Genomic DNA, 59,846 nt, shown 5'->3' with positions numbered 1-59,846 from the left:
GATTATGTTCTCAAAGCATAAATTTAGTGAAATGTGAATGTGAATGACATAATTCTGAACCTCAAACTTGGATCCGTGAATTCTAAGGAAAAAAACAGCCTATAAGTTGTAGGTCATTCAACACTGTCAATGTCCCTCTATTTTATGTTCTAAAGAATAAATAATTAATAACAAACAAATACCTCTTTGTCTCTCTATATAACTACGTACGTGCACCAATAGAATTCATACAAATAGGAGGAAAATAATAAAATTAATAATGAAAGAGAATTATTAGAGAGAAAACAAAATTATATTATTTGATTTTGGTACTGAATATTCACATGTCTAACACTCAAAAACAAATAATAGTAAGCTAGAATAAATCCCCCTTGGAAGCTTTTTACTTGTGCTTTCTCTTTTTTAACACAATCTAAACTCCAATTTCAAAGATGATCCGTGAACTAACTTTGTCCCTCTTTGTTTTTATTTCTTTTCATGTTTCTTTGTTACTGTTCGAGCTGAGATGTATTAAAGTAAGAATGTTAAATAATGTTAAAAACAATGATGAATGTTGTTCTCTTTAAAACAACTTCAGTTTCATTATAATCACAAACACTATGAATCTATGATGCTATAATGGTGGGTCATAAAAATAAATTGAGGGTTATACCTATCAATGAGAAAAATAATAATTGCAATAAATAGGCTGATTTGTAGAACTCCATTAAAAAAACAAACATGCAACATAACTTAGAAGTGTAGAGGTTAACTAGCTAGCTCAAATTAGACGTAACAGATAACAACGCCAATGAAACAATTGTTATCTACCTCACTATTTTTTTTATTTTTTTTTTCTTTTGACGAGTACAACATTAAATTAAATCTAATGACTCATGTGTAGATTATGGGATTAACATCACCTTAAGTATATGTTAGCAAAATTTTACATTTTCTCTAATGAACAAAGTATAGCTTTGTCTCTTATCAAGAATTGGGACAAAGTAGAAAAATAAACAACTTACAAAAGCGGAACGTACAAAACGTATTCATTAATTTGTAGGATCATAATTTGAGTACTCTTTTAAAGATCAAAATCAGTTCCATTTGGAAGGATTCCACAACATGTATTTATTTATACAAAATGCCAATTTTAATAAAAAATGAGCCCTCTTTGACTCTTTGTTTTCTCTTTAATTCTACCCAATGACAACCTACAAATACCAGCCGCCGCATGAAATTTGATTTTCTCACCTCTACATACTTGCAACAAATTTATTTACACATAATTTTAAAAAAGTTTAAAGAAAATATTTCTTTGTACAAGTAGACCAAGTTCAAAATATAATACCAAGTATGTTGATTAAAGGTTAGAGAGTACATTTTATTCAAACAAATGTGAAAATGTATATGAAAAGAGAAGAAAAATAAAAATAACAATGCTATTAAGATGAGAGAAGATTAATAATAAAAAAAAAAATTAAAAAAAAAAAACAAAGATGTTTCAATTTATGGGAATGGTGCACTTATTTAAAAACGATGGAATAAAACAAGTGATGCACGCCATTTATTTGAAAACAAAGAGAGTGGAGTCATTCTCAAAATAAAAAGTGTTGCAAGTATTCAAATAGTAGAACAAAAAAAAAAGTACTGCAAGAATTTTAAAGCAGAGAAGGTATATTTACTGTTCCATTAATTAAGTAATGAAACTAGGGTTTAATTTGGGGAAGGTAACTGAAAATCACAAGATGATCAAGACATCTCTAGGAATAACAACTTTATGTCAATGTCTGCGTTTGAAGAAGGTAACAAGTGTGATGAATGCCACATGCATGTGAACTATCAAACAAAGGATTGCAATTGGCCTCAAATCCAAAGAAAGGAAGCATGACATTCAACATATAGAATTGAGTTGGATTACTTTGGAACATTTGGTGTCCCTTTTCACATTAATTGGATGTAACTAGATTAACAATTCATAACTAACAACAAAGGAAGATACAACGGTGATAAATATACCTAAGGTGGGGTCCACTAGCTAGATTGAGGCCAGGCAACAATAATAATGATATGGAGAACATAATTAGTTAATTACCAACATTATGACGAAGTACAAAATTGAATAATTATGGTTTGGATGCTACCAAGTACGAGTAATAATTTTGGTTGTTACATTACAAAGAACTACATATAAATCATCTCTACATCTGAAATTATTTCATTATTAAAATTAGGGTCTGTTTTCATTTACTTAACTAAGCTGAACTAAATTGTTTATGAGAGAAGAAAATTAGGAATTGAAGTGACTGAACTGAAATTAAGCTGAAGAGAACATGCCCTTAGTGGGTTTGGGATGAATATAAGAGGTCATCTCTCATTATGTTTCAATTTTTTTTCCTAAGAAGAAGAAATTTTAAAATATTACTTGTGTTGTCTTTAAAAGATTACATGCCCCATCAAGTAAATAAGGGGATAATAAGGTCTCAAAATTTCACTTGCCACTCCTAAATTTTCATTAACATTTTTTTTTCTGTCTTCATTAGCCACCCGTGTACAACCCGAGCCTACACACCACCATGGGGGGATAGTGTGCCTACACCAAAATTCACTAACTTTAGCGAATTTCGTTGTTTCGTGTCATATGGTGCTTTTCCAAAATAAAGGCTAATCGAACCTAACCCGCAACTCAACACACATAATAAAATATCATGTCATGCCTACACCGTGAACGTGTCATGTTTTTTACGTGTTGTATCATCTCGTGTCTCGAGCCTGTCCAACCCAATGACATATCTAGCTAAAACCCCTACATAAAATTCTCAATTAAGTGATGCCAAATAGCTTTGGATTGGTGGTAGTGAGGTGATCATTAGTCATGAGAAAGGTAGAGGTCTCAAGTTCTAAGTTTATTAGATTACAAGCCTCGTCTTTGTGTCTTACTATTAAATGCCCAAATGCGTTTTAAACTCTTTTTTTTTTGTAATCCCTCATACGAATACTTCTGATTCCACCATTGAGCAAAACATACTAAGGCGGAGAGGTTTTAGGTTCTAAGTTTATAGGCTTCACATTATAATTGAATGCACAAATGCATTATAAACTCACTTTTCTTTTACATTAGTCCTTCCTACGAAAAGATTTGGCTCCGTCAAAGAGCAAAACATACCAAAAAAAAAAACATATGGCTCCACCATTGATCAAAACTAACAAAGGCTAAATACAGAAGGCACTCGGTAACATTTTAGACCTAGCATTGGATGATAGCCAAGAGTTGTGGATTATGCATCAATCCAAATAAGACTCAACATCTTCATCTTCAACTTGAACCACCCACAACACACCCCTAATAAGAAAGAGGATATAGTAGGAAATACAAACCTCATAAAATCCATATGATTTCTTTGGACCCAATGAAGGATGAAATAATGTCATTGTGTGTCTAGTGCATGCCTTTCAAGGCATATCATAATAAGGACATGATATCTTAAAACCTTTTCCTTCAACAACCAATTCCCTAACCACAAGGAAACACATTTCACTTCCATCAACAGTTTTCCAATTAATAATAATACAAGCTCAGGAACAGAGTAAATAAAAGGCAACGCATTCCTCCAATCATCTCTCTTTAAGACCCTCCCATTAAAGATCACGAGAGGGTCCCTAAAGTTCACGAGCATGTGATCCCACAAAAAGACGGCTCTCTAAGTCACATCTTCATATATTCCATTATTTCCTTTCTGGATTTTTACACTACATTATTCTTTTATGATGGTCATACATTCAATTTTCTTTTCTTTTTTTTCAATGATTCTATCCGTGATACTCTACTTGGTAAAACTAGGATATGTTTTGTATTATAGGGTTCCTTGCTACCTAAATTGGGTAAATAACTAAATATAATAATACACACGCTACACAACAATGTGTGGGTGTTAACTAGCCTAACAATGTGTGGTCGTGTGGATGTTAACGACTCTGATTGGTAAAATATATATACACTGTATGTATGTAATCGGTACCTAATTACATCTTTGCAAATCATTATGCTTTATGGCTCCCTATATACCAAAAAGAAAAATCATAATATATAGTTATGGACAATGCCTTGTTGGGGGAGGACCTGATTGCTACCTCCATGTTAAAGTCTCTTGAGCTGCCAACCTCATAGTATTATACCATCATTTCTGCTTTATAGTATCAGTTTACAATTATTATATTGCAAAAAAAAAAAAAAAGGATACAATTATTATAATTTACGCTTACATTACCAACTTAATAAGTTAATAACTAACTTAGTAGAGAATTCAGATAATCAAATCTCAGAGGATCAGACTCAGATTTTATACCTCCTTAGCGCCCTACACTTAACTTTGACATCAAAATGTAATTCTCTTGCCTAATTTTATCAACAAGGACATAGGCAATCGCAAAAGGCAATGATATAGACAAAACTCATTACCCATAATTCACAAAATAAGTGAGTTGGTGTCTTTTGCAATAACATGAGAGACTAAAAGTATAAAAATTTAACTTTCAATGCCAGGTAAAGAGGGAAAATATTCTTTCCACAATTTCTCACTGTAAAAAATAAACAAGTTGCAAACCTAAAGTTATGGCCCTATTTCAAGCATGTACTACCAACAGTTTTAGTAAAAGAACACTCAGTCCTGACTTGTGGATACAGGATGTTGCTTTTATGACCATAATGAGAGCAACAACAAACTATAGAGTGAATCATGAAAACTCTGAAAACTATTAACATGATCGAAATTAGACTAAATTACCAATCAAGAAGATATGAATAATATAAAGTATACAATACACGTAACAAATTACCAATCAAGAAGATATGAATAATCTGAAGTATACAATACACCCAAGAAAGGCTGCATCAACTAAAGCCTCAGTGTGGTTATCTAAATAGATAATGTATGAATGTGCAGTCGATAGTAGAGATGTGTACAACAAAAATGCACAAACTTTGTACGCACTTGCACATAATTCATTCTAATTGCTAGATATTCAAGTCTCAATAATTCGCAAGTGACGATATGATAAGTTGATAACTATCACAACCAAGACCTTGATGTCTAGAGATGAAAGTATGGGGAAGAAAACAAGCTTGCCAAGGAAAATTATCTGTCAGCTAGAAGTAGCAATCACTACTATATCAGGAGGCACGTAAGAGTATAAGATTCTAAATCCTTTGTTTACTAGTCAATTTCTGGAGTAAAAAATTTGATAAATCAGGTCTATTATGTAATTGTGCAAGTTGTCGCATTTTTTCTTGCTTGATACCAAAACTCAACATGCTTGCAGTTAGAACTAATGAATTTTTTAAAATATGTTTTAATAATTATTATAAAATATGCACCTAAAGTCTGCACCTGACATAATATGCTGTGCCCCGATCTAAAATATAGAGATCTTCTACTAATGCCCTTGTTTAAAATAAAATTATAAAAAATTTGTAATTCTTACTCGTGTCATCTCTATGGTAACAATAATTGATGGTAATGAATTATTATTCATAATTTCACACTGGCATTCACACTCATGCAGTTCCTTTACAGATACTAATTGACTGTGTAATCCCACAACGTACGCACATAAAGACGGAAGAGGTAATCTTTGAAACTACGGAGTAATATTGCCTACATGTGATTGGAAGCTCTAGGGACGTACAAACAATGCACAAAAAGGTGTCAATACACAGTTCATCTACTGACTACTGGTGGAGAGGCGGTTGAGTTCATCATATGTCCCCTAACCCTGGCATACGTTTGATAAGTCTCAGCTTTTATGTTAAACTTTCAAATAACTCCCAAGTCCCAATATCCGAGATCCTTGACCTTCTAATATGTATAGACATTCGACACTTCATTTTCATTTTGGATCAAAAAAACATGAACATAGTTCATACTAATAACTGAGTACAACAATTGGACCCCACACACCAAAACCGAGTTTGTGTAATATTATAGCTCTACTCAACTACTTCGTATCAATAAAGGTGGCCAAAGTGGTTTGATTTTTATACTGGGGGGCCTTTATGACTCACTTTGGTGGTTCATTTAGGGGATGCCTTAATTTTTGTTGGGGTTGCTATATTGTACTAAAGCTTTTCTGAAATTTCCCGGAATTACTGATTTGAGTTTTTCTAATTTTGAATTTGCAGCTTGAAAACCTGGCTTCTGTGATTCAGCCATTAAGAAACATTAAGAATGGTCTTCAACAGCTGCTATTCAGCAACTTACTCCAAAATGATGATTAATTGATTATAACATATTAATAGCACATAGTCCATATGACATCACTGACATTCTGAAAAGTGAAATATTTGTTTTATGCATTGCGTTCTCCACTCTCCACAGTACTACAAAAATAGAGCATTCTCTGTCATAACAAACCAGGTAAAGCTCAAAACAATGGGCTATTTTGGCTGCTGTGTAACAGTATTTTTAAATTATGGAACTATTCTGATCCAAGCGCTGTAATTACTAAGTGTAGAACAGGTTTTGCCAAGATCAGACAGTAGCTGATGTTAATCAAAGTCATAAATTGTACAACTAATAGCACATTTTCAGCTAAATCCCTTTGACACGCACTGAAACATCTGAGTAGCTAAAGGAAGGGAAATCAGCTTGTAGTTCTAATTAGTGTTGAACACAAACTATCCATCTCGCTAAACTATAATCAACACTTAAATGTTTTATCTTTATTTAAGCTTAAAATCGCACTTAAAATAGTCTGCATTATCGTTTAGATATAATTAAATGAAATACTTGATATAACTATCTAATCAACATGCTAGCAAATTACGCTACTAATTGAACCTACCACCTGTGAAAGCTGCTAATTCAGTACTAATTATCTCTTCCAATAATATGAGCTAAAACCCTTAATGTATCGTTAATAAAGTTCTCCGTCTAACATTTTAAACGTTCTTGAGGAGGTTCCATAGGAATTAATCTTGAGAAAATTGTTGCTAAATCATGCAAATTATAAGAAAATACCAAAGCTTAAAGAGTATTAAAAACTCTTACAGATACTCTGGCCCCGTATTTGCTGTTGGTTGAGAAGACAAAGTACATAAACTCTTGCCCGTGAATGTTGCATGTGACCAATAGAGAGCTGTTACAATCAGAGCCCTTGAAAACTTATAGCCATATGATGATATCCAGTCACGTGCACTCATTGGCATTTAAAACCACTAGAAAAGTGGGAAAATATATCCTAAATCATGGAAATAAAAAATAACAGGGGAGATTAAGAATTTGGGGCAGCATCTAACTTTACATTAAAAAATATTGTGATAAATCAATCAAGATACTGCGGCGTATTATGCGTGCATAATCATTTTCATTATGAAATAGAGAAGATGAAAACACATGAAGAAATGTTGAAGCAAAACGAGCATACTTAACAAGATAATCAAAATAGTAAAAATGCAAACACATATCAAACAATACTCTTTGCCCCATAATAATTTTATATTAATGTAATGTCACATCTTAATGATAATTGTATTGTACATAAAATTGGAAACAAGGCCAATATGTTAACCTGTAATCAATATCAAATTTAATAAACATTTCATGATCATTATGCTTACATAGAAGATTTTACGAGAATAATGCTAATGCAAAGTGCTTTGCCTAGCTGAGATTTGTATAAAATCAAGGAGTATAATATTAGAATTTAGAAATCAGTATCAAGTATCAACAACTGGATGATTCACATGCAAACAAGAAATGGACACATGTCAAGCATTTGAGGGCCATTACAAAATTATCCCAAATTTTTTTTAAAATAAATAATTAAATTTATAAAGAATGATGATGAAAAAGCTAGTAGCTTTGAAGAATTGAGGAGAGGAATAAAACAAATATGGCTTGCCTAATGGAAAGATTGGCTCGTGTATGCATAGTCTTCTGTTGTTATAAAATTCCCCAGTTATAAAAACCACAACCACCTCTGCTTCTAGTTATCAGAAGAAACACCTGCTCTGTGTGTGTGTCTCTCTCTCTCTTCTCCCCATCCCTCCTCCCATACAGCCTCTTCTTTCTCTCTCTCTCTCCTCCCCATTATTTGTGCTATAAAATCACAAAAATGAGTAGTTTAGACTTCAAAAATCTCACATTAATGCTACTCACTGTTACACTCCTTTGGTCTACAAATTTTGATATATGCAATGCTAGAAGAGACAGACATTGGAGACATAGTAGACCTCTTTCAGCATCATTACTAAAGAAAAAAAGTAAAAGTCATGGATATCACAGCCCCAATCACCACCACAGCAGTAAGCCAAAATCAAAACCGCATTCTCCACCAAAGCCGAGTCCGGGAAAAGATACACCGTCACCATTGCCTCTGCCAGTTCACAAAGCTCCATACCATAAAGGGTCGCCTCCTAAAACTAAGTCCCCACCAAATCCTACACCAATAGTGGAAGTTCCGTCACCCGAACCAGAGACAGGTTCCAGCATTTTCAGTGTGCTAAATTATGGAGCAAAGGGTGATGGTACTACAGATGACACGAAGGTAAAATTTTAAACTCCACAATAACTCACTTTGTTTAGATTTTAGCCACTCAGCATAACAACTCAGTCCAAATGGGAGTACTTGAAAGATAAATTTAAAATAAACAGCTAGAACAGGGAAACACGAGAAACTTCAATGACAAAGTTAGCTATTTTTAGGGAAAAATTCTAAAGACAATGACAATTTGGAGCAGAGCACATACGACTAGGTGTCTAGGTTAGTTACACTTAAAAAAAAATAGTGAATAATGCAGATAAACAAAATCGTATTGGTTTTTGTATACAGGGACTCCTGAAGAGCTGAACTAGATTCAGTTTCAACACTTCAGTGGGCAGAACACAATGTCTGTTCTGTTTTCCTAAAAGCTGTCCATAACAGGGAATTTTAACAATTTTCATTAAAAAATCAATTATAATTATTTTTTCATGTAAAATGTATTTTCGGTGCAAATTTATCCCTGTTTGTATCACTATTGCCTTCACATTGCCTTAATGCACAATATAGAATGCCTAATCTAGGTAAAACAGAGTATCATTTATATGTTATATTAGAAATAATGATGATTTATATCACTTTGTAAATATAATCAATACAGAATATAAGTTCAATGGTTAAAATAAAAAGTAAAAAATGACAAATAAATATATCTCCAAAAAAAAAATGCATAGATAACTTTACCTCCATAATTACAATAATTTTATTGCTAAGCCTAAGACCCTTCATAGGAGCCTATTACCCCTGCTTCTCCAAAAATGCATCACTTTTGACTTTTTACTATATATTCTAACTTTGATCATGTTTAGTTACATAAAATCATAAATGTCATAATTTTTATATGTTGTTAGGACATTCACAATGCATATTTTCAAAAAAAATATCAAAATTTTATAATTTTTACTACTCCGTGTATTATGTAATTTTTACGCCTATACATGGGTTTAATAAAGTCAAAATTGATGCATCTATTGAGATTAGAAATTATTAATTATAGCAAACAAAAACTTAAGTGTAGTTTAGTGAGGTAGTTGATTAAAGTTTACTGCAAAACAGTCAGTCATATTCCTCGAAAATCGTGAAAACTATAGGTCACTCAGCTTTTTAGGGGTGGAGAGGAGAGGAAGGCCAAGGAAAAAAGGACAAGGTTAATAAAGTAAGGGAAAAAAAATTTTAGTTACGGCAGTTAGGCTATAGATTCCAGCAATAATTATATGCGCAAATGCACTAACTGCCACACGAGAAGCAACCATAAAGTTTTATGTTTAAAGAAATATTTTACGGATACACTGAATGTATTAATGCTTACTTGTGTATGTTCTGTTATTGTGCACTGCAGGCGTTCGAAGCTGCGTGGGCAGCGGCTTGTAAAGTTCAATCATCAACGATGTTGATTCCATCAGGATATCAGTTCCTTGTGGGACCCATTTCATTCTCTGGTCCTTACTGCCAACGAAACATTATATTTCAGGTAATCACTAACAACTTAACAATGTTCTCTTTTTTATTTTAATTCATTGGCGAGGTATTGCACTATTGCAGGTTATGACGAATGTATAAGCAACACTATAGAACAGACACTTAAGTTTAAAGTTTGAAGTAATAATCTGTAGGAGTTAACGAGTTGTACTAACCTGGCTTCTTAAAAAATGCTCCAGCTTGACGGGACTATCACTGCTCCAACAAGTCCTAATGCTTGGAAAGCTAATCTGATGTGGTGGATGGACTTCACCAAGCTGGTAGGACTTACCATACAGGGGAAGGGCGTAATCGATGGAAGTGGCTCTGTTTGGTGGACTGACGCTCCATATGATGATCCAGAAAAAGATCATGAATTGCAAATTATAAACCCATTAAATGACACGGTCTTAAAAAGGCCCCCAATGCCGGTAATTATATACACTCTTTCACTCTCTGCCCAACCATGTTTATAGTCCATTAAAACTGACTATATATGCCAACCTTGTTGTAGGAGAGAAATGAGCTCAGTGGAAAAATGCCTAGTAACAAGCCAACGGTAATTGACCAAATTTTAAACTTCGTATTTCCAAGTACTTTATATATAATGATAATTCTGCAATTCACGATCACCAGATTCTCCTAACTCCATCTCTCATGTTGCACAGGCACTAAGATTTTATGGCAGCATTAATGTGACAGTCACAGGGATCAGAATTCAGAACAGTCCTCAATGTCATCTGAAGTTCGACAATTGCGATGGAGTCTTGGTTTATTCTTTTAGTGTCTCGTCACCAGGTGACAGTCCTAATACTGATGGAATCCACCTCCAAAATTCCAAAGATGTGCTCATTCACTCTAGCAGCCTTGCTTGTGGTAAATTTACTATTCTGGATCAATAGTAGCTCCATCACAACTATTTATTATTACTAGCCAAAATTTGATCAAGAAAACTAAACCTATTAATTATAGAGAAAACTTAGCATTAAGAAAATCAGCAAATGGGATACATGGGGTTAAATCTGAGAGTTACCTCCAAATTACCAACCTGGCAATGGAGTTCAACCATTAGTCCACTGTCACCTAGCAAGTGCCATCTTCCATATAAAATATGTTCTAGCCTTCTGGGGCTACAACCACCTACAGCCATGTATCAAAAAACAATTGTCACTACTCACCACCACTACATCCATAGGGATAGGATGCCAATGAATACAGGACCACAACAATAAACCCACCAAAAAAAAAAAAAAAAAAAAAAAAAAAAAAGATGTCATCTGCTAGAACATTATAATTGGTCCTTCTGCCCAACCAAAGTCCATGAACACATTGCCATAAAAGTTTTAGATAGCCCAAACAAGAAAATTAATTCTAGTTACTCTAAAACTAAATATGAAACAGGTTCACGTGGTAAATTGGCTGTATCTAACGGCGAACAACTGAATGCAGGTGATGATTGTATATCCATACAAACAGGATGTTCGAATGTATACATCCACAGTGTAAATTGTGGACCTGGACATGGCATTAGTATTGGAAGTCTTGGAAAATTTAACACTAAAGCCTGTGTCTCGAATGTCACTGTCCGAGACGTAAACATACAAGGCACAATGACTGGAGTTCGCATAAAGACATGGCAGGTAAAAATTACATTTACACAATTGTTGAGTAATTTTGTACCATTACTAAAGAACTTGCACTCTTCAATTTCGGAGACAACCAGCTTTGAAAAAGTTAAATGCAATTTAATCAACAAAAATCAACTTTCAATAATAATCAAGTGAAGAGAACAGGGCTTCTCAAACAAGGCTCAAGACTCAAAAATGGAAAAGAAAGACCATCACCATATGCAAAGAAAATTAATCCATATGCCTCTGGCTGCTGTATTTTGCAGGGTGGTTCGGGATCCGTGCAAGGCGTATCATTTTCAAACATTCAAGTTAGTGAAGTTCAGCTTCCAATTGTAATCGACCAATATTATTGTGACAAAAGCACATGCAAGAATCAAACAACAGCGGTTGCTGTATCAGGTGTCACATATCAAAATATAAAAGGCACATACACAGTAAAGCCTGTACATTTGGCATGCAGTGATGAGCTACCATGCACAGACATATCATTAAATACCATACAATTAAAGCCACTAAAAACACGTTATCACTTGTACGATCCATACTGCTGGCAATCGTTTGGTGAGCTTATGGCTCCGATTGTCCCTCCACTTGGTTGTTTACAAATAGGAAAGCCATTGAAGAATAGGGTTCAGACTGATTATGATATATGTTGAGGACATCATAGCTGCTCTTAAAGTTTTCCAATTTTCCTTTTGTGGTCGGTCAGATGATTGTTTGTTCTGACCCTTTTCACACTATTGGCTAGATAGCTGAAGAGTATATAACTATATAGATTAAATTTAGTAGGTTAGAACCCTACTTAGTAGGGCTATATCAGTTACATTCCAGTGTGATTATAACTTACCAGGAATTGTCATTTTATTTGGGCATTATCCCAGTGTAAGATATTACATAAAGCTTGATATAGATGTTTTATAAATAATATAAAAGACCAGTAAATATCTGCCTACACTTTCTGTGAGCTTCACTGTGTTCAGTGAGCTGAAAGCAACAATGATACAGAATAGAAGTATCAACAGTTATGTATCTTCAGAATACGACAAATTTTCAAAATTGAACACGAGGAAAGCACTTCCACGGAAATGCAAGTACAACAAGCAACATTCTATAACTTTCATGATCCTTAAGAGTACAAAAGAAAATAAGATAACTTTTCGATTTCCAGCAATACTAGTTGTATTCTTTTTCAGTCCCTAACATATCTGCAGTTCAACAAGATAAACCAAAATTCAGAGTTTTTGATGTACTCCAAAGCACAAAAGACAACAAAATTCTAATCTTTATATTCTGTCATAAGACGGATCAGCAAACAATAGACAATATATCTTCTGTCATTTAGATCATTCACAGAGATGTAACCATATCTGAAGTGTTATCTCCAGTCAAAACTCCTGAATGCACTAGTTTGTTTGGGTTCTATCCAAACCTCCCTGAAGGCTATGCAGTCTTAACTGAAAATGAAGAGTCCTGACACTTCCAAAATGTTTTCACCAAGATGGTCCAAAGTTAAGTTTATTCAAGTGTGGGCTCCACGGCTCCACCTATAAAAATCCTGACAGTCTTGAAAGACTCTGAACAGCTTGTTCCTCATCCAGTCATCCATGATAGCTACTCAGCTGCTCACTAAGTTAATAGATAACAGAATGTAAGAGCTCCAGGAATTGAAGAGTTTCTAACAAACTAGTCCACTACCTTTCTAACAGAACTTTACAATAACTTCACCACGACTTCTCAGTGGCAATGAAAAGTGTGTTTTATACTCACTTAGGCTCATTAGGATAAGGAGTCATGTAGTTTAGATCATTTTAATTTGCATTCAGGGCATATTTGCATGCTTTTTATTTGCTTTGGTTTTCCTTGTATTTGATTCTTGGAGAAAATTTTCCTCCTCGTGTAGATTCAAGCTATAAGAAGTCATGCATTGGAGAAATTTGGAGGGTTTAAGGAGTCAAATTGGAAGAGGAAAAAGAAATGGAGCTCATGGGAGTTACCTCACCATCATCATCTCATCATCAAAATAGGAGGAAATAAAAGAAGAGAACCATCAGCTCATACCTTCCCATATGCTATCCAAATAAACAAATGAAAATCCCTTAGCCTAAGGGAAGCCAAGAAGAGATGAATAAGAGCAAAATGACCCTTCCAAGAGCCATTTTGGAAAAATAGAGCCAACAATTAAAGAAAACAACCATTTTCAGAGGAGTTGGTTGGTTTAGAAGAAATCACTAAGCTCAAAACAGTTGTTTCTCATGAAAAAGATCGTTTAATCCTGCTTCTTCTTCAACAGCTACTTTATGTTTTTTGGGATTTTCCCCCTCCCCTATAAATACCATTGTGTACCCCAAGGTTTAAGGAGAGCCTCTTTAGACATTTTTTACTGGTGTTAATTTTTTAGGCTAACACAAGTCACCTCAAGTAGTGTTTTAGTTTCTAGTTTCAGTTTTCTTAAAATACGCATGTTTCTTTTCTTAATCTTCAAGCACTTTAACCTTTTGTATTTCTAATCTTTGGGAGCCTTGATGTTTTCTTCATCAAATCTTTCCAAGCAGATCATAAATATACAATTATAACTTTTGATTTTTCCAGTGTTCACATTTATTATCAAAATTATATAATTACATCTTTTGATTTTCCATTGTTCATATTTATTTAGTTCATCTTAATCTTAAAAATCTTTACCTTTTTTTGGCATTATATTCATCTTTTAGTTTGAAGTTCTTTTCCCAACATAGTTCTCCATATGTCAATTTATGCAATCTCATGCCAAAGTAAATAGTTTTCTTACATTATGTATGAGTAGTTCTCTTGGTCTAGGATTTGGATGACCCCTCATAGGGTTATGATGGTTATGCTTAGTTGATTTCATGTTTAGCATTATACTTGCTTTGTGACTTGGCATGTTGAGAATGTGCCTTTATACTTCTTTTGTTGTATGTTTGAGGTTGCCTAATTGATCTATGTCAAGTCTACATTGCTATGAGAAGATCGAAACACGTCAAACAGTAATCTAGAAGAAAAATCTAAAATCAGCATGATTAATAAGTGCTAAATTTTGTAAACTACCACAGTACATAAAAATCATGCCTAGTCAAGGTAAAATCATTTATATAATCATACACCAAAACAAACTGAAAAAGTGGGACCTAAAATGAGAAAATCATTACAATGACTATACTCATGCAAAGACTTCCATAAATTCTCTCAGTACAAGCATTCATGAATAACCCCATACATTATACGCAACTACATTGATGAATATTTTTAATACTCTTTTGAATTTATCCTGACTTCTGTTTTTGGGTAAAAAGTTTGGAGAGCATGACATCAGGTATGCTAGTTTCCTAGCTAAGGGCACAAATAAAGCAACAGACAGACAGAACCCGCCAAAATGGGATCTTTAGAGGGATCTTTAGAGCGAAAGGAGTGGATATATCACCCGTCTTGAACACAGAAAAAATCCATACAATGGCTCTGTGCATTACTTTATTATTATATCAGTTATCAACAATACAGCTGAAATCAACTCATCAATTAGCTCATACGTTATCATGTCAGCTAAATGCCTAAGTTAATAATGCAGTTTAATTCATACAAAGGTTACCATAAAGCTTTCAAAATGTGGCACTACCATTCCGAGACTTTAGAATAACATTAACACCATATCTATCCTCCCCAATATTGTAAATGAAACCATGTGCACATGAAGTTGTACCTGTGCCTCCTTTATCACTGAACAATATCGTTTGAGAAAGGACAGTGAGTGGCAGATTGGCAGTGAATGATAGCCCTCAACTCCAAACACAGTCAAATGTGTTCCACCTAATCCTGCAAGCACAAATAGACGCAAAGATTAACAAATGACCGTCCGCTGTAACCAAGTGTAGGCAATCAGGCTTCCTACTTGAATCTAATTGTGTATATACCTTCCAACAGAAGCGGATTCTCCCTTTGCTTTCTGAATTTCATCGATGTTACTCCATGTTTCCCTAATCTTGTTCAAATTAGAGCTTAAACCCAGCAGTCTTTGACATAGAGACCTTCTGAGGCATGCTATTGTGCTGAGCTGCATTGCTACTGCAAATAGTAAGGACTTGGTTAGTTTAAGCACTGATCATTAAAGCAGTACATTATCAGAAACAATCATACAGAAAACCACTTCATCAATCTTAACCACAGCAAGATACATACAGAGGGACTGAAAAATGAAAGATGATGCATGTATGTTCAAGGAATCAATGCAAATTGCTGACTTTTCTTAGTCTCGTTAAAAATTTTGCCATTTCCACACTAAATTTGAGAGTCTATGAGGATGAAAATCATGTCATTTAATTCTGATGTAATCAATCATTTCACATCGCCGACAAGTGGTAGAAAGTTGAATTACCATGCAATAGTTTTCTGATTGTTCTCCCTATAATTCAATCAAACTCATGTGATTTTATATATAATTTTCTGAACATATCTATTCCTAAGTAATACGAAATACTTCTCTTGGCTGTCCTTTTTTTTTCTTTGGGTTCTTTTGCAGCCTATCATGATTCGGGATCAAAATTGTGACTTAATGATGATTAGTGATTGCCGTGTAATCAACACGAGTTTAGCACTTATAACATAGATAAATGACTGATTCATTAAATTATTCTTCTATTTCAGTCTTTCAGATAGGGGAGTCTTAACAGTCATACAATGAATAAACCACAGTAATGCACTTCAATGGGTCACCATTTCCAATTTTCCATCTCATAACAATCATTACTCCCAATCCTCAGGAAGTCCACATTTGCAACAGCAAAACCACAGCAAATTTCATAATAATCAATCTTCGTTAAGAAACCCCTAATTTACCATAAAATTGGGGAAAAAATTAACCAATCTTTTCATCAATAGCTCATCACCAAAACAATCCAACAATCACACCAACTCAACTAACAATTAAATCACTAAATACTAATTCACACAATCATCTCAATCAATCACTGGTTTTATTTGATGAACCAAAACCAAGCCCTAATTCTTAAACAAGTTCAGTGTTTGTAATTATTAACAAATCAATCAAAAAATTGAATCAAATAAATTACAAAGTAACTTACTAAATCATCCAATCATCACAAAAAGTTCACATCAAACCCTAGGCAATCCCGTTATCACGAAACATTGAATTTAGCATAATTCAGAAGCTCTTCAACAACGAAAAATTAGGGGAAAAGGTTAAAGAATGAGTACCAACAGAAAATTGATGCCAATTTACCAACCTTAATCCGAATTTCCGATTTCTGAATTCGTCGAAAGTTGCTGTTGATTGATTTTCGCTGTGTTGTTCAACTTTGGAGGGAGAGTTCGATTTTCGCGCGCGTTTTTTTTAAAACATTTATATACGGTCGTTTATTTCTAAGGTTCTTCTTCTACTTATGAATTTATGATTTATGAATTTGTGAGCTAATGAGCTTATTGTGAGATCCATTGATATAATAAGAAATATTTGGCAATCTTACAAGTTATAAATTCAACTAAAAAAAACAACTAAATTTTGAAAATAGTATAGTGTACTCGGGTACACCATGCCGCACCCGAAAAAACATTAGACATATTTTAAAGAACATGGAAAAAATATATATATATATATATATATATATGTGCTAGTGTTTGCAAAAGAACATACCTCTATTTGACAAAAGAACATGTTTGTGTTTGACAAGAACATGACATTTACAAAGAACATAAAGTCTTTACAAAAAGAACATGTTATTTTTCATGGATAGTCGGATGGTTGAATATGTTTGAAAAAGAACATTATATTTGACAAAAAAGAACATGTTTATGTTTGACAAAGATAGAGGTGATCATTGGGCGGGTCGGGCCAAGGTTAAAAAAAGGCAGCTCACTTCTCAGGTAGGGCCAAGTTTTGGGCCGAAGTTTTTGTGCCCAAAATGGTCCGGTCGTGCAGGTTTTTGGGTTGAGTCAAAAAAATCAACTAAAATGCATAAAAACACATTCTCAAACCCGCCCAAATTAAAAATAAAAAAAATTAAATTTACGGGCCTGGGGGCGAAAAATTCTGCCCAAAACTCGTCTAAAATCGGGTCAGGTCGGTCTTTTGATCATCTCTAGCCAAAGAACATAAAGTCTTTACAAAAAGAACATGATAATACATTAAAGAATATGTTCTTTTTCCTAGTTACTCGGGGATTGTTTTTTTTTTTTTTAATGTACATACATTAAAGAACATATTGTATAATGTAAAGAACATATAGTTCATCAAAGAACATAATAATCAAACTTAAAGAACATATAATGTTCGCGTTCTTTATAAATATATATAATGATTTTTTTTTTCGCCCATGTTCTTTTAAATATACCTAATGTTCTTTCCTGGTGCACCATGCGCATGGTGCACCCGGGTGCACCAGACCACACATTACTAAATTTGGGTAACATTACAAGGAATTTCGTTAACGGATGCAGAGTAGACAAACTAAAATATGACTATCTAATAAAAAGAAGGAAAATTTGTCCAAAAAAAACCTTTTAGATACACCATTTTGCGAGGAAAAAAAAACTTTTAAAAGCTTTTTGGCTAAAGAAAACCTGATTTTTAACATTTTGGCAAAAGAAAATCCGAATGTGATTTTTTTTTGTTGAAGACAACCAATTGTCTCTAATCTACTTAATTAACTTCTAATTTATTCTAATTATCCTTTTAATACTCACTTAACCATGTTATAATAAAATTAATTCATAAAAATTAAAAAAGAACAAAAACCACCACCCTTCTCACTTTCCACCTCCCCTTACAGCAGCCCTCTCCTATCCCCCTCCCCTTGCAGCAGCCCTCCTCCCCCACGCCACCTACAACCTCTCATCCCCAGCGACCTACCTCCACCTTCGATCGACTCCCCTTACCCCCGGCCTGCTGCAACCCTCCACCTCCCCTTCCCTTCGAACATCTACCTTTCACTTCTCCCTCAAACACTCTCAAAGACACTACCCAAATTTGCTAAGATCTTTTTGGAAGCTTCAAATCAAGTTCTCTCACACAATCAATGCATTTTTGCTTCGATTTTATCTTATAATATGCTTGAATTTTGCAATTATTAATTTCTCCATAAACCCTAGAAAAATCGAGGGGTTTCTAATTTTGTGCATCTAGCTTGCAATTGATGCTTGTGTGTTAGTTTTGATTATGTATGTATGTGATGGTAGGATTATTTGGAAGCAAATTGCAATTGATTTGGACTTGATTTGAGCAATTTAGAGCCAAAAACTGAAAATTGCTTACTTGTGGTGGTCACCGCCGAGGATAAGGAAGAAAGGGATGATCGGCCGGCGGTGGAGGTAGGTCGCCAGGGGTGGGGATCTGGGTAGCGTGTCCAATGGGGGAGGGGGTGGTTGAGAGGTGGTGGTTTTTTTAATTAAATTTAATTATTACTCATAAATAGGTGGGTTAGAGAGTGATTAAAAGAAAGAAAATAAAATTAAAGACTAATAAGTGAATTAGAGGACAATTAGAGAAACACAAAAAAAATGAAGGTGGTGGTTTTTTTTTAACCAAAAAAATTTTAAAGGGTTTTTTTTTTTTTTTTATTTACAAAATGGGGCTTTTAAAAGATTTTTTTTGACAAATTTTCCTAAAAAAAAATTGATAGATGATTTTTTTTTTTGTTATTTACATTAAATACGAAGTTGTAGTAGTGGGACATGATCTAGTTGATTTCATATGTTATTTTAGATCCTTCCTAGGGCATGTTCACTTTAGATTAATTTCAGTTCCAAACAGTTTAGTTCAGTTCCTATTTTCCTTCATTCGTAAAATATTCATCTCAGCTCTATTCAGTTCAGTTCAGCTCCAATCAGTTCAATTAAGTTCGGCTCACTTCAGCAAATGTGAACAGGCCCCAATTAACTTGGTATTAACAATTACTTGTATGTTTGAACCAAGGTTTGTACCGTAGTTTAAAATTTTCTCTACAATGTGTCGAGTTGTGTCATTCTTATATTCGTGTTCAAAGTTAAATGGTTGAAGGATCTCCATTCTAACCCAACACATTTAATCAACATCTCGTGTCATGTTAAGATGCGTTAACTAATCATGTAGCAAACCTTTAACACTGACCCACTTTTTAATGCTTAGTTCGTGTTGCATTGTCATGTCATAAGTAAAAGTGTTAGCCCCATTCAAAATATTTATTATAAATTTCACATAAAGTATTTTATTGTTTATTTTTCCGTAAATAGGTTGATTCAAGTTAGTTTGTTGGAATTCTTAATACTAACCTGACCTGTTTAATTAAACGTGTAGTGCTATGTTGACCTATTAAATTAATTGTGTTGCAAACCTTGTCACTAACCCGATCTTTTCATGTCGTGGCAGCTAGGGTTTTCGTGTGTGGGGGAGGGTCAGTAAGGGTTTTCGAGGGTGAGGGGAGAGCTGACTAGGGTTTTCGAGGGTGGGGGGATGTGCAGCTAGGGGTTTCAGGGTGGGGGAGGGGTTTCTAGGGATTTTTGGGGGAAGGAGGTGGGAGACGAGTTAGGGAAGGAGGGGATGGGCTAGTCGTCCTTGGGTGTTGACGTTGGGGGAGGAGGTGTGGGCGCCAACAGTGGGACGGAGGTGGCGCCGGCGAAGAGGAAGGTTGGTTTTTTTTTCATTATATTTTAAAAATAATTTTAAAAAAATCTCACCATATTTAATGATTTTAATAAAATAGTTATGGGGCCGTTTGGTTCGCACGGGGTAATGGGAATGGAATGAACAAAGGGAATGAAAGGGATTGGAATGAAACCCTTTCTATGTAGTATGTTGTTTGTTTTACAAAACAAAGGAATCACCACTAGTCCACCACCACACAACCCCTCTTCCCCAGCCATTCCACCAGCCACCACCTCACTGACCCTCGCCGCCCAATTTTGCACCTCCCCCACCCCATCGTCGCCCATTTTCGCATCTTCCCACCCCTCGCCGCCCCATATCACACCTCCCCCACCCACTGTCGCCAGATATCGTACCTCCCCCACCACTCGTCGCTCGATTTCGCATCTCCCCCACCCCCTCGCCGCCCGATTTCGCATCTTCCCACCATCGCCGCTCGATTTCGCATCTCCCCCACCCCCTCGCCGCTCGATTTCGCTGGCTTGTTTGGGTTTGGGTTTGCGTGGCTGGGTTTGCATGTCGGATTCTTGGGCGGCAGATTGGTTGGGTTTGCGTGGCTAACTTGGGTGGGAGGATGATTTTCTAGGGTTTCGGCGAGGGGAGGGGGAGGTGCGACGCGTTCCGGCGAGGGGAGGGGGAGGTGTGACGAGTTCCGGCGAGGTGCCTTGGCGGTGGGCGTGACTGGGTAAGGTAGCAGTTGGTGGTGTAGTGGTGGCTGGGGAAAGGGAATGCCAAAGTCTAGGGGGGGTGGGGAATGAAAATGGGTAAAGGGAATGAAAAAAATGGCAAACAAACAACAACAAAGGGAATGAGCCATCTTCATTCCCTTTTCCTTTGATTATTAACCCCAACCAAACGGCCCCTTGTTATGTTTGGTAATTAATAATACAGGGTTAATAAAAATAATATACTCCGTATTAAGAAAATTTGAAAAATAAAGATAACCTTTGACAATTAAATACCTTAATATCGAGATTAAAATTAAGCATGATCCATTAATAAAAGAATTAATTGGAAGTGATGTAAACTATATTTGATCTAAGCATCTAACTATTTTGATCTAAGAATTAATTGGAAGTGATGGTAGTTTTAGGGTGCTTCTACTTTAGAAACATTCTAATATTGCTGGTACTCCTAACTCCTTTAAATGAACTCAAACAAATTTCCCCAATTCTGAATTACACTTAACAAATACTCGCACCATATTCTAATCTAAAATACAAACAACACATAATCTCAGGTGACGCAATGAATTAGGGTTTCTGATTTGGAATAAATTTCCTTTGATTTAATTTCTGGGATTCAAATTGGGGAAGATCATAATTCTATCGAAGATAATATTTCCAAAATTAATTATATGCTTTGCAAATTCACTGAACAATATAGCAAAGGATGAGCGGAAACGAGTTCAGATTCTTCTTATCTTGCGATATTAATCTTCCTGTTACCTTCAGAATTGATCGTTTGGAAGGTACTTTGCCCCCTCTCAAATCATCAACATCAGGTACATAATTCTAAATTTGTTTATTTTTGTAATTATTTTTTTTGTAATTTTCTTCCAATTAGATTGTTTATTTGCAGAATTCAATTGCTCAATTTCAGTCAAATTTGTTGAATTTCTATTTTTGTGTGGAAATTGGAGTACCCATCTTAATCAAGTTGTGTATGGGAACTAGGTTAGTTGGTTAAAGTATTAGGAGCGGAATCGAGTTCTTTGATCGAACATCAAATCCTGTCTAAATTACTGCCTTAATTCATGGAAGAAGCCTGAAAAATTTCATTCCTTTTTGGATTATGATACAATTTTAAAGCTGTGCACTTTCACGAGTTGAATTAATTAAAAGAAACCTCAATGCAAGGCATATTTATTAATTATTATGATACAATTTAGAACTTGTATTTGCTTTTAGATTATGGATATATTTGCGGAAGCAAGTAAAAGTTGTTTGATGAGTGATTTTGGTGGGGCTTATTGTAACAATTTCGAGTATCGTTTGTGTGTTTTTGATTAAAGCTGCTGTAGACACTGGTTATGCAGCTGAGGAGAGGAGGGGAGAGCTTTTTGTCGAATGTGCCTTGTACGTCGATGGTGCTCCTTTTGGACTTCCTATGAGAACCAGGTTTGACTGTCTTAATCTCTGATACAAAATTTAAGTCTTTATAGTCATCTTCATTAGTATTACAATTTTGGTTTATGTTATAAAAATTTGCATAGGGATGTTGAAGCTCCACTTGATGTTGTGTTGAATACTATAGAATGACCTGTAATGTTGCATTGATACCTAGAGCAACATTTGTTAGTCTATACTATATACACCCCTAATTTTAACCTCCAACATTTCTAACCAATTACTACAAAAACTTTCCAGTATTCTTTGAACTAATCTTCCGTGGTTACACAGAATTAATTCTGTTTACAATTATTTCTCAAATTATGTTCTTAATCTTCTTAAAGGTTGCAAATAAATTATGTCAAAACTCTGTTTTTTTTTTTTTTTTTTTTTTTTTTTTGGGGGGCGGGGGGGTGGGGAAGAAGCTAATCATGTGAAACTGCTTCTGTATATGACCATGTCAATAGTCATGGCATACCATGCTATTCTTGGATAGATGCATCATACTATGCTGGGAGCCTGGAAATTGGCTGTGTAGCTTGGCTCAGCGCACGTGAACTCCAATTGGGGCATGTGTTGCTTTATTTCTTTGCTTCTTTGCCTTGGGATCTTGAACCGTTGATGTCACTACATGTTGAAGTCCACCTACATGTTTGGCTTGCTGTCCTGACTGACATGTCTTGTATGCTCGGTGAGAAAAGATGACGAGCCTTCTGATATGTCATTGATATAAAATTTTTGGTCATTTGGTGGATTATTCTGCAAGTTATTTAGTAGGGAGATTCAGTTAGCAATGATCTTGTTGGCATTTGCCAACTGGTTTGGACAACCTCTGATATAAGTATGATGTGATTTTGTTGCTATACTTTGTCATCGATTAGCCTTCATTTGCTTACTTTTGTGAACTGCCAGTCTCTGTGCCTTTTGTGAATAGCCTTCTCGGGTTTTGTTGATTTATGTAATGATTACTCTCATTTTATAACTACGTATTATTTTCCAAACCTTTTTTTTTAATAGCTTATTCCAAATAGATGCGAAGCAATATTGCATTCTATTTGATGTTTATGCACATTATTCTGTTACCTTTCTCTGTGAGCTAAACTGCAAATCTGAATTACTAAGATTTTAAATGCTCTTGTAGGGTGGAATCTGGACAATCTTTTTGCTGGAGTGAGCTAATTACATTGAGTACTAAATATCGAGACCTCACTGCTCACTCGCAACTTTCTTTCACGGTAATTTAGACCTTCCAATTTGCACGCTTGAGTGGTTTTAAGGAAAATTGTTATTGTGGTATGGTTGCTGTCATACTAAGTTTCTCACTTTTCTCCTCTTTAATGCATAAGTGTATGCTTTTATATTCTGTGTATGCATTGGTGTTTGAGGAACCTTAAATGAGAACTGCAGATTTATATTATCTAGTTTGTACCTTTTTTGGTTTTAAGTCAAATGTAGCAAGGATTCGTGTCCTTCCAGGCTCTGCCATAGTCTTTTGTTTAGGATCAACCCCAGGCTCCCCAGCATGCTGCTTTGAATATTACACATCATTAGTTTGTGTAATGATGCCACTAAGTTTTAGCTCTTTTGAAGGTCAATCATCATAGTCATCGCTTGCAAGTTGGTTCATTGTTGAATTTCTAAATGCATTGCTTTCCTTTTCATTAGGTCAAATTTTCTTTGTTGCACTTAGTCTTTTTGGTTTGGTGGTTAAATGGTAATTCTGTTTTCTCCCTTTGGTTCTTTGGAGAAGTATGCATTACATTTTAATATGCCGTGGGTGTTCTTATCATTTACCTGAGATCTGTTTGCTGGTTGATTTTTCTCAAAATGTAGGTATGGGATGTTTCCTGTTGCAAAGAGGAAGGGCTTATAGGTGGAGCAACCATTCTTCTTTTTAACAGCAAGAAGCAACTTAGAACTGGGAAGCAAAAACTTAGGCTCTGGCTGGGGAAAGAAGCTGACGGAGCATTTCCTTCTTCCACACCTGGAAAGGTTATCGATTTTATTCTGGTTTGTATAAGTTACATGCTGTATTTTTTTTCTGTAAGAAGTTGACAATCTACAGAATTTATATTGCTTAGTGGAAAACCTGATCTTATAGGTACCAAGGCATGAGCGGGGAGAGTTGGAGCGCCTGGAGAAACTTATGAATAAATATGAAAGGGGACAAATTCCACGTGTTGATTGGCTTGATCGGCTCACATTTAAAGCAATGGAGAAGATCAAGGATCGTGAAAGTTGTGGAAGCAAGAGTTCCCAGTTATATATTGTTGTTGATTTTTGCAGTTTTGAGCATCAGGTTGTGTTCCAGGTAAAAATCCTTAGTGCTGACTTTTGTTTTCATCCCTTTTGTTATTACTATGTCATATTGTCCGGATTTTCGTTATTTGCTTGAAGCTCTGTAAGTCTTTTTACTGAATGATACTGTCTTCTATTGACAGAATTCTGCTATGGCGGGCTGGAATGGCAAAATAATTACATGTATATAAGCTTGCCTTTTCCAGTTTAAAACTTGTTTGGGGATATTGCATTCCTTTCTCAGTAACTTAACTAATTTGTTGGAAGATTACAATTATGGTTTGGAAATATTGTCTTGTCTTACACTCTTGTGAATTGATATATACCTTGTTGTGCCCTAAAACTCGTCTTTCCATGTGACATATACTCCTGCCAGTTTTACATTATATATTAGGCACCCATATTTTTCAAGGTTTAATTTGGCCGGTTGATCTCTCTCAAACTACATTGACATAAATTATTAGATGTTGATATCTCCAAGTGCCAAGTACATTTCATATTTTCAATTTTTTTTTTTTTTTTTTAAATAATTTTTTTGTAAAAATTTAACAATATACATTCTCAATATGTTATATAAAAAATGAAAAAAAAATGTAAAATTACGAAATATCAGCTCTTTGCTTTTTAATTATGCTTGTTGCTTGTCATTGCTTTGTTGGATTTCTCTCAAGGGATTTTGCTATTATTATTTAAGAGCTTGAAATTTTTGTCTAGCTGTTCAATAAATTCTGATGTTCCTTTTAAAGCTGAATTAGTAGTCTTGTACATTACTGTTTGTTAGTTTTTGGGCTCTGAGGCAACTTTAATCTTGATGGTTTCATCTCCATAACGGGTTAAAGAAGCTATTATGTCTTACGGTTTTTAAAAATCACATTGTGGTTTCCTATAGTAAGAGTGTTGAGTTTATGAGATTTTAATTGTTTTTTTTCTCTCGTAAATTTTATTTGTATATTCTTTCTGTTTATCACTTTACTTATTTGTTCCCAACTTTTATTCAATCGATTATTTTTCTATGCTCTTTTTCCTTTTTGGGTGGTTCCTTATTACGATTCATGTTAGCCGACCCCAAATCATTTTGGGACTAACAGTTTGTTATTGTTGTTATTGTACAAGGAATATGACTGTACCCTTAAATAACAGTTGGTATGGTTTCTATTCTTCATATGTAGGAATCTGGGCCAAATGTGTTTTTACCATCCCCAATTGGTGCAAATGAATTTGTTACTGTGTGGGATCCCGAAGTGGGAAAGATAAATCCTTCTGAACACAAGCAAATAAAACTTGCTAGGAGCTTAACTCGTGGTATTATTGATCGAGATCTGAAACCAAGCTCTATTGAAAGGAAGTAAGTTTTGATATCTGGATATTATTATCAAGTGTATGAGTCTTTTTGTTATACATGTTGCTCTGAAAAGGAAGATATTGTGATATTTCCAATGCTTCATAGCTTCCTTCCCTCCTCAAGGCAGGAAATTTTGTTTTGCACCCTCACTGCCATAACCATATACCATCTGAATCTGGCTTGCAGCTGAAGAACCTAAAGATATACTACCTCTGTTTCACATTTTTTGCAACTTTGAAGGGTGCACGGACTCCTAGGCAAAATTTGTTTGTGAGTGTAAGATAGAGAGAGAAAGATAGGAATGCATGTAAATATGTGATGAGGAGAGAGATAGAGACTAGAGAGAAATGACAACCTAAAAAGGAAAGAAACATTGGTAGCAAATAATGTCTAGCCTCCATTTTTGGCAAAAGTTGCAAAAAATATGAAACGGAGGTAGTGGTTGTCATTGTTGCTTGCAAAATAATTCTTCTGCATTTTCATTCTGATACTTGGCCATAATGTATACTATGCACATTTGATGTGCATTTGATAGTTTGCAGCACTGTGCTTCTATGTCTTTTTTTTTTGTTGACACACATGGTAAAAATGTGCGTTTATATGTATTAATTATACATGTTTTCTCTTCTTATACACCTTCCATTACAAAATAAAAAAGGTTTATAACAATTTTCTGTTTCTTAACATTAAGAGCGATACAAAGGATATTAAAATACCCACCAACAAGGACTCTTAGTGGAGATGAAAAGCAGCTTCTGTGGAAATTTCGTTTCTCACTGATGTCAGAGAAGAAAGCTCTCACAAAGTTTCTTAGGTGTGTTGAATGGAGTGATTTACAGGTCAGGGCGCTGGGATCTGTGGCTTGTGTTAATCTGATGTTCTATCTTGAGATTGCCACATTCTACTATTGTATAGCAAGAATTAATCAGTCTCAGTGTTGGTGTGATTGATACATATTCAGGAAGCGAAGCAGACAGTTGAACTGATGGGAAGATGGGAGATGATAGATGTCTGTGATGCACTAGAGCTGCTGTCTCCTGTATTTGAAAGTGAAGAGGTCAGTGATGCCAATAGTTGATTTGTTTAGATATATAGATTTAGTTAAAACAATAACTGCCTTTTTTCAGATATACTCTAGTTCTATACCTCTCTCTTGATGTTGATGCATTCTTGTGGTACTACACACATAGGGTGGTTCCTTTTGTTTTTCTTTTATCATCTTATTACCTTGTCCCTCTTTCATTTGGGATAGGGTAGATTGGGTGTTTGCGGCCCATATAATTTTATTTATTTTTTATTATTATTATTTTTTTATATAAATTTTTTTCTACTTGCATTATTGAGCAACATTAAGCGTAATTGAACGAAGAGTGGAAGAGTGGGACCATAGAGGGGTTAAACGAGGGAGAGAGAGACCGAAATTGACTTAAGGAGTTGGGAATATGAAGTATATGGATTTGCATGAGGATGAGGCATTGGATTGTAAGGGATGAGGAGGAAATATTTTGTCGATGACTACATGGAATAATCACTTTTGGTTCATGTCGCCGATCCCACTTACGGGATTAAGGCTTTGATTGATTGATTGATTAAGCGTAATTGATGTCTCTTAACAGGTTCGTGCTTATGCTGTGAGTGTTCTTGAAAGAGCTGATGATGATGAACTGCAGTGTTACCTTCTTCAGTTAGTCCAGGCCCTTCGTTTTGAGCGCTCAGATAGATCACACCTTTCTCAATTCCTTGTGCAGCGCTGTACTTTCTCGTCCTTCAATTTTGTTTAATGAATTATGTTTCTATTATGGATTGTTGACATGATTTGAAAATCTATTTGCAGCCCTGCGAAATATTGAGTTGGCTAGTTTTCTTCGCTGGTATGTGGCTGTGGAACTACATGATCCTGCATATGCAAAGCGCTTTTATTGTACTCACGAAATGCTGGAAGAGAATATGAAGGTAGACATTTCTTGTTGTGAGAATAGTCAAATGCTTTGTAATCATACAGTTTTTGCACAAATAGCCGTATTATATATGAGCTGTCTTCATATGATTTACTACGGAGTATAAAGTTACAGAAAATTGGTGATTGGAAAGAATACCTTGTTATTATTTATATGAAGTTCCTTTTGTGAAAATCTTTGCATTTGTGTAACCATCCTAAATATGTGGCTTTGGTAGAAGTCTATGCTAGCAGTTCTTGAAAAACATGTGTATGGCTGTACCAAAGATATACGTGCTTTTAATTATTTAAGATTTGAAGTATAGTCGAAAGAAATGCTTGTTCTGTGACTGATGTAGTATCTGTAAGCTGGTTGTGTTAAGTTTCAGGAAATGTGCTATGTAATATAAAACCTCTTTTTATTTTTAATTGGACCTTTTGGACTTTTTCACTCACATCCCTCTCTGACCATCTTTTGTGCTTAATCAGTAAGAAAAAATATAATTGTGTGAGATCTTATTAGATTTGTCTTGTTTTATGCTTTTCTAATATCATTTTTTTTAAAAAGTTTTTTTACTAAATTCGAAGTAAAGATATTAATGTCCGAAATTTCGCATTTGCAAGCGTGAAACTCCAAATAGTGCAACTAAAAAACAAGAAAGTATTTAGATATTATTGAATGTATGTGTCAGGGGGATATGTGCTACATTATTTTGTATTTTGTAGACCGTTGTTACAGTGTGGTAACTGGTAAGCAAGTTTTTGTTTTCTTCTGGCTGCTTGTAATTACCCTTTATCATCTATGTGCTGGCAGCTATCAACTGCTGATACTGGAGGAGAGGATGGATTCAAGTTGTGGCAAAGTTTGGTTCGTGAAACAGAATTGACAGCTCAGCTGGGTTCTATAATGAGGGATGTTCGGAATGTGCGTGGTAGTACACAAAAGAAAATGCAAAAGCTTAGACAGCTTCTTTCAGGTCTTCTTTGTGAGCTTGCCTATTTTGATGAGGTATGAATTTAGTTTCTTGGCAGAGCTTTTAATTTATAATCTTAAGCCTTGTGATTAATGTACCCATGTCAAAGCTAGCAGTTGCCTCTTTTGTTTAATACTGACATGCTTGTGTTGGTGATGAAGCCAATACGATCTCCATTGCATCCCAAAGTGCTCATTACCGGGATTTTGCCAAATGAGTGTGGATTATTTAAAAGTCAGTTGCATCCGTTACGTCTGACTTTCCGAACATCTAGCGGAGAAAGCTGTAAAATTATATTTAAGAAGGGAGATGATATGCGGCAAGACCAATTGGTATACTACAGTTCTATTTTATTCTGAACCTTAAACTGATATATGAAATTTATAATGTATGTATTATTTTGGAGGAATTATTGTTTTGCTGTTTCATTCTTATGTTTTGATGTTACTTATTATTTTGTAGGTGATTCAAATGGTCTCTCTCATGGATCGATTGCTTAAATTGGAGAATCTCGACCTCCACCTTACTCCATATAGAGTCTTAGCAACTGGGCAAGATGAAGGCATGATGGAATTTATACCATCGCGTTCATTAGCTCAGGTATTGAATCTTCCCATGTTTTTTTCCCTTATGGCCAAGGAGCATGGCAATATGCTTATTCTGTATGTCTTTGTATTACTTGTGTGTTTGTAAACCATAAAAGTTTAAACCTGCGATATTAAAATAAAAAGGCGCAAAAATATACGCAAACAATATATTTATTGATAATTCGTGGGATTACAACTCTCATAGATCTATTGATTTCTCTCTCTAGAAAGGCTAGGGTTTTGATACATAATTATAGTACAGGGCCTTGTCGACTTATTCCGTACTATGTGCCTACATGTTTGGTGGTAGGGAGGAGATGGGGTCTATGTGACTTGTTGTTCTATTAGAGCCTCTTAAACCTAGGCAATCCTCTTTATATAGAGAGTTGTAGGTTGGAGGATAATAAAGTTATTACATATTCTCTGGGGCCGTAAAGTTATTATCACATAATTTTGTGATATCTCCTTATTTTTACATGAATTTGACACCTACAATTGACAAAATTTCAGTGTCTACAGTGTTTTCCTGCATTTCGTAAGGCGCTGGGTTTTGTTACTTGAAATTTGAAACCTATTTAAAAAGTCTGTTCTGTTTGATGTCCAGATTCTTTCGGAACATCGCAGTATCATTGGTTTTCTGCAGAAATTTCATCCTGATGAAGAGGGACCATTTGGAATAACTGCTACCTGTCTTGAAACGTTTATTAAGAGTTGTGCTGGTTATTCTGTTATCACATACATCCTTGGTGTCGGAGATAGGTAATTTATAAGCTTTAAAAAAATATTATTACAGCCTGAGCTATTAATTACCAGCTTTTAAAGTTTTTTTCATGTACTAGTTTATTCCTTGTGGTTTTGGCTGATATATACCTACTTTCTTGTAAGTGCTGTAACTTCTTTAACTGTTCAGCTAAGTTTGGTTCGACAAAAAGCTGTGGGAAGCATAAAAGATTAAATCATTCCTTAATGAAGATTTTGTTTGTTCCCTTTTTTACATTGAATATAGAAGTCTTAAACCATAAAACCCTCAGCTTTGGGGCACTGTAATTATTTCAGGCTGTCCTATCCTGTGTTGTAAATTCAGTGACTTGTACTTTTCTATTGATGTTTCTCTTTCGTTACTTTCTTTCTTTATTTATTTATTTATTTATTTTTATTTTATGGGTTATAAATTTATTGATATCTTTGCTTTGTAGGCATCTAGATAATCTTCTCTTGAGAGATGATGGACGACTCTTTCACGTAGATTTTGGCTTCATATTAGGTCGAGACCCTAAACCATTTCCACCACCAATGAAACTTTGTAAAGAAATGGTTGAGGCAATGGGTGGAGCTGAAAGGTATAAATACATCTTTTTTACAAGTGCAAATTTATTTTAACGCCAGTAAAACCAATCAAATGCAAACACATGCAATAGCTGTCTTGTGTTGGTGGCCTTCTTTTTGGTTCCATTTTCAAATTGGCCTAAATTTAGTTTGCTGCTTCGCTATATATTTTGTGTCGCTTTAGGTTGAACTTTATGCATCAATGTTAAAAATTTACACTATTTATTTTGTTCTTTCAGTCAATACTACACAAGATTCAAGCAATACTGCTGTGAAGCGTATAATATTCTTCGCAAATCCAGCAACTTAATTTTGAATTTGTTCCATTTGATGGCGGGTTCTAATATTCCTGACATTGCCTCGGATCCTGAAAAGGGTATTCTTAAGGTAACATTTGTTTCTATTTACTGTGTGGATCAACCTGATGGTAATTTCCTTACCAAGTTCTAAAGTTTCCATTGATGTTTCTAGCTGCAAGAGAAGTTCCGGTTGGACCTGGATGATGAAGCCAGCATACACTTTTTCCAAGATCTCATCAATGACAGTGTTAGTGCCTTGTTCCCACAAATGGTTGAGACGATTCATAGATGGGCTCAGTATTGGCGTTGATCTGTGTATTGATTGTGAGGCTAACAACATCAATGCAGATGCTAGGTAAGGTTCCTCAAGTTTTCCTCATCTATATAAATGCTGAACAAGATTCCTTGAGTTGGGCTCCTTAGGAATGAGGACCTAGTTCTTAGTGAGGCGGCTTTATTTATTTATTTCATTTTTTTTTTTTGTGGGGTTTACCTCTGCAGTGTAAGCCACTCACTCTTTTGGTTGAACCTGTCCTAACTCCTAAGCGTATATGAATTAGTCAGCAACAGGACTCTATTAGTTTTATGGGCACTAGCTTGGCAACTCATTGGATCATCTCTGTCATGTCTTTGGAGAATGATCCTATGCAGTTAGATATTTGGTGATGTGACTAGTGTTCAAAGCACACTCCTGAGTTAAGACCATAATCAATTCCTGAACTTTGCCAAAAGTCAAGAGCTAGGTTCCTTTAATTAAGAGTTATATATTAAGTCCCTTTTGGATGAAAGTCAACGTTCATTGCTGGGTTCATCCTTCATCCAAGTAGCTGTTTGTATACTTCACTGCCTCATTGGTACTTGTTCTTTCTAAGAAATTTTAGATTTTCCTAGTTTTTACTATGTTCAGTAAACTTATGTAAAAACAACAATATTTAACTCAGTTGCCTAAAATTTAATTTCCCTGTCCAAGGATCATTGTCATCTTACTCAACAAAATTAACTTTGAATTCTTATTCAACTTTAGTTCTTCTTTCTTTCTTTCTTTTTTATTTTATTTTATTTGTTAAATACGAAACAGTCTTCTCTGTGATATGGAAATCTCAGGTTTCATATAAACAGATCTACTCTTCACCAAAATAAAAAAAAAATAAATAAATAAAAAAATAAAAAATTATAAACAGATCTACAAAGAAATCATTTCCAACCTGATGCCATTGAAACAAATCCAAATATTAAATTTCTTTAGCTCTAAGAAGCTATCTGGATACTTCAATGGGATATGAATTTCTTTCTTTTTCCTACTTTTGCCCCTAGACTTGGTAAATTCCCTACTTTGGTGTCTTTAGAGGTGTGGTTGGTGGCTTTTGGTGTTTGATAAACGACTTTTAACCCAAAATGAAAAAGCTTCTTGAAATAGCCAAATCAAGTATTTTACTACATATATTGTAGGTTCAATTGATTCACTTTTTTCATTTAAAATTTGCAGCAAACGTATGGACTCGTAAAACTCTTGACAAATGCCATGATCAGATATCAATTCCATTTTATCATTTAATGACGCATAGTGCCCATAGTACAGTATCAGTATTGGTTTTCATACTTGCAGTGCAGGATTCTAGATGATAATAACGGGGTATAATATTGTCCTAAGTTTGAGATAACTCTTATTTCTAAAATGTTATGATTTCCATCCAAATGTAAGACCTGACTCTATCTTTTTAAAGTCAAAGAATCCAACCCTAACCCGGGCAAAGTACTTATATCATCTTAACTCCTCACCTAGTACACCTCATCTCCCATCCTCTTCGGTGATATTTATCATCATACTTTCTTGTATCTGTAAAATGTCTATGCATTTCTTGCAGATTAGATTGAATCTGTTTTAATATCTGTGTTTAATGGCTGGCTTGGGCTTTTCATGCTTCTCTAGATATCGGATTCATGCAAGAATTTCCATCCTCTTCATATGGTAGATGGGATGCCAAGACAAGGAATGGAGGTAAATTTGTTCATAATTGTGCATTTACAACAGGTGTTTTTATTCTTATTTCCCACCTTTTTTTTCCCTCTCTTCATCTGCTTGTTCATCATTTGTACAGTTTAGCATAGCTGAATAGTTTGCTAATATTATTAGAATGTAAAGAAAATCTTTGGTTCCATGTAAAGCTAATGAAAAAAACATTTTAATCTTTCTGTCATGTGTAAATGTATAAGATCTTTTGGTGCTGTGAAGTTTATGAAATTTTTTACTCCGTACTCTTCATAGATTGAAGATTGATGTATATAAACGAGTGGAGACTCAACTATTTGAGACTAACCATCTGTAACATTATTGAAGTTTTGGCATCTACTCCAATTTAACTTTTGCACATGACTAATCTAACATCAAGTTCTGATTATGGAAGTGATGAAGCTTCATTTTTTTTAACGTTATATTTGATAAATTTTACAATATCGGATGTTATTTGTATAACTTAAGATTATGAAAGTGCGGGTAGTTTAAGTGGTTAAAGCTTTTCTTATGATATTGTGAGATCTTAGAGTAAGTTTAGCCCCAAGTCTTAAGACTTGAATGTGACATTATTTTTGGTGGTCCTTATTGAAAATAATGTCATCAAATTCTTGTTAAGACTTAATAAGACTTACACAAATTTATCACTTTAGCCCTAATACTTAAATATTTGACATAATATATGTAGAAAAGTGTAAAAATAAAAAAGGGATAATAAAAATAAAAGTGAGGTGGGTGAAGTGGGTCCCAATTTCAAGTCTTAAGTTGAGTCTTGGAATTTCAAGACTCAACTTGAGACTTGCTTGAAATTTTTGAAGAAAAAAAAAATGAGAAAAGTCTTAAGCATATGTCTTAGGATTCAAATTAATGATGTCACCCCAAATCTTAAGACTTGGGGCTAAACTTGCTCTTAGGATTGATTTCCATCTTCACCCTTGTGGCTCTCTAAACACAAAAAAATTTAAGATTATATCTCGAGTTATAATACAAGATTTAATCAAGTAGGAATTTTGATTCCTCGACTAGAACTTTGTAAATTTTCAACATAATCAACTTTGATCGTTAAGGGCTTGTTTCAATTTACTGAAAACATCTAAATTGAAATGAACTGAATTTAATAGAGTTGAAATGAATTGTTTATGAGGGAAGGAATTAGGAACTGAATTGACCTGAACTGATTGGAGCTCAACTAAACTGAAATTAAGCTGAACAAACAGACCTTAATACTTATTTTGATGAGATTTTTTAATTTTTATTTTTAATGGAGATAAGTATTTGCAAAAATAAGAAATTATACTACATATTATAAACAATAAGAATCTATCACCAAGTTGCCCCTTCCCTTTAAAAATTGTCACCATATATGCTTTGGTCCAAAGTAATAAAGATATTAGATTAAGGGCTTGTTCTGATTTACCGAGTTGAACTGGATATTTTATGAGAGAAAGAAATTATGTATTGTAATAAACTGAAAATAAGCGGAAGAGAACATGCTCTAAACCCCGTTCTACGCACAGTTTTACAAAATTTTATAACAAATTATAATGTTAATTCAAAATCTACCAAAATATGATCCACATATTTTCAAATGAAATTAAATAAAGTTTAAATCTTAATTTATATCTGTTACTAAGCCCCGAAATCGAATTAGCCTAAAGGTGAACCAGGGGGAACAACGAAAAAAAATATAAAAATAATACTTTATACAATAAAAGATACGGAAAATAAGTGAATATTTTTTAGGAAGTATATCACAATTATATGAATCGGTGAATATTTATTTAAGGAAGTGAATCACAATTGTATAAAGAAATGAATATTATAGGAAGTGAATAAATAAAATGAAAAAAAAAAGTTTGGAGGGAAAAACAACAACACCAGAAAGTGACATGTGTATGTTTTAATATTATGTTATTGATGTTATTAATTGATTGATTTGGTGCTCGTTTTCCTCCAAGGGATTAGAATGAAATCGTACGTTTAGAGAAAATACAAGTTTATCAACATGATAACAAAAAGTGTTTATCAAGCAACAAAATTATAAATAAATTGACAATTTGTTTATACAAATGGGTCTTACAAATGTTTTTAATTACATAAGTGTTATGCTGACTAAATTTTTGTTGATTTATTTACCATTTCGCTACTTGATAAACAAATTTTTATCAAGGTGATAAATAAGGGTTTCCTCATGTATGAAATACAGAGTACTAATTTAATATTTCTCTATATGGGGTCTGATTAGCCTATGCACGTTTCACTTTTTCCAAAGAGATTGTTCTTGCTGGAAAAATTATAATGTATCAAGAAAATTAAGACTAATATATACAAGACAAGAAATATCTTGTTTTTTTCGTAGACTACGTTCTTTCAGATTACATTATGTATTTTATTTTTATAATTTTCACCAAAAAATCAAATTATAGTACATAATGCAAACTATTCGAATCAAACAATGAATTGGTTTTTTTTTTTTAAAAAAAAAATCTTGATATAAACTTAGAGTGTATTTGTATGAGTCTTTACCCCCAAAAGTTTTTAAGTTTTGGCGAATTTTGATTTAATTTAATAAATTTTATACTATTTTTAAAATAATAAAAGAAATTTTTATCTTTTTTAAAGTGAAAATTTAAAAGGTGGGTTGACATAATTAGCCACATCTATCATGTCATGCCCAAGGCGACTAATTGGAATTGCTTGCTCAACACATACAATCTAGAGCACAACCTAGTGCCATGGAATGGCACATAACATGTAGATCTATAAGATATCAAATTAATTGTAGCTAGAATGGGGCTAAGTGTTAGAATCCAACTCCTGTTGATGTATTATATGCCATTTGGGTGCTTTCCTATAATTTAGTTTTTGTTTTCCAGGCCTTAGGTCCCATTATTGTGTTATTGTCAGTTTAGTGTTCACAAGAGATTCTATGCATGTACTACATTAAGCTCTTTAAAGTCTTTAAGGGGCGAATGATTAATGAAATCTTAAAGCCTTCTACCAAGTGTTGCTTTGTTTTTATGCTTGTTTGTTGTTAGACCTTTATAGATATTGTGTCTTACTTGCATAATAGCTCCCCTCCACACCAACTTGATGCATTAAGAGCTAGTGGTTCAGACCCGCTTATGCCCGCCTTGAAGTATTGGCCGTCACAAGCCCCGACCACCCGTACTCTGTCGCCCAAATAGACAAGAGTACTCTTGAGATTCAATTACCCGCTTGTGTTGCTTCGTGCTCACAAGCCCCTCTTCCGCACAAGGTTAGCATTCTAGCCTCACCACATCACATCAATCCAGTTTTCATATAAAATACGTCTAAATTCCAAACTTGAATCATTTTTGTGTTATGAAAAACCTCTATATTAGCTAATCAATGTGCGACCCTATTACCCTCCCCGACATGGAACACATAGGAGAAAGTAGGCAAGTAGTAGTTATAACGTTCAAAGGTCAAAGCAAACAATAAAAAAAAGTTCCAATAGTTCCAAATTTCCAATACAAACCAAAGTTCAAATTGCATTGACCAATTGAGCAACTATCTAAGGCAGAGCTGACCTGAAATTGTCTTTCCAAACACAATTCCAACGTGACAACCATGTGAATATAATGACTATATTCTTAAATATAACCCAAGATCCCCCATTTATTTACCACACTTCATTATTCCATCACATCTCTACAAATAATAAAAAAACAAAATACAAAAATAAAATCACATATCAAGGGGTAATTCAGTAGTTTCACACCTAATAATTCGGTACCCCTCTTCTTCTTATAATATCCCACCTCTCTTCTTCTCCTCCTCTCTCACTCATATTCTACGCTATCTTTCTCTCTCTACACCATTTTCTCTCTCCTCGCTTTACAGGTTTGTTTCGATTTCCTTCTCTTTTGCATTCTTTTCGTTCTTCGATTCGATGTGCTCTTTGTTTTGATCGTCGCATTGAATTTTATAGGATTTGTAATTGGTTATTGTTCGAGAATTATTAAGGTTTTTGAGTGATTTCATAGATTTTTAATGTGATTATTGATTAGGCATTTGATCTGATTTTCAGTATGTGTTGTTAGTGAATTTGTGAAATCATGCATTCCCATTGTTGGTTTAGATTTGAGAATTTCTTGTCTAGATGTTTGATTCTAAGTGTTGATTTTAGGATTTGTGATTTAGGTTTGTTTATTTCAATGATCTGAGGATTTTTTGGTGTAAATCTTGTAGATCTGTAAATTTTTTGAATTTTGAAAATGACAATTTAGTTTTGTTGTTTGCGAATTTGAATTTAGCTTGAAAATGAGATGCGATTTGGTAGTTATGGCTTTAAATTGGTGAAAAACTTTCTGATTTCTGAGATCTTTAAGTAATGCGCAAATGTTCGTAGTTCCGAAGCTTAATTATGCTTGAATTGTGTAATTTTATGGTGAAATCAGCTTATTTTCTTTGATTTTTAGTACTTACAAGCATTTTTGTTATGGCGATCTGACTTATATGTTGCCTGAATCATATGGATCCGGGAACTTACAGCTAGATTTTGAATTTCGAACTCGTGATCAGAATTCCGGGTGATCTGTAGTGCCTGATACATTTTCACTTACATTGTTTTGTTAAATTATGCATCTGATTTTGTAAATGAGCCTGGTTTGTTTATTACATATTGGTGCCGGAATATTGATGCATCGATTTTTACTGAATGTAGAAGTTAGTGACTAATTCAAGGGGAGAAATATGGGGCTTACATTCACTAAGCTGTTTAGCCGTCTCTTCGCAAAGAAGGAAATGAGAATTCTTATGGTGGGTCTCGATGCAGCTGGTAAGACCACCATTCTTTACAAGCTCAAGCTCGGTGAGATTGTCACTACTATCCCCACTATTGGTGAGTCCTCTCTCTTTCATCACATTTCTTATTGATCTATGTTAAATTTAACTGTCATTTATGGTGTTAGTTGGCCGTGGTTGAGTTGAGTTAACTAGGTGTATCATTTTTTCGTATCAATTCTGGTAGTATTGAATTGTGGATCTTGTGCAATTTGCATCCATCAATCATGAGTGGCTTTATTTGGGGGTGTTGGAAGCATATGATTGGGCTGGTGTACAATGATTTAACTATGTTGCTTGGACCTCTGAGATGCAAGTTGACTTTTATATCATGTGGGGAAGTCACTTAATAGCATTGGGTTTAATCGTAGCAAATGTCTATTTCCATGCAGCTTTTGTGATGTGTGGGGTGAAGTTTGCATGGAACTTATTATACACTATGTCTGTTGCTGTTGGTCCGAGGGTCTCTATATTGGTCACAATATTGCTAGAAATGGCCATTTTTATGCCCTGTAATACAAACCTGCTAGCTTCAATTGTACCTTTTAAACAATGTTTGTGATGAAGTCTTTTCAGTCTCGACAATGTAATTTGTAACACAATTTTATGATAAATGAGTTTGAATGACGGAATATTTGAAGGTGGGAGACCATATTTGCCAAAGTACTTAATGATATGTAGGAGTTTTGCACAGTTCCGAGTCCCTTCGGGAAGAATAATAGTGTGTTAGACAGGCTGTGTTCCATGGTCAAAGGCCTCACAGCCCCTTTAGGTAAAATATTAAGAGGACATGTCATGACATTCTCTGCTGCATGTGTATGATAGATCCATATTCCATAATGTTTATACTGCAGTGTAATTGAAATGTCCTGTTCCTGAGCCTTACTAAAAAAACTTGTGCCCTAAATCCCAAATTCCCAATACACTATAAGTTGTTTACATGGGATAATAGAGTCATCAGTTGCTTCAATTATTGGTGCTTTCTAGTGTGATATATTATGATATTGGTATACTAGGGTATGTGCTAGTTTGCAAACTTTATTGATGTATCTGGTATTTTCACAGCATTTACTACATTTATAAAACCTTTTTGCTGCTTGTATGTTGAAGGAGGGTGTCTATTTTTTCAGGATTTAATGTGGAAACTGTTGAATACAAAAACATCAGCTTCACTGTCTGGGATGTTGGGGGTCAAGACAAGGTTTGCATACTGCCTTACACATGCAGATTTTTGTTGATCAATTGTGCATTTAGTATCTATATATATGGATTGTATCGGCTGGCTAATTTACTAAAGAATAAGATTATCCCCCCTCCCCTCTTTTATCATCCTCCTCTCATTCCCTTCTTCTAGTTAAAGACCTCTTAAGAGCTGTTTCTGACTAAACAAATGTTGCAGATCCGTCCATTGTGGAGGCATTACTTCCAAAACACTCAGGGGCTCATCTTCGTGGTTGACAGTAATGATAGAGACCGTGTTGTTGAGGCAAGAGATGAGTTGCACAGGATGTTGAATGAGGTATGTAGCTTTCTTGTGACTGATTCAATAGTAGTATCATAGATACATAGTATGTTATGGTAGGTGGAAGAGATTCTTTCACGCCAGTTTTGAAGTATATTATAATATAGATGCTCTCAAACATGTTGAGCAACTACCACATTATTTTAATTTTGAAACTTATTCTGCCCATTTTAAAATAAATGAATCTATGAAACTTGGATTGGACCTGAGTTGTGACATTTTTTGGCTCAGGATGAGTTGCGTGAAGCAGTGTTGCTTGTGTTTGCTAACAAGCAAGATCTTCCTAATGCAATGAATGCTGCTGAAATTACTGATAAGCTTGGCCTGCACTCTCTCCGACAGCGTCACTGGTAAAACTCTTTGAAGGATCTGCTGCTTTACTGAATGCTATGTATGTGTACTTTATTTAAAGATTCATATCAAATGATTAAGCTGTTTTTTTTTTTTTTCCTGTTCTCAGGTATATCCAAAGCACTTGTGCCACCTCTGGTGAGGGACTTTATGAAGGATTGGATTGGCTTTCCAACAACATTGCAAACAAGGTAGATATGCCACTTTATTTATCTGATTGTTTTGGCTATTTTCAATGCTCTTTAACCACTTTGCGATTTGCAACGGATCATTTATTCTGGTTGTTTTAGTTGTCTTTGAAAAAGTGACCATGATTCTAAAAGAAATAACTATTATTATTATTATTATTATTATTATTATTATTATTATTATTATTATTATTATTATTATTATTATTATTATTATTATTATTATTTTTTACTGTATTATTTTTTTAAATACTACCATGCTGTTTGGTTATTAATATCTGTTTGTTCTATTGATTTCAGGCTTAAGAAATTGAGATTTTGTCATGGACTGTTGGTCCTGGATGCAGGGGTGAACATTATCTAAGTCGCTTCGTTTTTAACCATTTTTACCTTAGAGAACTCAGTTTGTGGTTGTAATTTTGTGGACGGCAGCTATAAGCCTTTTGCTTAGAGCTTTGCAATATGGATATATGTTACTAAAAGTGTCAAATTGCGTTGAGCGTTGTTTGTACTTCAAGATTCTTTGGGTTCCCATTTGTGAATTGCAATAGTTGTAACTGAAGTTAAATACTAGGCTTCTTTTCGTGACTCCTTATAGTAGTGATCCAGTTTAGTGATTTTGTATTACTATCCATAAATCAGTCCACATTATTCGTTTAATCTTTTGCCAAGTAGTTTATTGGCTTTGTGCATCTGGATAATGCAATCTGTATTATCTGGATAGTACTAGGCCAGTTAGCGATTGGTTAAGAATTTGCAATATTTTTTAGTGTTAATTTTGTTTCACTACATTGATTGTGTTAGCGACTGAATTGTATGGTGGATCTTTTACTGATGTATGACATTTCTATGTATTTCAAAAGTTCTCTGTAATGATTTGTTAATGAAAGTTTGTCCGACTTCATCGCTCAGGAAGTCTGTTGGCTGTTGCCACATATTGATGCTTGACTTAAGTAGCGAAACAAGATTTCCATGGAACGAAACACAATGTACCTGTTACATATAGCAATAGAATTGCGCAACTATTGCCTTTGACGAGAGTTTGAAGAACTTTTCACCATCTTCTGATGCCCAAATGTCTTCACTTGCCCTCTCACTAGGATCACTTTATGGTGTTTCTGTTTGTTGCTGTAGTAGCTATGGGACCTCTTGAATACTAAAAGCAAATCGATATCTTTCCCACTACCATTGACCACACCCTCAGCGTGGATTTGTGCCACATTTCACTGCTTCTTACAGCCCGTGGAAACAATACTTGGCTATCTTGTTAATGCTTACAGTGCCCCATCATAATGTCTCACATGTATCAAGGCAACACCTCTGTAGGGTGTAGCAGCCGCATCTCTTATCTCTCCTTTGAATAACATAACACGTCGTAGGTGGGTTGTGCTTGCTCCTCTTAACTCCTTAAAAGTCATCGCCCAAGGAAGTCTACTGAAGAATACTTTACTTGAGTTTTTGTGTTTCTATGATAACATTATTTTCACATTTCTCTGTTTCAACAAAATACTATGTTCCGTTCTACATAGTTTTAAGCTCTATCGTCTATACATAGATATAAACATCTTAGTTGGTTTATTCTACCCAAGTACCTATACAAGTGCCCCTTTTGGAGCAAACAATGCAACCCTTGTGTGTGTGTGTGTGGGGGGGGGGGGGGTGTATCTTTTCAGATTGAAATCCCTTGCCATTTAGTCCAAAAGTTCTGAATACACAGATATCATACTTGTATTTCATCTAATCTAAACAAAGATAAGAGACTTCTTTGAGCATATTACCTAATTCTATTGAAATTTAAAAGCTGCTAAATAACTGAGAATCCTAGACAATGATAGATTTAAAAGGTTATAAAATACTAAATATTATAGATGATTAGAAATCCATCAAATTGCAGCCATCTTCCTCACCATCATCATATTCATCCATGTATTCTGGTTCTTGAAGATGATCATCTCCGAAAAGAAATGGTGCAGCTGCTCTGCATCTCAAGTTTGGTGGCTTCCTGTCATTCATGTCAATGGCAGACATAATCTTGTCTTTTATGCACTTCTCTATGGCTTCTTCTTCAATGTTGTCCATCTGCATGCCAAGGAGACCGAAACATTCACTTTGAAAGTTGGAGTCATCTGAGGAAAGAATCAAGCCAGCAATGCTTCTTGCAAGATCAGGGGCATGATTGTGGATCTGAGAAACATAATATAGAAGACTAAAAGTGAGATTGTGTTCATTCAGTATGCTACTAGTAATTGAAACTTTTAGCTTTGCTTTTGTTCCAGAGATATGTGATGTTATTTATGGTAAGCAACTGCTCTCATTAGGTAAAATTGAGTAAATCCACTTTGTTTCAGTAATACTGGATCAAAATTTAGTCATACAAACATGTTTTTGGCTGCTATTAGAAAGAAAAAAAATTTAAAAAGAGTAGATCCAACAGTTGGGAGTGTTTGTAAAGGTACCTTGAGAGCATGGTCACTAAGAAGAGCTCCAGTATACCTTTCCTTCAAATCATCAAGCGCAAGACTAATGGCTTCCTTCACAAGCTTTGTCTCGAGTTGAGTTCCTTGCCTTAATGGTGGTACTTTTACCTTGGAAACAAGTCAAAGAACAACTGTATAGAGCATGATACAGAACAAGTGATGCATGTAGCTTCTGATTACTATTGCCTAACATAACAGCAAAAGTGCAACATATATTGCTTGTAATGGATATTGCTTATTATAACAATGAAGGGCAATGTCGATATGAGTATATGGTGGCAAGGTCTCCCATTCAAATATTAGAGAGTTCTCTTCATCTGCAATACTTCTAGGAGTCAGTCCATAGTTATTCCACTTGATGCTTCTTAATGCTTTGGAAGCTGACTGATGGATTGAACATGGCGAGAAGTCCCTGAAATATAAAACCTGTCAAAGAGTTCGTGTTACACAAATGTTGTAAACCCGTCCTGCATTCAGCTCATAAGCCAAGACATACATACTTCTTTGTATCCACTACAAAATTACTAAAATCTTCTATGACAGGAATTATAATAAGGCAATTGTGGATTTTGAATCGATATGTGAAACAGAATTTTCAGAGCATGTTTTCCATGATGTTTCGAAGTACATGTATCAGAAAATGCTAATATTTGATATATTTAACATTTGTTATGCAGCTGGACATCCATGAAATGTAATTGAAGGATTATTTACTCATAAAAGTACAGTGCTTTTTAGGAAACAACAGCCAAACTTCAACAATAAGCACGACAAAGTGAAAAACCAGATCAAAACTTCGCTTAGGATCTCCAAGAGACTTCATCAGGTCATTGCATGCACAGTAAGCATCTCTAATACTACGTAGAATTTTATCCAACACAGACAACTGACCTCTGTTTTTGTCTCAAAAGCCTTCAAACATGATGGATCTGATGAATCCAATAGCTCATTTTCACTGATTAAAATTACAACTTCCACAGAAAATACATCATTACCATGCTTCTGTTGGCATGCTTGTCCATTACCCACCTTCAGGTTGTCCCTGAGAAAAAAAAAGAAGCACAACTTACCATTACAGACATAAAGAACACACACAAAAGTCTTGTCATATTTGTGTTGTTTCTTTTCCCCTTTTGTTGAAAAGATGGAGAGCCCCTATTTCATCATAATGGAGGTACAAAAGCATGCACCGAAATATGTGTTCACCTGCTCGAAAAGCAAGACAGACACTTTTCACTTAATTTTCTATGTTTACAAACATAGTCCTCAAGCCCAGATGCTAGCTGTAGTACATTTGATGATTCTGAATTAGGTGATGTCAACTCAGTAGCCAGAACAGCATTTTCGTGTTGTAATCCATGTCCATCATGTGATTCAGCCACCAGCTCAATTGCTATGTTCTGGGGGGAAAGACAGAAATGAGTATTTAGTTTTCCTGTTAAATTATTACAAACAGCAGAACTTTCTATTGTAATGTCTTAAGCTGGTTTAAATACACAGAAAATGGAGTCGAACTTACATTTATCTTCAAAATAACCATCTGCAGAAAACAAGTTAAATATAAATCTTTATGTGAACAATAAAAACGGCAAGCAGATAAAACATGCTCCCATAGTCAATTTGAGTGTTAGATGAAGCCAGTTGCTTAAGAATTTCTAAATCTCCAGGAAAATTATCCTATAAATTATGGCAAATATGTATTAAAGAGCCGAATCATATCATTCATGATAACAATGATACAGGAAATTGTCAATCATTTGGAGATAACTAAAAACAGATGAAGACTTCACGGAAATGCAGTGTACCTTTCTGAGAAAGCAAGTCATGTCTTCCAATATTACTTCCATCTCCTCAGCAGAAGTCACAGACACTTCAGTTCCACTGAAGAAGAGACGAATCAATAGAATTATGAATTCACCAAACAATGTATACAAATAGGAAAATTAGAGTTTTTGGCAGATAAACAGACCTGAAAATGGCATTTTTCTTTGGGCTTGAAGGGAGCTTAATTGTCTTTCTGTTAGAAGCGCGTTCTTTTAGGTTTACCTTGTAATGGTAAAGCTCAAAATCACCAAGGCCTGCAGATATGGCCATTAATTACTTCATGCTGCTGGCTGAGAAACAGCAATTTATTTGGCATAAAATAATAATCCTAATAGTTAGGCTACATCTCAGAATTATATGAAAATTATCGCCATTTTAAAACAATAGCATACATTCTAAACAGCCAACTAAAGTTTTAACCCTTTTCTTCCAGTTATCCTGTTTTTTTCTTATTGTGTCTACATTATCTACAACTGTTCAGCAAAGAGCATTGTGATGATTGGTGCGGAAAAAGAGGCAAAGAGCCCAAGAGTTCCTTTCCCTATAAGTTATGAAACCTTAGAGAAAATGCCGCAGTCACATTATGGAGTACTTTGTAATGGAAATACACATATTACATACAAGAACAAAGTTCATCTTTACAGAAGTAGGAAACACATAAGAAAACACTTTCAGTTGGCTGTTTCCACAAAACTCAAACAGGAAATCATCATTAGACAATATCCAGATAAATGATTAGCCACACTAGTAATCCAGAATAAGGCCAGAAATGAAAAGAAACGATCGATTGAGTTAAACTTACTTGTGGTTGTGACTGAAAGTATACCATCTGCATCATAACACAAATGGAACCAAACAAGCAACCATAAGTAGACATGAACATTAAATATCAATATCAGTAAGGCCCGTGCCCCGGAAATAAATTAGTAAGGCAGCTCATGATACTCACCCCACTGGGAAAGTCCATTACAGCCTAATTTCAAGTCCTGAAATTCCTTCAAGCAACTTCCAGCCCCAGTATCAGAAACTGTCAACAAACAAATAATACAGTACAAAGAAAATTAACTTCCCATCAAATTAGTCTCATCATAATCTTTTTACAACCATTAGAGGATAAAAATTACAAAAACATAAAATAAATTGCAAAAATAAACTCTCAAAAGCAAGTTTATTATGGTTTTTTTTTTCTTCCTATTATTACAACCTATATCATACAACTTCGAGATCATAAAATTGGCCGCAACACACGGAACGATCTTGTAGTTGAACAAATACTTTCACATCCATTTAATTATTTCACATAGCTATAAAATGAGCACAAAAACAAACAATTGGAGAGCATAACAATTACAATATTAAAAACAATTACACAAATAAAGAAATTATACTTGAGATTTGAGTGAGAAGTGAATCGGAAATCGTGATTCGTCTGACGAACACAGATAATCGGCATGGATCTCCGGATAATCGACATCTTTGGATTGCAAGTGAAATCAACTGCAGAAATTTGAAAATCAAACCAAAATTATGATTAATTTTTGAAGAATTTGATTTGGAGAAACAAAAATGAAGTTTAGAGCTAAATTAACAAGTGAGATGGAGGAATTGCTTCGCCATTGACAAAATTTTACCTGTTTGCAGAGGTTCGTCACCTCCATTAGTGCAGCTACCAAAATGATGGATTTCGCGCCCTAATTTTACACTGTGTACACTTATATACTTCTATAGTGTTATTACCGTGGCAGCGTGGCTTGGTCTAATAGTAAGGGTTTGATCTCGTGAGTCATAAGACTCGTGAGTCATAAGACTCGTGAGTCGTGACTATTAAGGTTATAGAATCAAATTTTACTAGTCATTCATGGGGTTAACTTGTGATATGCAGTAGATGAGTTAGTATTATATATTCCTGAATTACTTCATACATAATATCTTGGAAATTTTGATTTGAATAATCCAACCTTTACGTGATTCATTTTTAATAATTCGACGTTTTCATTATACATGAATAATCCAATCTTTATATCCCATTTTTTTTATTAGGCCAAAATGACTTGTTACCTGTTCTTCAAGTAATTTTTTTTCTTTTTAATTTTTTAAAAAATAAAGGAAAAATAATAAAAATAAAAACTCTTTCTTTCTCTTCCTCCTCCTCCTAGCCATTCTCCACTTCCCCTCTTTCTTTTTAATTGTGGCCGGTTTCAACTTCAGGTGGGTTGGGTCGTTTTCGGTTGGGGTAATGACCGGTTCCAAGTGGGTTGTGGCCGAAAAGGCAGGGTGGTTGCTTGGCTGGTAAGGGAGGGTGGCCAGAAAGAAGGAGGTAAGGGCCATGGTGGATTGGTTGCTGGATTTATTGGAGGAAGGGAGAAACTTGAAAAAAAATCATTTTTATTTTAACTTAAAAAAATTAAGATTTAAAAAATTTTAAAAATAAAAATATACTTCCTCCGTTTCTTTTTAGTTGACACGTTTCTTTAGTCACGTTTGCCAATGCACAAATTCAATCATTAATATCTTTAATTACCAATAAGCAAAAATTATAAAAAGTTGATATTTTAAAATATACATTGTGATGAATCTAACAAGATCCCACTTGACTGTATTTTTCTTCAAATATAAAGCACAAAACACGGTCAAAGGTGGGTGTGTGAATAGTGCTAAAGTCAAAACGTGTCGATTAATAAAAAAAATGGAGGTAGTATATGTTTAGACGAATCAAAATGCAACACGTGGCGAGGTAACCTAGTGTTGTAGGTTGGTGACTGGTTTGTCTTGATAGAATAGAATGGGATATAAAGCTTGGATTATTCATAAATAATCAGAAGGTCGGATTATTAAAAATGAATTGCGTAAAGGTTGAATTATTCAAGTCAAATTTTCCTATTATAATCAAAGAAAGAAACAATTAGTCCAAGTTAATGGCTTCAAGCGTTAAATAAATTAGAACTCTCAAATTTCTGACATTATAATTATTAAACAATAGTAGGTAGGGTCCCCTTTTTTTTGAGATGTTAAATTTAAATAGGGCCTTTGTAATAGTGAGGACGACCCTGAATCCCCTGATACATACTTACTTCAATGGCAGGTATAAAAAAACAGCATGACATGTATAAAGTAACATGACAAATTAGGGAGAAGAGAATAGAATAGAATAGCTTTTGTATTGCTTGTTTATTATTTATCAATAGGTTGAGTATTTATACAAAACCTAAGAACATAAGATAGGAAACAATCTTTCTAAAAGATATACTTAAATAATATCTTAACATATAATAAACCTAAATATATTATTCTCTTAATAAGATCAATACGGAAAATATATCACACATATTTTTTCCCATATATTTTCCGATATCTCTAACATAACATGTACTCTGTAATATGTTAGGCAGATTGCTTGACTATAGAATGGGAAGTACAATTCTTTGTCATGATTGACACTCGCGAATATACATCGTTGCATTACAATTTTAATAATGTCACTATGGCGTAGTTACTTGGATATCAACTTCCTTAGTTAATTAAAATCTTGCAGGTTGTATCTAAAACTTGCAATATAAAATTGCTCTTTTGACTCTCGTTACACCGTTTTTTGTGTACAAGTATTGCGATAGTAACAAATTCAGTATATGGTTAATGATTATTATTTTGAAGAGTAGAGTATTGCCATAGTTCAATAGTAGTATAGACTTATGGTGTAAAATATTAAAAATAACCAAATTAAAAATCGCTCTTTAACGGCTAATATGTGTTGGATTCCTCCTCCCCCTGGGTTTAAAAGAATTCATGTTGATTAATAAGGCTGCTGGTGGTGCTGTTATTCGAAATGAAGATGGTACTTGGTTTCTCTAGCAAGTATAATGCGGTTACTGCTCTTGCTGCTGAACTTTATGCAGTAAGGGATGCCCTTGCCATGGCTGATTCCTTCAAGGCCGAAAAGGTGGAGCTGTACACTGATGCTTTGTCCATAAAAGTGATGTTTGATACTATGAATTATAATGCACATCATCAGCTTGCTGCAACAATCAATGACATATATAGCTACAAGTATCAACAAATTCAAGGAATTTGAGCTCTATCATATTCGGAGGGACTTAAATGTTATTGCTCACACTCTTGCTGAAGTTCGGAATGACATGGCTATTGGACTCCTCCTGATTGTGTGAAAGCCTTATATGAAAGAGACTTGGAGACAGCAGTGGCTGCCCCTGATGCTCCAATTGTTTACTTGTTCCTTCCTTCCTGTGCTTAGATGTTTCTATGCTGCTGCTGTTGTTATTGGAAGGCTTTTGTTGTGTAATTTGTTTTATTATCCCCTAGTTTCTAGTTTGAACTCTAGTCTTTTGTGCTCTCTTGGTGGTGATGGGATTACCTTCATCAGTTTTCCTTGTAATATTTTTGATGTAAGGATAATCTATTAATATATATCTTCCTATTTTGTCTTAAAAAAATATGTAATAATATGAGTAGAACCAAAGGGGGTGCATTATCAATCAAGGGTTATGGTTTTGGAGTATTTCCTTTCATTTTAAGGGTGGGATAAATAACCTTTGCATTGAATTATTCATTGACAAAGATTCAAATGATGACGACTTGATGATACATCACATTTTGACAATGAAGAGGACGGATGATGTCCTAACAACCCATTCACTATATAATAACTTGTGCATTAGTTATCATTGACCTTTGTAAGATGGTCGTATAAGTTGTTTATGTTCACATCAAAATTTTAACCAACTAAATTCGTTGCATTCACATTAATGTAAATATACAATTGCATTGGAATACATTAGCATTAAAAACTTATGTACTTGGGATACACAATCATTATATTAGTGGATATTACTTGTACCCTTTTATTATTTGGCAAACCTTTTTTTTTTATAATCGTTGCACTAGCCCTCCTTTTCTCTCTAATTTTGTACGGAAAAAGGGGTAATCCATCTACTTATTTCAAAACAAATCTAGTACGTATATTATTTTGATGCATACAAATCTCCAATAAATACAAACTAATAATGTAGACGATATTATAATTAGTTACTATATTATCCAATAGTGAACATTTTCAATCTTCAAAGAGGTGTCAAAACCACATCCGATCCGATCCAACTCAATCCAAAACCGACCTTAAAAATACCCGATTAAGATTTCAACTCGCATGGACACTAGACACAAAAATTTAAAATGACTCAGTTTTAAAACTTGACTCGACCACCAATTGGTTGTTGGTGCAGTGTTGATTGAGACTGCACTTGGTAGAGAAGACCCATGTTCAATCCCCACAACAACAATTGAGAGGGGATTGTGAAAGTCTAACTGGCTAATACAAGAGGGGGGGTGAATTGTATTTGAGGTGAAATCTAAAAACTTTTTGCGGAATTTAACTAAATGAAATAATGACGAGAGAAGATATAGGCTTTTCTAAATTTCCACTATGTAATCAAACTCTGTACAAGTGAAGATTCAAACCCGTTAACAAGTTCCCCAAATTAGGAACTTGTTCCCAACTCTCACAGAAGACTTCAGCAACGAAGCTTCCTTAACCTCACCTTACAAACTCACAATCCCAACCCCAAAGTACTTGAATACAATATGTGATTACAAATACCTATTGCACTCAAGAATATATGAAGGAAAATAACTCTCTTTATGTTATTAGATGGCTACTGGAATTTTTATGCTTAAGAGTTATGTTTTTCTGAGATAGTTTGCACGAGTATTTATAGAGAAGGCTTAGTCATTAACCTCCACCATAATCACGTCCACATGTCAACAACCCACTAACAACTTGTGGAGTTATCTTGACAGATTGTGATCATGAAGAGGTTTCCTAGCCTTATCTAATTAAACCACTATCCTAACAACTTGATAACCATTAGCCGTATAAAAGATTTTCTCACAGAAAAACCACTTGCTAACTTTATCAAATATTTTATTTAAAAGATTATCAAAAGTTTGTTTAAAAAGATTTTATTTGAAAAGATAAATTTATTATTTATTAAAACAACTAGATAATTATCTTCGATAATTATCTTTATTAAAACTTTTACAAATTATCTTTTCTTTAAGAAATTATCTTTTAAAACTAACTTTTATTCCAGTAGTCTTTAACATAAGTCATTGAGTTCCTTTCCGACTTTATATTATTGAGTGCTCACAATTAAAACTAGAACGTGAGATTTGCACGAGGCTTTTTAAAGAATGCTACTCCGCATCCAAGTTCCTACTCCGGAACGAACTTTGCTTGAATCCTTTATTCACCAAAGACTCAAAACATTCATTAGTCGAGTTTGTCAATTTGTCCATCAAAACCAAAAGGCTCAACAAATTCCCCCTTTTTGATGATGACAAACATTGACAAACTTAGGTAAATAAAATCATCCAGGCATGCAACAAAAATTTAGAGTAAGGCATGAAAACAAAAAAAAAAAAAAACAATTAAAGAACTTAGAAAAATATTAAAAAGTATTTTTTTTTTTTTTTTTTTTTTTTTTTTTTTTTTTTTAAAAAAACTGAGCAAAAGAAAAATTAACAAAGACTTTAAAAACTGAACTTGGCAAAAGTTTGTACCTTCGATGTGTGAGTTCCTTGGTAAACACTTTAGCCGCCATGAAGTTTGTCTTTTCCCCCTTTTGGCATTATCAAAAGATTGAAAAAAAACATTTTGCTATACTCCCACTAGACTACGTAGGGAATAGTGAGCTCAAATAATGCAAGGCAAAAATAAGTTAGGTACCAAATTATCAGCAAACACACACAATCATATGAAAAATACGAGCCAAGTTCCGATTTAGGAAATAGAAGAGGAACATAGAGAATGTAGCAAAGGATAAAGGCGTACAAACCAAAGTTCAGAGAGATTAAACAAGACCAAAATAAAATTGTTCAACATATGAAATTAGAATAAGTGCAATCAAGGATTTAAAAGGCTGCATTGGTAGGATCAAGGGTTGGATTTGTGGGATCAATAGAGTCTTCCTCGACTTCCTCAAAGGCTACTCTGTTGATAGTTTCCAAGATCTCCTTGTTGCCTTCACTAAACTTGCCTTCAGCCTGTGCAAGCTTTGCCTCTACGCCTGCAAATCCGGTTGCTTGAGAATCTGCCAGAGCCTGCACCTGGCCTTTAAGAGAAAGCAGTTCCGAGGCCATTTCCTCCAGTTTCTTGCTCACCAGAGTAGTCAACTTCTCCATATCTGCTTGAACCTGTTGAAAATCATAAACAGACACACGAGTTCCAGAGAAAGCAGCAAAGCCAGTAGGCTGAAATGGAGGAGGAGAAGGTGAATGAGAAGGCTGCCTAGTAGGTGAGACAGGAATAGAAGAGGGTTCAGTGGAAGAGGGAACTTGGGTAGGTTTGAAGGTGGAATCAGATTTGTCTGAGGAGCTGATGGTTTCTACAGTCACAGGGTGTGTAGTAGAAAGGGCAGGCTTGACCACATTCCTCTTACTCCTTCTAAGGCCCCCTGTAAACACAGGAATGACAGGTGGTCCAGCTGTGCTCTCAGAGTCTGTGGTATGTTCCCTCTCACTTTGATCAGTTCCCTGCCCCTCATGTAAGTCAGATTGTCGAGCTTCCCCCTCAGAAACTTCCATATGTTCCCCCTCAGAATCTTCCTGTTTTTCTCCTTGCACATCTCCCTCAAGTATTTTTTCTTTGTTTTTCTCTCCGTTAGAACTTTTTTCTTCTTCCTTATCTCCCTCAGAATCACTGGAGGTGGTAGCACCCTCACTAGCCTCCTCACTACCCTGGTCACTGCTTGCATCACATTCTTCCTTAGCTTCTTTCCCTTTCCCTTTCTTTTTCTCCCCTCCTTTCCGAGGCACAAAACATACTTTGCCATTTGTAAGCCTAAGACTCAGTCTAAGTAATGATTGTTCAGAGAGGATATTATCGGGTTTGAGATATGTTGGGGATTCACATTCAACATCAATACCAAAAGATTTGAACAACACAGTAAGGAAAGAGCCATATGGAATTGTGGTCTTTTGAGCATAAAAATTCAAGTGTTCAATCATTAGAGCAGGGAAATTAATCTGTATTTTGCATGCAAGACAGAATATGAGGGAGGCATCCAAGAGTGATACGGTACTCCGTTTTTGTAAACGGGGTACTATACCCTTCCAGGTGAAGGTAAACAGTAGCTTATGAAGGGGTGTTAGGGCATGATGGTGAGTAGTTTTCACTTTCGGATTTCCTCCAATAAATTTAAGGATTTTGCATTCATCATTATGGCCAATATTTACAGATTGTTTGTGCTTTAAATAAGAACAATAGCCTTTAACAGGAACTTGAAATAGATTTCCAAGATAATTGGCATCAAACGAAATTGGAATATCATTAACTACGGCCGAGCACACACCATTATCACATTGAAAGGTATTTTTGAACTCATAAATAAATTTAGGATAAACAGGGTAATGAGAACAATTCTGGAACAAGTGAGTCCATTTTTGATAATCAATTAAAGAAGTAAATTCAGTGAACTTACTCGCCACACACCAATCATTGTTGATGTGATATCCGAGAGTGTAATTCCATGATGGGAATTTGGTGGTTGCGCGCCGTTTCCTGTCGCCGCCCTTCACAGCCTTAGCCTTCCTCTTTGGCTGAGCAGATGGATGCACCACCGCAATTGGCACCGGTTGTGGAGACCCCGTGTTTGAGGAGGGTTTGAATGGTGGTGATCGGGTTTTTGGGGTGGTGTTTCGGTTGGTTTTCATGGTGTTGAAGGTAAAATGAAGGGAAGGAGAAGATGAATAGTGTGAAGGTAAAATGAAGGGGGAATTTGATAGGTGAAGGTGGAGTGAAAAGAAGAAAAAGAGTTTAATGGGGAGGAGTGAGAAAGAAAAGTGACGGTTTAAACTGTGAGGTAGTGGGGTAGTTTTAGAGGTAGTAGGATTTAATTTGGTGAAATAATTGCACTCATCTAATTCAATGTTGATAAAATAAAATCGTAAGTTAAGAAGTTGATATACATGCTTCTTATCTTACGTAGCAAATAAGATCTTTTTGTATTTTTGAATTCTATGAGGAATAGAAAAATTCATCATGAAAAAATAAGGAAGGAAAAAGATAAGAATAAAAAAATAAGATAGGAATAAAAGATAAGAAAGAAAATAACAAGAAGAAAAAAAACAGATAAATAAAAAATGAAAAGGATAAATAAGAGCAAATTGATTGTAAATTATGATGATAATTTACGTGATCATGATACAGAGAGTAAAGAATGATGAAAAGGGAACTTAAAAAAAAAACATGGCTCAATATTTTTAACATATTAAAAGTATGTATACGTGACTTTTCAATACTTCACAAATCTTTCCCCTGGGTAATTTCAGCTGTGTTATGCACACAAGATTGAGCATAGCATCGTTAGTTACATCCGATTTTACCTTAGGGGTTCCAAACAAAAGTCACTTGAGCCGTAGCATCCCCAATTCCACACGCATCTTTTCAAACTTGTCTCTGCTTAAAGGCTTAGTTAATATATCAGCAATTTGTCATTCAGTAGAAATAAAATCTAGCTTAATTAAGCCCTTTTTCAAGAAAGTCATAAACATATCAAAAGTTTCATCTTTACTATGTAAGAATATGACCCATGTAAATCTAGAATAATCATCTACAAGAACTAAGACATATCTTTTTCCACTTCTACTTTGAATTCTAACGGGGCCACACAAATCCATATGAATGAGTTCCAATGGTTTTGTGGTGCTTACCATTTTCTTTGATTTAAATGATGATCGAACATGCTTTCCTTTGATGCAGGCTTCACAAATTTTGTCATTTAGGAATTTGATAGAAGGTAATCCGATTACCAAGTCCTTTGACCTTAATTTGTCAAGCAATGAAAGACTAGCATGTCCAAAACGTTTATGCCATAGAAGTGGATCATCCTCAATAACACTTAAACAAGATAGATTGTATTTTGGAACTTTGTTAAGGTCCACGGTATATGTGTTCCCTTTACGAGTTCCTTCCAAAACGATTTTACCAGTGTTATTGTTGATGATTTTGCATTTTTCAGAAGAAAAGCTTACAAAGTTTCCTTTATCACAAAACTGAGAAATACTGAGTAGATTATGCTTCAAACCCTCGACTAAAAATACATTGTCAATTGCATGGGAACTTGACCTTCCTACTTTGCCAACAGCAACAATGTTGCCTTTCTTATTGTCTCCAAAGGTCACTGTTCCCCCTGTATAGGCCGTCAGTGAGAGAAATCTGGATTCATCTCCTGTCATGTGCTTAGAACAACCGCTATCGAGGTACCACTGGTTGTTCCCCCTCACTTCGACCTGCAAAAGAAATTAAGAGTTAGTAGTAGGAACCCTTTCATTCATGGGTTCCTGTGTTGACACATTTAAATCAGATTTCTTCTGCCAAACATAATTCACATTCTTATTGTACAGATTTGCTTTCTTAGTACATTCTTCACTGCGATGTTCCTTTTTACCACAGAAAGAACAAACGGTCTCACTAGGTAAGTTCACATATTTCTTTTTCTTTCCAGTGGACTTCTTCTTATGAACATAGCCTAGACCTTCTGTTCTTTTTGTCTGAGCTTCCTTTACCCACTTGGGAACACCCGTGCTTGCTGTATTTTTACTTTTTCTTGCAATTTCTAGGTCCTTTTCTAGTTTCTCATTTTTATCATTGGTTTCCTTTATCTCTTTCTTAACATGCTCTAGTTCATTATTAAACATGATTAAAGGAACTTCAGTAGACCTGCAAGAATCAATGTTAGTACACAACATTTTATATTGAGTCAATTCAATATTCAGCATGATATTCTCACTCTTGACTCTTTCAAGGGATTCTTTTAGCATAATATTTTTATCTAACAATTCAAAGAATCTGCCTTGAACATCATTTCTTAAGCTATTCAGATACTTAACATGATCTCTACAAATTCCAGTTGCCTTTTCGGCTTGCCTTAGTTTTGCACATAATTCTTTATATTCATCTAAGGTTTCTAACAATAAAGAGATTAATTTATCCTTTGAGAGAGATTTCAAATAACTAGGTTGAATGACTACCTCATCATCATGCTTTGCCATTAGACAGAGATTGGCTACTTCATCGTCTGTGTGTTCCTGTTCCTCTTCTTCGGAACTCGATTCTCCCCACGTGGAAATCATTGCTTTCCTGAAATTTGTTTTAGAAAAGTTAGGCTTGGAATTTCTGCTTTGATCAGTTTCTTTTCCCTTGCCTTTTTCAGATTCCCATAATGGACACTCTTTGATGAAGTGGTTGGTGCTTCCACATTTGTGACAAGAAGACTTGGCTTTGGGTTCCTGATTTCTTTTACTGTATCCTTTCTTCTTGTCTAAAAACTTGTTGTTACGGTAGAATTTTTTCAGCCTTCTCACCAACATTGCAGCTTCTTCTTCATCGATGTCAGACTTCTCTTCGGATTCTTCATTAGCTCTTAATGCTAGCCCTTGACTTTTGACAGTCTCCTGAGTCCGATTGTTCGACTGGATCTCGTGAGTAATGAGGGAACCCGCAAGATGTTCCAGATTGAACTTGGTGAAGTCTTTTGATTCCTGCACCGCTGCAACCTTTGCTCTCCATCTGTCATTGTCTGGAAGACTTCTTAAGACTTTTCTGACCTGCTCATCTATAGGAATTATCTTGCCAAGACACGTTAGTTCGTTAGTAATACCTTTAAATCGAGTAAACATGTCTTTAATGGATTCTTTGTTTCCCATTTCAAAGCGCTCATACTGAGACAAAAGAATGTCTATTTTGGAACGTTTAACATCTGACGTTCCTTCATGTGTAACTTCCAGAAGATCCCAAATTTCCTTTGCGGACTTGCACCCTTTGACACGAGTATGTTCATCGGGTCCAAGTCCCCAAATTAAAAACTTTTTGGCAGTAGCATTCATTTCAAGTTTTTCAAAATCAGTTTTTTCATACTCATCCATAGGTTTAGGGATTACCTCATTATTAGCATTCGTTTTCGTAATTTCGTAATCTCCTACTTGTATAATTCGCCATACCTGATAATTCTCTGCTTGGATAAAGATTTCCATCTTATCCTTCCAATAAGGATAAAATTTGCCATTGAAGTATGGAGGCCTTTGAATGGATGTACTCCCGAATTCCTTTTCCTCTGTGTAAGCCATTTTCCAGGAACTTACTCAACAGGGTTGCCTGCGTGTTCTGAGTTCCTGCTCTGATACCAACTGAAAGTCTAACTGGCTAATACAAGAGGGGGGGTGAATTGTATTTGAGGTGAAATCTAAAAACTTTTTGCGGAATTTAACTAAATGAAATAATGACGAGAGAAGATATAGGCTTTTCTAAATTTCCACTATGTAATCAAACTCTGTACAAGTGAAGATTCAAACCCGTTAACAAGTTCCCCAAATTAGGAACTTGTTCCCAACTCTCACAGAAGACTTCAGCAACGAAGCTTCCTTAACCTCACCTTACAAACTCACAATCCCAACCCCAAAGTACTTGAATACAATATGTGATTACAAATACCTATTGCACTCAAGAATATATGAAGGAAAATAACTCTCTTTATGTTATTAGATGGCTACTGGAATTTTTATGCTTAAGAGTTATGTTTTTCTGAGATAGTTTGCACGAGTATTTATAGAGAAGGCTTAGTCATTAACCTCCACCATAATCACGTCCACATGTCAACAACCCACTAACAACTTGTGGAGTTATCTTGACAGATTGTGATCATGAAGAGGTTTCCTAGCCTTATCTAATTAAACCACTATCCTAACAACTTGATAACCATTAGCCGTATAAAAGATTTTCTCACAGAAAAACCACTTGCTAACTTTATCAAATATTTTATTTAAAAGATTATCAAAAGTTTGTTTAAAAAGATTTTATTTGAAAAGATAAATTTATTATTTATTAAAACAACTAGATAATTATCTTCGATAATTATCTTTATTAAAACTTTTACAAATTATCTTTTCTTTAAGAAATTATCTTTTAAAACTAACTTTTATTCCAGTAGTCTTTAACATAAGTCATTGAGTTCCTTTCCGACTTTATATTATTGAGTGCTCACAATTAAAACTAGAACGTGAGATTTGCACGAGGCTTTTTAAAGAATGCTACTCCGCATCCAAGTTCCTACTCCGGAACGAACTTTGCTTGAATCCTTTATTCACCAAAGACTCAAAACATTCATTAGTCGAGTTTGTCAATTTGTCCATCAAAACCAAAAGGCTCAACAGATTGAAACATAACCACTCAAAACTGAACCCCAAATCCGAATTACCCGAAAAGATAAATCGGGTGAAACTAAAAAAAATGGCTTGACTCGATCCGGACATCCGAATCCAAAATGATACTTCTAACCCGAATAAAAGTCGTTGAAGAAATGGGAGAAATGGCAGCCCATGAAAAACATAATTCCACGTGGGCCACGAGTCATACAACTATCATCAATTTTTCCAACAAATATATATATTCCTTCTCAATATTATCACTCTCCTAATTCTACACATTTTCTACTCAAATTTATCCCACCAAATCTAATTTCTATCTAACATTTAATTTGGAATTTATTTCTTAATTTCACTTTTGATAAGTTAGGGATTAGTTGGTTTGAAGTTGGGGGATAGAAGTTGGAAGATCGCAAAATTAAATCAAATTTATTCTTCAAATTCATCATCAAATTTGATTGAGGAGTAAAGTTGACACTTTTAATGGAGGATCAAAGTTGCAGAAGCGTTGAAATCGATGGAAATTCAACTTCTTATTCTGAGTTCGATTCTTATGATCATAATTCTCCTTGTCTCTTGATATTGGAGGTTTCTCTCTTTTTCTCTTACTATGATTTTTTTTTTTTTTATATCAAAATTCGAATATGTTGTAACATTGAAAACTAAGATTATTAAGTTTTGATGCTTTAATGGTTGCTAATTATTTAATTATTATTCTGTGATTAGTATAATATTTTGTATTTTTGTAAAGTATAAGAATGTTGCGATGAACTGGTAAATGGGTTTCTTTGGATTATGTTGATGTGATTTGATTAATCTGAGCTATCCCACGTGAGCTGTTGATCATAAGTTTAAGTTTAGAAATATAATAAGTTAATTAGAGCATAATTTAGTTTCTAATATCAAAAATAGCTGAAGTTAAATCATAATAAAATAAATTAAGTTCAACAAAAATGAGTTAAATTTAGTAAAAATAGTTCAAATTTTGCAAGATTGGGATTAAACTAACAAAAATTTATTGAGGACATCATGCCTAAGTTGGCTAGCATCCTAGATTATTACTTAGGCCGATAAGGTTATTATTAAGCTATGATAGGATAAAATCAGGAAACATAAGTTCACATGTGGAATCGAGTTCAAGTAAGTGTAATTTAGTTTCATGTGATAAAACAAATACTTAGGGCCTGTTCACTTCAGTTCAGCTCCAGTTAATTCAGTTCAGTTCAGCTCCAATCAGTTCAGTATAGTTCAGCTCCTAATTTCTTTTTCTCATAAAATATTCTTTTTTGCTCTATTTAGTTCAATCAGCTCCAATCAGTTCAACTCAGATCAGTAAATGTAAATATGCCCTTAATAGTTAATAATATGGATTATGTTATGTTATGTTATAAAGTTGAAAATGACAATATTTAGTTAGAGCTTTTTAAAGGAAAAAGATTTGGATCTGTTGCTCCTTAATAACAAATAAATGATGCATTTGGTTTATCTATTGGAATGGTATTGGTATTGGTTACTTCTTAATCATTTGCTTCATATATGGAATGGGATCACTTGTACTTTTTTTTTTGTTGTAATCGTATTGACATTTTTTCACTGGCCAAATATTGAAATTATAGTATAATTTTAGATTACTGTAATATTCTTTAAGATGTTGTAATCACTCTAAAGCACAATTACATATCAAAGGCAAAACAATCATAAAGGGAAATACTATGGAAGCAAATATGACAACAAGAAATGGACTTCTTTGGTTCAATGCTTTTCAAAACTCTGGATGGCCAAATACTTGAATTTTATTACTTTAGGCAAAAATTCCAAATTTCCACCTTGAATGTACAATTATCGAAATTCAAATAAAAATATAGACTTGGAAAACAAATTGGGAAGATGATCCGTGAACAGAGGAGAGAGGAAGGGTGACTAGAGAGTGAATGATACAGGCTGCAGCTTTTCATTTTGTACTACTGACTTCTGAGGGTAAAGGTAATTGATACCACTTAGTTTGGAAGGGTAACAAATCGAGGGTATTGCTTACCTTCTTGAAACAGAATAAATTGGCACATTTACCCAACCAATTATTGTTTTCTAGTGATTATCAAACATACCCTAAGTAGGTTATGACCAAAGTGAGACATTTGATTGGGCCTAGGCATAATCCAACTATTGTTTACTTATGATTATGGATTCACAACTTCGTTGACAAGTAGTTCTTGTCATAGTTTAGGGTGTTTATATCCTTTATTTATCATTTTGAAACAAAATTGATTGACGGTCTAAAATGTAATCTTCTGACTGACTTAATTAATATTCCTTGGAGCTGTCTTTG

General features: G+C 34.6%; 6 protein-coding genes and 2 long non-coding RNA genes across 11 annotated transcripts in view; 4 read left to right on the top strand and 4 right to left on the bottom strand.

Annotated features, from left to right (window-relative positions):
* Nucleotides 1-5,091: 5,091 nt before the first annotated feature.
* LOC110694179 lies at nucleotides 5,092-10,237 on the bottom strand. Its single transcript, XR_002505780.1, has 3 exons — nucleotides 10,152-10,237; nucleotides 9,827-9,963; nucleotides 5,092-7,215 (listed from the first exon to the last, which is right to left on the bottom strand). It is a non-coding gene; the product is annotated as an uncharacterized LOC110694179 (long non-coding RNA).
* Nucleotides 7,828-12,499, top strand: LOC110694177 (polygalacturonase At1g48100-like). The gene is made up of 7 exons (XM_021871354.1): nucleotides 7,828-8,523; nucleotides 9,857-9,988; nucleotides 10,176-10,406; nucleotides 10,490-10,534; nucleotides 10,644-10,851; nucleotides 11,425-11,615; nucleotides 11,870-12,499. The coding sequence occupies exons 1-7, from the start codon at nucleotides 8,092-8,094 to the stop codon at nucleotides 12,260-12,262; spliced, it is 1,632 nt and encodes a 543-aa protein (XP_021727046.1). The 5' UTR covers nucleotides 7,828-8,091; the 3' UTR covers nucleotides 12,263-12,499.
* Nucleotides 10,878-17,255, bottom strand: LOC110694178. The gene is made up of 4 exons (XR_002505779.1): nucleotides 16,862-17,255; nucleotides 15,533-15,683; nucleotides 15,322-15,434; nucleotides 10,878-11,115 (listed from the first exon to the last, which is right to left on the bottom strand). It is a non-coding gene; the product is annotated as an uncharacterized LOC110694178 (long non-coding RNA).
* A 4,068-nt stretch (nucleotides 17,256-21,323) lies between these two features.
* Nucleotides 21,324-33,482, top strand: LOC110694176 (phosphatidylinositol 3-kinase, root isoform-like). Of its 2 annotated transcripts, none has more exons than XM_021871352.1 (18): nucleotides 21,324-21,757; nucleotides 22,268-22,373; nucleotides 23,506-23,599; nucleotides 24,198-24,374; nucleotides 24,466-24,675; nucleotides 25,832-26,007; nucleotides 26,696-26,843; nucleotides 26,966-27,061; nucleotides 27,621-27,756; nucleotides 27,839-27,957; nucleotides 28,755-28,949; nucleotides 29,076-29,246; nucleotides 29,377-29,514; nucleotides 30,106-30,260; nucleotides 30,698-30,841; nucleotides 31,067-31,214; nucleotides 31,299-31,481; nucleotides 33,057-33,482. In XM_021871352.1, exons 1-17 carry the CDS (start codon nucleotides 21,646-21,648, stop codon nucleotides 31,434-31,436), a joined length of 2,463 nt encoding a protein of 820 aa, XP_021727044.1. In that variant the 5' UTR covers nucleotides 21,324-21,645; the 3' UTR covers nucleotides 31,437-31,481; nucleotides 33,057-33,482. The 2 variants fall into 2 exon arrangements, with proteins under 2 accessions (XP_021727044.1, XP_021727045.1); XM_021871353.1 differs by having other exon boundaries at nucleotides 21,325-21,757; nucleotides 24,198-24,356.
* A 3,382-nt stretch (nucleotides 33,483-36,864) lies between these two features.
* On the top strand, nucleotides 36,865-40,793 carry LOC110694175 (ADP-ribosylation factor 2). The gene is made up of 7 exons (XM_021871351.1): nucleotides 36,865-37,004; nucleotides 37,828-38,004; nucleotides 39,077-39,147; nucleotides 39,346-39,465; nucleotides 39,700-39,818; nucleotides 39,929-40,010; nucleotides 40,308-40,793. Exons 2-7 carry the CDS (start codon nucleotides 37,857-37,859, stop codon nucleotides 40,311-40,313), a joined length of 546 nt encoding a protein of 181 aa, XP_021727043.1. The 5' UTR covers nucleotides 36,865-37,004; nucleotides 37,828-37,856; the 3' UTR covers nucleotides 40,314-40,793.
* Nucleotides 40,794-41,685: 892 nt separating this feature from the next.
* Nucleotides 41,686-46,281, bottom strand: LOC110694607 (type 2 DNA topoisomerase 6 subunit B-like). Its single transcript, XM_021871774.1, has 13 exons — nucleotides 46,267-46,281; nucleotides 45,940-45,999; nucleotides 45,697-45,805; nucleotides 45,258-45,335; nucleotides 45,111-45,137; nucleotides 44,454-44,562; nucleotides 44,290-44,365; nucleotides 44,004-44,024; nucleotides 43,691-43,884; nucleotides 43,376-43,526; nucleotides 42,695-42,910; nucleotides 42,464-42,592; nucleotides 41,686-42,191 (listed from the first exon to the last, which is right to left on the bottom strand). The coding sequence occupies exons 1-13, from the start codon at nucleotides 46,279-46,281 to the stop codon at nucleotides 41,880-41,882; spliced, it is 1,497 nt and encodes a 498-aa protein (XP_021727466.1). The 3' UTR covers nucleotides 41,686-41,879.
* A 4,541-nt stretch (nucleotides 46,282-50,822) lies between these two features.
* On the bottom strand, nucleotides 50,823-53,926 carry LOC110694174. The gene is made up of 2 exons (XM_021871350.1): nucleotides 53,772-53,926; nucleotides 50,823-52,429 (listed from the first exon to the last, which is right to left on the bottom strand). The coding sequence occupies exon 2, from the start codon at nucleotides 52,325-52,327 to the stop codon at nucleotides 51,233-51,235; it is 1,095 nt and encodes a 364-aa protein (XP_021727042.1). The 5' UTR covers nucleotides 52,328-52,429; nucleotides 53,772-53,926; the 3' UTR covers nucleotides 50,823-51,232.
* A 3,846-nt stretch (nucleotides 53,927-57,772) lies between these two features.
* LOC110694173 (pantothenate kinase 1-like) overlaps nucleotides 57,773-59,846 on the top strand; it is an 8,551-nt gene continuing 6,477 nt past the window's right edge. For 2 of the 3 annotated variants that reach the window (XM_021871348.1, XM_021871346.1), the window contains exon 1: nucleotides 57,773-58,108. The gene's annotated coding sequence lies outside the window, so the exon portion shown is untranslated. The remainder of the gene's footprint in view (nucleotides 58,109-59,846) is intronic. The other variant, XM_021871349.1, reaches the window with a different exon arrangement.

Source organism: Chenopodium quinoa, unplaced genomic scaffold, assembly GCF_001683475.1.
Source record: "Chenopodium quinoa cultivar QQ74 unplaced genomic scaffold, ASM168347v1, whole genome shotgun sequence".
NCBI lineage: Eukaryota > Viridiplantae > Streptophyta > Magnoliopsida > Caryophyllales > Amaranthaceae > Chenopodium > Chenopodium quinoa.
The sequence above is the reverse complement of the archived record's forward strand: the minus strand, read 5'-3'. Positions and strand labels throughout refer to the sequence as shown.

Bases quoted from the DNA above. Each gene is read 5' to 3' on its own strand.
- LOC110694177 (XM_021871354.1), top strand. From the start codon at position 8,092: ATGAGTAGTTTAGACTTCAAAAATCTCACATTAATGCTACTCACTGTT. The intron at 8,524-9,856 runs GTAAAATTTTAA...TGTGCACTGCAG, and splicing joins GTACTACAGATGACACGAAG to GCGTTCGAAGCTGCGTGGGC. The intron at 9,989-10,175 runs GTAATCACTAAC...AAAATGCTCCAG, and splicing joins AACGAAACATTATATTTCAG to CTTGACGGGACTATCACTGC.
- LOC110694174 (XM_021871350.1), bottom strand. From the start codon at position 52,327: ATGATTGAACACTTGAATTTTTATGCTCAAAAGACCACAATTCCATAT.
- LOC110694607 (XM_021871774.1), bottom strand. The intron at 44,563-45,110 runs GTAAGTTTAACT...CCATATCTGCAG, and splicing joins ACTTTCAGTCACAACCACAA to GCCTTGGTGATTTTGAGCTT. The intron at 44,025-44,289 runs GTACACTGCATT...TGTTTTCTGCAG, and splicing joins TGACTTGCTTTCTCAGAAAG to ATGGTTATTTTGAAGATAAA.
- LOC110694176 (XM_021871352.1), top strand. From the start codon at position 21,646: ATGAGCGGAAACGAGTTCAGATTCTTCTTATCTTGCGATATTAATCTT. The intron at 27,757-27,838 runs GTACTTTCTCGT...ATCTATTTGCAG, and splicing joins TCAATTCCTTGTGCAGCGCT to CCCTGCGAAATATTGAGTTG. The intron at 31,215-31,298 runs GTAACATTTGTT...TGATGTTTCTAG, and splicing joins CTGAAAAGGGTATTCTTAAG to CTGCAAGAGAAGTTCCGGTT.
- LOC110694175 (XM_021871351.1), top strand. From the start codon at position 37,857: ATGGGGCTTACATTCACTAAGCTGTTTAGCCGTCTCTTCGCAAAGAAG. The intron at 38,005-39,076 runs GTGAGTCCTCTC...CTATTTTTTCAG, and splicing joins CACTACTATCCCCACTATTG to GATTTAATGTGGAAACTGTT. The intron at 39,148-39,345 runs GTTTGCATACTG...CAAATGTTGCAG, and splicing joins ATGTTGGGGGTCAAGACAAG to ATCCGTCCATTGTGGAGGCA.